The sequence below is a fragment of the Conger conger genome, chromosome 1 (assembly GCF_963514075.1).
Source record: "Conger conger chromosome 1, fConCon1.1, whole genome shotgun sequence".
Taxonomy (NCBI): domain Eukaryota; kingdom Metazoa; phylum Chordata; class Actinopteri; order Anguilliformes; family Congridae; genus Conger; species Conger conger.
In genome coordinates this window covers 25,640,158-25,706,105 of record NC_083760.1, presented here as the reverse complement: position 1 = coordinate 25,706,105, position 65,948 = coordinate 25,640,158, and the positions used below count along the sequence as shown (strand labels likewise).

Sequence of the window (65,948 nt, the reverse complement as noted above, 5' to 3'; positions counted from 1 at the left end):
AAAATCAAGAGAGGGGCTCCTCAGCAGCAGGAGAAAATTGGCGTTGTCCTACCATGTGTGGGCTGGGCTGGGTTTAATTCAGCCAGGCCAGGTAGTGTATCCAACTCATAGTTCCCAAACATGCCAAGCCCACAACCAATTTTATAACTATACATTTTGTAAGCCTAAACCTTATTGAACAAATACAGTGACATGAAAACATACTGAATGGTTTCAGATCTGTAGATGTAATATTAGACCAAGGGAACCTGAGTAAACGCAAAACATTTTTTAATTATTTCATTTATTTTAAAAAAAAAGATCAAACACCATTAACCCCATGTGAAAATATAATTACCCCTTTAAACTTAAGTTGGCCACCTTTAGCAACAATAATTGCAACCTAGCGCTTCCTATAATTGTCCTGTTGATCCTGTATCAGTCTTTCAGATTGCTGTGGAATACTTTTAGTTTCATTCTAACTGGATTGCTCTTCAAGTCACATTCACCTGAAGAGTTTTCTTGTACAGAGCAGAATTTAGTTCCTTCAATAATGGCATGGGCTAAAATTCCTTCACAGCGATGTGAAAGACTAGTATCAAATTTTAGGAAGCAAATTATTGCTGCTAAAAGTGGTGCAACCAGCTGTGTTTGAAGGGGCAATTACTGTTTCACAAGGGTGATGATATAGATGTCATCACCCTTGTGAATGACTTTTTCCATTAAATGTAATGATTTACAATCCATTTTATCTAAAAATCAAAAGCTAATGTAGGTAACACAGGTTCAATAAACAAAGGTCAACAAGCCTCTCTGAGGTTGAGCTGTTAGGAGACAGAATAACAAAATAACCAGAGGGATCCCCTCAGCATCCTACCAGCTCAGCCTAGGGGAAATGAGCGGTTTCCTGGGATGCAAAGAGGTCCACCACTGAGACATTCGACAGCTATAGACGGTCACCTTCGCCCTGATGGGGAAAGGGGCACTGCTCTAGCTATGTTCCAATTGGCTGTGGCTAAGACAGTCACTTCAGCCCTGACAGGGAAAGGGGTGCCACTCTAGCTCAGTTCCAATCAGCTGAGGCGATCTCCGTCACCCTGACAACCACTGTTCTGAAGGGGCACATATCAACCTCACGCCCACTTCCCGAGTCACTATCAGGCCACCACATTGCTTGGGCTGATGTGATATACTCCTGACCAGCCTGCAACAAGGCTCAGGGCTTTATTAAGACCCCCTGCGCCCCACCTGTCCTGCAGGGGCAGTGCAGAGGCAGTTGGTGGTGTCCGGTGAGGGGAGAACATAATTGCCAACCTCCCTATAAAAGGAAGTCCAGTCCCTTTCTCTCTCTATAGTTAGTCTTGTCCCTGTTCCCACCAAATGGCATTTTGACACACCAGGCAGTGTTGGTGTACCTGACACACAGTCTTACCTGTGTGATTTAGTTGGCAGTGTTGATGGTAAATGGTTGGCATTTATATAGCGCCTTTATCCAAAGCTCTCTCTCTCTCTCTCTCTCTTCACTAATAAACTTTGATAAATATTAATATTGTTTTCCTTGCCACTTTTGCCCTAGGCTTGCTCTGAGGGGGTCTCAGGCCTGCATTATTTGTAAAGCTGCTTTGTGACAACCTTGTACGGCACGTTTAAAGTACTGAGCTACAGGTTGAATGGGGAATTAAAACTAACACATAATAAACGTTTAGGCAATGTTTTATTGAAATTCTGACAGAATACGTTGGATGGATTTCCAAACGGATGTATCTTATTTTAGTCAATTTCTGTCCATTTTTGTAAAATAAATAAATAAATAAAAATAAAAAGGCAGGTGACTGTGTCAATGTGCCGTGCGAAGAGGATTGAAAACATTTCTGGAGGCTGGCAAAAATGTATATCTGGGGAAAAGTAAAGTAATTTAATTTTAGTATGTTGGCCTGCTGCAGTTGTAAAATCAGTGTCTATTTGAAACACGCTCATATAGTCCTACAAAGCATTTGAATGGCTATTGCAAAGTGACTATTCACCTATTTACAAATTATTTTAGGATCACAGCTGAGCAGTTTGTGACCAGATTAGCTGTCAGGATGGATAAGAATTCCTTATACTCTATGAACAGTAGCTTTGCATTGACCAAATATACAAAGGTGGTTGAAGGCAAGCATCTCCATGATAACAGGTTGTAGATTAAGAGGCTGCTGGGTGGGTCATCCTGTTAAGGCACTTTCCTAGTGCATGGATGGGCCCCACAGTCTGGTACAGAATTTGGATCTTGCCAGAGCAGACTGTGGCTGGCAGCCTCACAGGGCCCCTCACAATTGGGTCTAGCATTCCCCACAGATGGGAGGTTTTCAGTCGGCCATGATAAAGCTTTAGAGTAATCGGGCGGCCACAAGTTTCAACTGTTGATCTGTACATGATCAATGAACTTAATTTTTTTAAAGCGTTGTGTTCTATCTAATGTTGGCCAGAGCTTACCTACATTTTCCAGGACCGTCTAGTAACTAATTCTTAAATCAAGTAGAATTGTTGGCAGAAAAGAAAAATCCTTAGAACCTTAGGCCTATCATTATCCATCGGATATTGAAAGTGAAAATTCCCTGGCTTAAATTGACCACATTGGCAAAGTTTACTGAAACACAAAAATACCTAATTGTATAGAAACTTGCAATGGCACAAAAGTAAGACCATTAGACCAGTTGCCAAATAGACCCGGAGTTATCTTATTATATTAGGCAAATATTGTGTGACTACTGAATTTTGTGCACAAACCTGTCTGTAACGAAGTTCTCAACAGCAGCAGATTTGCACATTTCAAGCCAAGACAGGCCAGGCAGAAGCCATAGGGAACAGGGATTGAGCACTTTTTTTTAAAATGACATGTGATTGACCAGCATGCCTGGGCGTAAACTCTAGGGATTTCAACTACAATGCTACTGCTGTACGACTGCTGTAGCCTACAACTGTGAGGTTACACTGCACATTGTCAATGTAAATCTTTAATTTGGCAATTAGGCTATTATCTGACATACAATGTTGACATTTAAATGGAACTATTAAGATGTCCAATAAAGTTTGAAAATGCAATTAAATAAAGAATAAATAAATACATCTTCAAAATAAGATATGGCCCCTAGCGGTCATATCGGTTACACGGTTAACAACATTTACAAATGCGATCTGCTATCTGTCTAATATTTTAACAAGGCTAACGTCATTGCTAGCCAGTTAAATTAGCTAACTACTTTAGACTATTCAGTTGACACTTCCCATATCAAGTTTGTTCATAACTAACTTAGCTAACGTTAAGCTACTTCAACAACCCAGAAATATGATTCCTTTTACTTGCAAGGGCTGTTTTTGTTTGTGCTTTGGGCACAGTCCAGTATTGCAACAAAAAACAAAAGAAGTCATTTAAAGTAGATTTTGAAGCTCCTGATTCTAAAATGTAAGATGATTTTTCTTTCATTCGCTAATTGCTGCGAAGAAGTGAATCCTCTGGTTGGTTAATAATGTCACCTGTTTTTAGAAATGTTAAAGATTACTGGAAGTTCAATAATATATGCCCTTAAAAAGGAGCAATAAAGCTCCAAGGAGCAGTGGTAACAATCTAGGTAGTCAATTGTCTGAAAATAAGCAAATAGGAATAATGACAACATATGTACAATGTTAGTTAGTCAGATGTGTCTGGAATCCAGCAGGCAAACTGGGCTTCCGAGCTAGCTATCAGAATGATTTGTATGTTTTCTATTTGTCAGAAAATGTATAACATATACAAACGAATAATTAATAAGAAATAAAAAAAGAAGCGTTTGGAGAGAATATTTAAACATTCTCATTTGTCAGATTAGGCACAACCACTCAAGATCCAAAAGTCCATGGAGTCATTGGTCCATAAATAAGATTTAAAGGTGAACTTTCAACTTGATAATTGTAGTTGGTCCAGAAGGTGCAGGTGAGGTGAGAATAGAAAACAATGTGAATGCAATATTGTCAACAGAGAGGAGATGAATCAATGTGAGAACATTGGCACAGAATGAGAAGTTGAGAGTTGTTAGTCTGCAGACAGTGAACTGAAAATAGGGAAGAGATCTCTGAATTAGGGAATTGATTTATTAATGGATTAAATCGGCTGCACTGAAATGCAAATGTGGGAATACTACATTGACATATCCACACAATTCAAAAGAAGATGCCCATAACATAGTACAATAACACAAGGATCAAGCAATGTGTATTCTCAGGTCTTAAATCCCACAGATCCATGGCATCAGTGGGTCTAGGTGAAAGGAGGGCATCAATGAAACTTAATCTGCCACTTATAAAGGCAAATTATAAAGTGATGATATTCAAATAACAGTCTATATTATCTACACATAACCCAGTTCAAATGTACACTCTTTTATTGGATTTATCCAGTATTTTACCAGGAAAAGCCCACCAAGATCTACATCTCTTATAAGGAGGGCCTGACTATTGTCCTGGCATTTGGGCTATTGGGCCTGACATTACTCATTACAAGTTACAAACTCAACAATCAAAATGATGGCATAACAAATATTGATTATGCTGTAAGGAAAATTAACAGCAGGGGTTAAAAGAAGAAGCATATAGTCATGTTCATGAATGATGTATGTGCTTAATATAATTCATCATTAGCTCCTCTACGGAGTTACATTTAAGGAGGGAAACATTGGTAATTAGAAGGTGGCATATAATCTGACAAAAGATAGTAATTTTGGCGAAGGTGTAAAGGCACAAGAAATGTGTTTAAGGTTAGGAATAGAGTTAAGTAGTCTCGAATTTTGCGTATGGTTAAATGAGAACAATGCATTTTATGCAATTTAAACAGTGGTAAAACGTAAGAGGATGAAACAGTGGAGGCCTACTCATTTTGCGTTTAAAAGGAATATTATGTCTTTCATTATAATTTTTAGTGTACAGTAATAGTCTAATAGTGGGTAACTTTGTAATACACGAACAATGGAACTTTTGTTGATCAAAAAAGGTGTCTTCCAATCTCATACAAATTGAAAAGCGCACTGATGCCCGCACTAAATCAAACAAGAGTTAATTAATTGTATTTATTTATTTTTCAACGCGGACGTTTCGGTTCATGCCGTCTCAAACGCTATCAATTCGTTTCACTTTTATAACAATTATAACAATCTTACAAGTCAGATATCCGAATTTACATGCTGATAAATTGACAAGTTCAGAGAACATCACGCATCGTGTTTATTTTTTACGAGTCTCCAAGGCGCCTTTGGTTTCACGAAGTCCCACCTCTCCCTGTCCAACACCAATGCGTCATCTCTAAACATTGTATTATTGGTTGCGATGGGGTGAGCGGCGTGACTAACTGCCAGTCGACATGCATAGTTGCCATTCAGTCCCCACCCCTACCCGCTTCCTCATCTAGAGTGAACTAGAGCGGATCAAAACTTGTCGACTACACACAAACGGCTCGCGGGAGAAGTGGGGCAGCTCTTGACTTTGTGGATTTTTTCTGAAGCGGATTATCCTTTCAACGTTATACAACTGGTAAACATTGCTTTCAACGTACCTTTTAGTGTCAGTTGTCGCTTTTCGTTTGAATTTACCACGAATTTTAACGTGATAAACGTTAAAGAGTCAGGCGAGTGTCACACTTCGAGAGCACATTTTCATGTGGGCAGGATTTAACGTCACTATTGTGTGTGACTAGGACTGGGAAGCGTGTGTCATTAACAAAGGCTGAATTTCCTCTTGAAAATTCTGGAAAATAAGCACTTTCATTTTATACTTTCTACATATCGCTTCTCACAGGACGCTTGTGTTTCTTAGGGGGAGGGTTTGTGACGATGTTTGACCATATGATACCCGGTTTCTGACTTTGTTTTCCCTCCTTTTTTTGAAAGTCTCTTGCTAAGAAGACTGATCTAGTAAGAGCAGACCGAAGGAACGATGCCGCTTCTCCACAGAAAGCCGTTCGTCAGACAGAAACCTCCCTTGAACCTGAAACCAGATGAAGAGGTTTTTCTCTGTAAAGTCACACACGAGATCTTCAGAACATACGAGTAAGTTACAGTTTCCACTATAATCGCTTAATTGAGCTAGCATGCCCACTTGTAAAGCAACTAAGTTATGTTGGCGAGCACCACAGCGTTAGATAACGTTAGCGAAATGTTAGAGCACTGCTAGCTCGTTAGCTGAAGTAGCCGTGGTTCGCTAGCAAGTGTATCATAGCCAAGTGGTCAGCGAGCTAACCAAACACAGACAAACGGTCATCATTCAATCTCTGGAATAAGATTCTAGATATACTAAAGTCTAAATACAGGGAAGTGACAGCAACCAGACTAAGGTGAGCTAACGTGAGCTCGGTGGTCAAGTGCACACTATTGGCTACTTAACAGTAACTTAAGTTGGCTACAAACCAGTTAGTTATGCTGCAATCGGTCTTGAATAACTAACATTAAATAGCTACTTTTACGATGTTTAAATGCATGTTCTGCGTGATGACAATACGTTTAAAAAGTCCCTTTGACCCATTATCCAACGCAATAAGTTTTATTTCAGCTAAGAAGTTGGTTCGCTAGCGATCTCGCGAGCTAGCCGTGTGCATAAGGGTGTCATTACAGACAAGCATTATGAGCAGGTGTAACGTTAGGCTAAGTTAAACAAACGTTAGGCTAGCTAGACTGCTTGCTAGCTAATAGTAGGAAGGCCTTTGCTAAGCTCGCGGTGTGAGCCAGTAACTCCGCGAGAAACACAACCTTGACTCTCAGGGCTTTCTTTGGCCGTGTGTAAATGTAGTAACCAGCGTCCAAGATAAGAATTATAACTTGTATTTTCCAGAAAATGGACTCTAAAATGTACACGATTCCAATTGGCCGAGACGGTCATTATTGAAACTTGATTCTCTTCAACGACGGGATATCGTTTGACTGAGAAACGTGGTTTGGGGCTATTGTGCGTGCGTGTGGAATTTAGTAAGATCACAACTCTATTTTAATCATACATTTGACTTTGTCCACTGCTTCATTTTAATTTCCCCACTCTTTATATCACGTGTCTGGTATTGGTCTCCGGTCGCCACAAACAACAAAGATGTTCAAAAACGGGTCAAGAGGATTCAATGATTGGTAACAGAACCAGCGCTCTTGACGTGTTCATTTAGCCACATGGCGATGAATGGATGAAGTATTGATGGGAAGCCCAGTGTTCAGTCACAATGATATCATGTCATCCTGTCTTTGTACAAGTTGTTGAAGCCAAATTAAGGTTAGCAAAGCATATCAGTTGCCTTTTGGGGAGGAAAACAAATGAACTCTAATATTACATCCCCACACTTGCCAGTAACATACAGTCGCCAGTACACAAGTTCGCATTTCTAAACATGTTCATTGGAAACGGTGATCTGTGCTTCAGACTTGTTATGCAAGCTTGCTTCTTGCGTAGTCACAATCGGAGAACACGGGCTGATGCATTATCTCACTCAAAAATGTAAGCATATCCGTGGTCGTTTTTCTTTACTGTAGTAAAGTCTCTGTGGGTGCAGTATGTGCAATAGAAGATGGCACTAGAAATATGCACATATTGTGTCCCACTAAGACAGGTTCTCAGATTTGGTACTGGGGGACCACACTGTATGGTGGTCTTTGTTGTAACCACAATTGCAATTCAAGAATCGCAAAAAGCTATTTTTGCTCAATTAGGTGGTTATAGCCTCTTTATTAAGCCCCTTCTCAAACATTTCCTCAATAATCCAAGTTTATAAACTTGTTGTCACTAATTAAGTGCAGAGGAAGATTAACAGTGATGTTTTCAAGTGCAAGTTCAATTACTACTGAATTTAACTCCTGGACCAGGAGTGAGGACCACTGGCTCAAATAGATTATTTTCATAGCATTTACACTTATATGCATGTTAATTTCCTTCCTGACTCTTTGTTTATAAATGTGTCCAGTAGAAACTCAATTGTGTGAATAGTCACTTAACTGTGTCATTGGACTGCCTACGGGGACCCCTTGAGGTTAACCATTGTTCTCCCACAAGTTTATATCCCTGCAGGTCGCATGGTGGAGACAAACTGGTTGCCCTATACCTGAAGAATAAACTCCCATGTTCACATTGTGCTTACTTTGCTATATTGCAAACAATTCATTAAATTATGTTTAGGATCAAATTAAAGTATTAAACAAAAGGCACATGTTTAATTTATTTCATATTTTTTTCTTTAAACTTATAAACGCATTGCAGTTTGGAATTATTTTCTTTGTCCCTCAGGACCAAGAAAACCACTGCACAAAGATACCATGTATTGCAGCTCTCTCTCTCATGACTTATTTACCAGTGTTCATTTGTCACATTTGGGAGTTTCGTCGTCTTGTTCCTTCAAGCTCTACTTCCTCCTAAGGCCCTTTTAATGCAGTTTTGCCTAAAATCTACCCAGCCTGAGGTCTAGCTAAAGTATGAAATGGAAAACACTGGGATGTTTTTTGCATTGCTGCTCTATACATCCTGCTACCTCTCATCACTGCAGCAGGGTAACCGTTTTCACAAATCAGAAATGAACTGTTCTGTCCTGGTCTCATTGGACCAATATACAGTACAGTCATGGCGCAGTCCGTCAGCATTTGGTGGTACAACAGCAAGTGGTACAACTTCTGTTCTTTTGGCTCTGTACTCCAGCAAATTGAATTTGAAATGAAACTATGAATATGAGGTTAAAGTGCAGACTGTCACCAATTATGTCTTTTGGCATTTTTAAATCAGTCAGTGTAGTCGTCCTTACAGTCCTAAATATGTGGCAAAAAGTTTTGAAACAAACACGTCCAGTGTTTGTCATTCATGATGATTTTCTTATACTGTAAGTATTGTTTAGCGATCTCATGCATTGTAATTGTTTGACTAAACCCTTTCCACAGCGAGTTCTTTGAGCGGACCATCCTATGCAACAGCCTGGTGTGGAGCTGTGCCGTGACGGGCAGACCAGGCCTGACCTATCAGGAGGCCTTAGAGAACGAGCGGAGGGCCCGGCAGAGCCTGCAGAACTTCCCTCCCGCACTGGTTGTGCCCCTCCTACACCTGGTCACCCTCACCCACCGCACACGCCTGCACGAGATCTGCGATGACATCTACTCTTATGTCAAAGAGCGCTTCTTTGAGGGCGAAACTGTGGAAATAGCGGGACGTGCAGGAGTCAGGTGAGGCCATGTCGTGGTTGCTCGAGTTGCCTGTTTTCATAGCTTGGGTCATGCAGCCTTCCCATTAGCCAAATTAGCATGAGCCTGAGCTGACTGGCCTTAGTATGGCATGGTGGCCTTTCAATGACTTTTTCCTCAACCGGAGCTGCAACATATGCTTTCACATAGAGATACAGGTTTCCTCCAGTGTTTAATCTAGGCCAGGGCATTGGGGCATTGGTCAGTGACCACCTCCCGGATTGGTCTGGGCTGCAACACCACAGGGAATTAAATGCTACAGCACTGTAGTTGTTAAATAATTTCTGTGTGTTTTAAATCTGTAGCTGTTAGTTCACTTTTGGTTTATTCTATGGCGTTTCTTCTTTGTTTATTTGTCGACATGCAAATTCAAACTACCGGCAAACTGAACTTCTCTATCTATAGAAAAACAAATAAAGCAATTCATTTTCATTAGGCTGTTTAACCATCGGATATTGAAAGTGAAAATTCCCTGCTTTTAGCTAAAAATGGACCGCGTTTGTCTGTAACAAAGTTCTTAGCAGCAAGCGTGTCTCGGTGGCGCAGCCTGTAGAGCACTGACCGCATGCTCATTGTGAGCCGCGACGTCGGCGGTTCGAATCCGACCGCCCGACAATTTGTCGCATGTCTTTCCCTATCTCTCGCCCCCATTCTTCCTGTCTCTCTATACTATACTGTCCAATAAAGCTGAAAAAGGCCTAAAAAAAAAAAAAAGTTCTTAGCAGCATATTTAATACTAATTTTAACCATTTAAAAAAAATTACAGACAATCAACCAGCATGCCTGGATGTAAACTATTGGGATTGAACTACTGATTTCTGCAACTGTAAGGTTACACTGCACAATGTAAATGTAAATCTTTAATTTGGCAATTAGGCTATTATCTGACTTAAAATGTTGATTTATTGAGATTGCCAAAAAGAAAGTTTGAAAGGGTGAACATCTAAATGTATTCTCAAAATATTTTATTATTATTCAGTAAGCTTATAAATAAGGAACCAGCCTGCTTTTGAATAATAATTGGCATGTGAAATTGCAGAATGTGTTGTGAATGTGTTTGAAACTGGATTTGTCCAGTGTTGTGGCTGTGGTTCCATTGTGTTTAAGTGCACCAGTCACAGCTACAACAATCTGTATAAATTCAAAAACAGAAAATATTTTCAGTGAGAATAAAAGCTTCCTCTTTCACTGTGTTTGAGTTTCTGCTTTAGTAATATGTAGCAATTCTTGGAAAACCAACCCCAAAGGGTTACCTTTTAGAAGAGACCAAGATTATGCCTGTATTCAAAAGCATTCAGGAATAGTAAACATTTTATTTTGGGTATGTCATTTTCAAGCTTGTGTCAAGAGAAGGGGCGATACTTAAGTTTTCTTGCTGGCTAAACTACCTAGCTAGTTATCAGACTGGTATTCTGCTATATGCTTAGCAAAGGAAGCGACCTTAATAGATAGGGGGGAGTTTACTTGCCAAGTTTGGTTAGCTTACAACTGTTGCGTCCAGAAGAAAGGGAATAATAATAATCGTAAAAATGGTAATTCGCTTGTGGTTAATTTGCAGATTCTCAGGTTTTATCAAAGTGCATTTGTTATATATTTTGGTTTCCCCATGTAGAAATTACAGCACATAACAAAATAAACTTTTTATAAACTGAGTATCTGATCATTGTCAATTGGGAATTCTCTTTCTTTTAAGCGGTTCTATAGAAATATTTTATGGAAAATGTGTGTTATCCACATCATGACTGGTACACATAAACGCCTAAAGCAGAGGAATCCCTTGACACATCCCTATTAACAGGACTCAGAAAATATTGTTTAATTTATTATTTCAACAAGCATTAAGGTTTTGGTACTTTGAAAGCCTAGCCAGTTTCACTGAAAGGAAAGCACCTGTCTTTTTTTACTGTAATGTGACAGACTGAGGGAATTCCCTCTGCTTATGTCATTAAAATACTGTTTATGGCCCTTACTTAGCCAAGGTGGTGTTTAGCTACCACCCACGGAAGGTTTCCTTGGTTAAGTGTGCTCTTACCTGAGGCAAAAACGGTCCACCCATCCACCTGAGCATGTGTGCTAAAGTCAGCCAGGTAGAGCAGGTGAGAACAAGGACCCCTTAGCATGCGGTTGTGTTGCTCTTCCGCCAAGCGTGCAGGATGTTTTGGTTTTGGTGTGGATGGTGGTTGAACGTAGGCCACAGGCAGTTGAGAGAGCAACACCCAGGATTGGGCTGATATGATGGGGTGTGTCGAGTGCTCCAGAACCCATATCTAACAAGGCTGGCTCCAGAAACTGCATGCAGAAAATGAAACCGAGTGAACTCCTCAAGAAACTGAATCAACCCCCCCCCCCCCCCCCCCCCCCCCGCATTCCCTTCTCATTCTGGTGCTCTGCATTGTTCTGCAACAGGAGCAGCGCTGGCCATAGAGGGCCGACCCTGCTGTTCCCAGATAACCGGAGCGAGGTTTGTGTGCGAGGGGTGGGGTGAACCCCCCTACTCATTGGCTGCTTTGCACAAGGAGCTGTCCCAGACATCACATCATGGCTTGAGTGGGGTGAGCCAGACATGAGGCAACATGGATCCACAGCAGGGGAGGAAGGGCCCGGGGTGAGGGGGGCAGGGGCTTGTGGGATGAGACGTTGTAGTTAAACCGGCCTTGCGTGGCTCTGGGCTCTACCCAGCAAGCACCGCTCTTCTACAGTTATTTAATTCTCCTTCGCACGGCAGGATTTTGAGGTCTGTGAGCAGGGACCGTGCTGGCTTCTCTACATGACCTCCCTCTCTCATCACAGGGCTGACGTGACCCAAATGCAGATTGTTGAATTTCCCCATACTACCTTTCCCTTCCCATACTTGGTCAGCAGCTAGTTCATACATCCTTATATTTGCAACAGGAGTAACGGTGCGACTGTGTGCCTTAGAGGTATGATGCACACATCCATTGTTCCATTCTCTTAGCTACCTCTCTCAACTAGATTATGTTGAGTGGCCTGAATTATGAACACACTAGATGAGACTCCTTTAAATCAGGGCCAGCTGCAATGCCACAGAAGTCATTTTGTCCCCGCTTAGGTCCGTTCATGTCATACCCTTGCGCAATTTTTGCCGAAGTTGAGCTTGAGTTGCTGAAGTTGAGCTGCCATGGGCAAATTGCTTTCCAACTCCTGTATATAATAGGCCTATCTCTCATCTTGTGAGTGAAATGCCGTGAGGAATTCAAGCTGCAGGAAGCCAGTTGTTGCCACATTGGTGTTGATTGAGTGTGGCCCCCTTCCGTTTATGTTTATTACATAATTTCCGCATTTAACTCGCAAGTCAAGGACCATTGACCAAAATGTCTGCATTATTTTTCTTTCCTTTTTCTGTGTACTGTTATTTGGGTACTTGTTATGATCATCACATAAAAGGCCAATAAATGACTTTGTGACGTTTGGCAGGTTGACTTTTCTGGTAGCAGTCTTAATTGTAAGATGTGCTTTATGGGTTAGTTGTGGTTTTCTTTTCCTTTTCTCATTGTACATCTCCCATTCTGGTATCTGTTCTGTCCTCCTTCATTGCACATCCCCACTATTAATCACAGGACACTCCTCTCTATCTGTCTTTATTGTTTTATTCAGTGTGACGGTGTTCTACATGTGTTGTGTGTTGCTATCTGGCTCGTGGTGTCTTTCATCTGTGTTAGAAACCTGTTCGGAAGCTTGCAATTGCAGGAGAGGAAAACCAAATATTGTTATCACAGCCCTGATGGAGCAAGGTGTGGAATTTCTAAAAGTTTTAATCGTGTTAACAGGTCTGAACAGAGCGTACTGTTCATTTCCACCTTGGGGGGTACAAACCTGTTTCAGTTTTGATTTTAAAATTTCTGCGGTTAGGTAACTGTTGTCGGAGGTTCCAAGCCTGTAATACTGTACAGTGCTCAAGTTGAGTGCAAGCATTCAAATCTGCTATGACTTATCTTTGTCCTGACGCTGAACAAAATGGCAGGTGCACAGAATGGGGAAATGTTTTAAATATACTATTGTATTTTGAGAAGAGAAAATCCAGTTTCTATTTTCAGCCCAACAGTTAAATTACAGGTGCTTATTTGTAGACCATATCGTCTGCAGCTCATAGTGCTCTATTCTGCATTTTGTTTCCACTGTTGCACTTTTCACCTTGTGTAGTCAGTGTCCATGGCGTGTCTGCCATGGTTCACATTATATGCTGCAAGTCCATGTTTGGTCCATTGTGGTCCATGGCAAGTTCATTGCCATTTGCTTTGTACCAGGCTGAGGTCTGCTTTAGTTTGAAAGGTTTTTGGTGATCAGTGTGGGGCCCCATGTGGATCTGTCTGTAGGCACTTTATTGAGCAACAAATTGTGTCACTACAGATTACAGCAAATAAGCATGCTTTTCTATTATTCGTTGTCTTTATTTACCCATTTATGAAATTGGTTCATTCGTTAATTAGGGATTTAGAAGGGGAATTATTGAAAAGAATGCCCAAACATACAGAAAATACACATGTACCCCATGCTCTTCACAAAGAGATATCTTGACCTTAATAACCACTAATATATTCGGTATAGCCTACGGACAGTCCACACACAAATTAGAGCAAGTGTACTAATGGAAAGTCTTTATTTCTCCTGTTCATGTGGTGAGCATGTGGTAGCTGCAGCCTTCAGCGCTATTTCTCAAAACCAAAAATTGGTACTCAGTCGCTCTCTGTTTAAAATAGTGATAATAACTTCCTAACTTATGGATGGGAAATAAAGTAAGAAGTCAGTAGGTTCTTAAATGCAAATAGTTTGTGCTAATAATTCAACCACAGTCTTGAACTATCCTCCGCTCAAAATCATGTTTTAACCCTGTTGTGGTTGTGGTTGTGGTTGTGGTTGTGGTTGCTGGAGAGTGGTCCACTTGTTTTTATACTAAGTAGAGGGCAACACATACAGTGCAATGAGTGTACAGTGTGTTCAGTACATGTAGTGCATTTTGTCATGCTCAGCGTGGCCCTCCTGTTTGGTCGGTCACATGGCATGCTGCAGTAGGCTCCGCCTGCCTGACCGGATTATACTAATCTCGGAGGCCTGATCGTGGTGTGCCATTATCCTGCTTGAGCGCATGCTCTCACTGCAGACTGACAACACTCCGCTTTGTTGTGGGGCAGAGCTATGTTGAGCTCTGATGTGAACTATTTGCGCAAGCAAGTGTGTTTTTGAACGCGTGTAGGTCTTTGCTACGGGGAGGTTCAATGTGGGGCAGAGTGTGGCACGATATAAGGAATCTTTCTGGGAGACGGATCTTATTTTAGTTCTGCATCAAGCTTCTGACATTTCACGCTCTTTGTTCAGAGCCTGCACTTGTCACTGCAGTGTGGGGCTGTGCGTGGGCTAGCTTGAGCCTGTTCCAGCGCTACTGCTGTTATTGTTAGTACAATACCATCATTTAGTGCAATACCACTTTTAGTACAACCAATGACTTGATTCTTACACACAGGTCCAATTCATACATTTGAGTGCCACTGACTCGTGTTTATAAGCAATGCATGCGTTGAGCTGTTGGTGTGGTATGCTGTGTCTGGTGTGTGTTAAGCGGTCTGTGCTTGAGATGTGTGTAGAGAATTATTTGTGCGGTGTGTGTGTTAGCTGTGCTGTGAGTCCATCAGCTGCTCTCTGTGCCGCAGGCAGCTGTGTCGAATCCTGGAGGTGCAGTCCCCTCACTCCAACGGGGCTCTGAACGGCCATGTTAAGCACCACATGGAGGGAGACTCCATCGTCATCAGCGACAGCGATGAGGAGGGAAGCTCCAACTCCGTCAAGTCCCCCGTCCCACCGCTTAATGGGTTAGTGGTCAATCGCCAAATTCATCCAGTCACAATGTCCTTAATGGGTCCTAATCTGATGTGTTAATATTCCAACGTTAACCCAAATTCTCTAAAGTTTTCTTAAGACGTTTTGAAATTGGTTATGTGCCTTCTGGTCAGAAGAAAGCATCACAACAGCAAATGCTGTTGCATATGCATCCACACATTTAAGTGTTGTCTTGGAGGGGTATTCATGGCTGTCATTTTTCTTGGTCCATGTAAACTGCTCATTCAAAATAAGACCATAAGCAGAATAAGGACTGTTATCCACAATACTGCGTCCATGTAAGTGTAGTCTATTGGTTTCCATCAGTTTTCCAAATTATTTTCAATTCTTTTGGTTTGTTTTGAAAAGCAGGAAGAAGAAAGCCAGTGTCAGCCCATCTGTGTTCAAGTATAAAGTACTGCCTCTCAAGGTGGATGGCTGTGAGCCTTTCATTGTCAAGGCTGCTCAGATCAGGTAAGGGAACACTTTGTTGCCCAAAGCACTCATCCAATCGCCAGGAACTCCTCTGACTCACAATGTGGTCACCGCATTCCTGTGACGTTGAAAATAAAGCTGTGTTCTGTAGTGTATATAGTGTATGTATGAGCACATTTATAGAATCACTGTTGAAAATGAATGTCTGCTATATAGGACATACAAATATAAAGGAAGAACTGATCAATTGAGCTTGTTTCAGGAACAGTTTTATTCAGTACATGTAGGTTTACATGTGAATATACAGCTAGCGCCTTGAATTCCCTTTTTAACCATTCCTCCCTTCCTGGGTCCTCCTCCAGTCGAAAGAAGAGCATCTTCTCACGAGACCGGCTGAAACTCCTGCTCAAACAGCACTGTGAACCCCAGAATGGAGCCATCAGACTCAAGGTCCTTCCAAAACCATTCAGAATTTTAGTTCTATAAAAGTTTCTCAAACACTGAAGTGATTTTCCATCACAGTCATCTGCTCTAATGTTTTCATTTATTCTTGGACTGAAATATGTCTTTACTCATTCAATTCACTGTCAAATTCACTGTCCATCATTCCAATAGAACGCTTCTGAAAAATAAGAAAATGTTCTCAAAGTTGGGGGGCTTCGGTTTCAGTGAAAACTTCCTGGGAAAAGGCTTGAAAATCATTTTGATTTTAGAAATATATATTATAACCCACAGCACTGACAGAAAACATTTCTGTCCAGGTAAGATTTTGAGGGTTTGTAGGAGTGCGGCCAAGAAGCCATGTCATCATTGGTCCAGTTCAGCTGCATTTACATGAAACCAAACGGCTTTGTGATGGGCTACCTTCTGTTTCACATGAAAAATGACTTGTGTGTAACTTTTTGTAAGCTTTTTGGCAACATGTTCCTTTATTAGTAGATTTTAGATTGCCCTCAGCCAAACAAAATGTTCAGCGGAAACCCGTTCTATTAGGTTATCAGTGTTACCTCAAATTCGGAGCATGCAAACCTGTAATTTATTTGAAGATAACGTCAAACAAAACCTCTGGCTAACCACCACTGTTAGTGACATGCCATTTAGCTTTGTCTACCCTTTGTTGTGATGTTGGCAGCAATCATTGGGGCTCATGTAAAACTGAATTGTTTTGTTACAATTTTGCCTGTAGGCTGCAACGATTGTCAAGTACAAGCTGGCAGAACACAGTTTCTCCCACTTCTTCCCTGATGAGCCGCCGGTCTTCCCCTTCAGTCCGCCTGGGAAGGGCCGCAGCCGTCCCCCCAACGGCTCGTCTCCTGAAGGAGTGAGTGTTCTTCCCCCCCCCCCCCCCCAAAGATTTTACCCCAAAGATACGTCTGTTCTGCTTGCACCAGGTTGAAAGTTCAGGGCCCGAGAGTCTTATGTTGGCAGTGTAGTATTGTAAGAAAGGTATTTCACCTGAATTGTTCCAGAAAGTATTCAGTTGTATAATTGGATTTTTGTAAATATAAGATAAGCCGTGCTTTAAGCCGCTGACTTCCTAAATGTGAAAATGTGAACGTAATTTTTCATTATTTATTTGTGTAAATATCACCATATGAAATAACACTTGCATACCTTTGAATGCATGTGTTGTTTATACAGTTAGAGGAGTTCCTTGAAATATGCCCGTAAAAGATGCTCATCAATGGTTTGGCGATTTGGCCTATGGATGGGGGAAATGCTTAAAAAATATTGTTGCTATTCATTAAATGCTTTAACGTGAAGACATTGTAGCTGACTGCATGAGCAATTTTGGAAAAGCGATATGACAAATACTGTAGGAATCACACCTTAGCCATTTTAACAAATAAATATTTGTTCCATATCTATTTTCTTGGTCTGATGAATTTGTCTGCTAAGGCCAGTGAACATTGTCTTTCAGAATAGGTTGTTGAAATTATGTTTATTAGGCAAAAATTAAATGGTTTGATGGTTGTAAAGACCACACAGGTTCAATAGTACAGCTATTTCACTTGAGCAGGGTTTTGTTGCTTAAACTCGCAAGCTACCAATCTCTTCCATAATTAGCCAGCCATCTTAAATTTAGCAAGTTTGATTGCGGGTATACACCTCAGTATTTGCCAGCTCTTTTCTATTTGTTGGTAAGTCACAAGGCGTGCTTGTCATAAGGTCATTCATGTGACCTGTTAAGTAAAATAAAAAGTTTGAGACTTGTCTGTACTTGGCTAACTACCGTTTTTTAACCATAGACTGTAGAAAAAGTAACCGACAACCGACAAATTCAAAAGACTAAAGGGGTGTGATTATAATTTTTTTTATAAGTTGTTTTTTTCGTTTTTTAGAGCGAGGTGTAACTTACTAACGATGGAAGGCAGTGTTTTATAGTGATTTTTGAATTAAGTTTTGTTAGGAATACGATACGAAACAACTCGTGGTCTGACATAGTACCTTGCTTATGTTAGGATAAATAAAATACGTAGTACGTTTCCTATTACTTCAGACAATGGCGCCAAACACTTCGAAATCGAATGTGGCACGAGCGGATTTGACACTGACTGGCGCGCGTGTTGCAAGATACGTTGTAGCTGCGGGTTTCCAGTGGTAAACACGGGTATGTTCGTATGTCGCGCTTTTGTATATAATATTTCAATTAAACCATTAAAGATATTTAAAATGCCCAATATATAGAATTGAATCGCCTTTGACATACAATATTCGACTGAAAAAAAATGGAACTGAAAATTTGGTTTGCAATTCTAGTCATGTTGGAATTGCACAGTAAAGGGCAAGTGAAAATACGTCTCACTTTGTCCGTCACGTTTCCTTGGATGTTTTATGCTAGCAGCTAGACGTCCTGTCTTTCGCATATTGTCAGCTTACTTTTACGCATCACTACACACAGATGGAAGTTAAAACCGCCCTTTTACCGTTTTGACGACTTGAGGGCGTTCAACCGCGAATGTGCAAATGGTTATGGGTTTACTCTAGTAGCGAATAAATTTTGTGTTACGACACCACAAGTACTTTGTTTCACATGCAGACTAATAACATCCATTAGATTCGATTACGATTCCATAACCATCATACTCCATTGCTGACCATTCCAGCCTTGGTTAGAGTGGGCTTTGAATGTGCCTTGTTTTCTGCAGCTGAAGGGGGGAGAGAGTGTGAAGCGTGCAGCTGAGGAGAAGCTGAGACTTATGCAGCAGAAAGAGGAGATGATGAGCCTGGGTGAGTCCAGTCATGACCGTTGAATCTGCACATTCATTGAAGATACTGTAGCTAGTACACTTAAATACATTTAGTTTCAATTCAGCCATTCTAAGGAATTTAAATTTATTCATTACATTTCCACAGATTGATGAGAATTAATTGATTTGAAATGCTGTTGATCTTTAAACATGGCTGGGTGTACACAACCAACACTCTTAAGCAGAGTCAATCCATTGGTCCCTGCCTTATATGTCCCATCACACATCATTACATTTTGGTATACTTTCTACGTCTGACCAAACATTTTGCAAGGTGTTTTTAATGGTAGTTGTAAGGAAAAGTTAAGATGAACCATTCGCAGGTCAGGCCTTGTTTGTTGTCTGCTTTGACCGTTTTTCTCCGTTCACCATATTTGTAGCGGGCCGTACAGTTTAAATGCTGTGTGTACCGCACAGTTTGTGGAAGGTCATAATGAGCTGCAGGGTTTGTGTTGGAATCATGCAGTGCTGGAGAAGGCCAAGCTGAAAAAGGAGAGGGAGGATGCTTGGGAGGCCAGGAGGAAGGAGAAGGAGGACAAAGAGAGGAAACGGGAGGAGCTGAAGAGGCTGCTGGAGGAGGAGAAGCAGAAGAGAAGAGAGGAGAAGGAGAGGATGAAGGTGGAGAAAGAGAAGGTAATGAGCTGGGTGGCGGGGTGTCTGGTGAGTTGTAACAGTGTATTGGGGTAACACGATGCAGTAGGAGGTTCTTTGGTGTAGGTGTTTTAGGTGTGTGATTGTCTGAATGGGAGTGAACACCGGCTGGGGCTCTCCCCTGCAGGAGCGGGAGAAGCTGCGGGAGGAGAAGAAGAAATACGCTGAGCGTCTGAAGCTGTGGAGTAAACCCAGAGAGGACATGGAGTGTGAGGACCTTAAGGTACGGCCATACACTGTGTGTGTGTGCGTGTGCGTGTGTGCGTGTGCGCGCGTGCGTATACTGGTGTGTGTGCACGTCTTGGAGGGTGTGGGTCTTGTGATATAATCATTCAATTAAAAAGAAAATCCTTTTGAGATTGTGCATCTGACTTAAATCAGACTTAGATTTCGCGTCAGACTTAGACTTGTGATTAAAGACTTAGCAATAAGAAAGATGGAGAATTTGTGTGCAAGATGGCTTACCCACATAAATCTGGTCCTCTTTTTTTTGGTCACACCAATATTGATTTTATTTTGTTTATCTATTCACTGCTCTTTATTTTTCATATTTAAAACCATTAATTTAATTATTTTTGAAAGCATCTTTGCATTACTGAATTTTACTAAGACTTGCACAGTGCTGTATGTCTGAGTTGAAACCCTGTTACTCAAGTATCTGTGAGTGTGAGTGAAAATCCTGATCCTGAGGGAATGCATCACGCACTTGCGTATGTTTGTGTGCAGGAGCTGCCGGCAGCCCTCCCGGTGAAGACCCGCCTGCCCCCGGAGCTGTTTGGAGATGCCCTCATGGTGCTGGAGTTCCTGCAGGCATTCGGGGAGCTTTTTGACTTGAAGGACGAGTTCCCAGAGGGTATCACTCTAGGTGGGAACCTTTTTACTCAACAGAAAATACCTGTTTTTTTGTTTTTGTTTTTTCTCCCTGGGTGTATTTCCTAATTGTATCCACTGGAACCTCTGGTATTGATTCCAGAGGCAAGCATGTGCTCTTCCCCCAACAAATGTTACATCAGCCTCCACTTAATTACACAATGCTGTTCAGAAGTTAGGCTGACAGGCATGAGTTTGAAGAAGATTCTTCAGGTGCAGCTGAACGGGTGGACTTGCGGGTGCCCAATCGACCAGTAGGGGCTTGCAATTGTACAATGAACAGCTGTCACCCCATCCAAATGGAATCCTTACCATCAATGTCTGACTTTAGCCCGGTAGTGCATCGCCCCATAAGTTAACTGGCTGCAGCTGGTACTGGCAAGATCCAGTTTTTACTAACAGGAAGTGAGACCAATCCATGCACTGTCCTTTTAACCGGATGAGCTACCCAGCAGCCTCATGGCCGACACTTATATTCAGAAACCTAAATTTGCTAGCCGTAAAAGGTTTCCTTACAAAACACAGCTTGTTTTGATTCATCTTAATTTGCTCTCATGTCATCCAATGAGGAGCTTGCCTGGATCCAGGCTGATGATGAGTAAGGCCTGGAGGAAATTAATTGAAGTTATTGGACTGTAATATTGAGTGATTATCCGTTTGTGCCACAGAGGTCCTGGAGGAGGCGCTGGTGGGCTGTGACCCTGAGGGGCCGCTGTGCGAGCTGCTCTTCTTCTTCCTGTCGGCCATCTTCCAGGCCCTGGCTGAAGAGGAGGAGGAGGTGGCCCGGGACCAGGTGGCTGAGGCAGACACCAAAGGTAAGAGGGCACATACGCTCACACTCTCATTATTCACTTTAAGAGTTACTGCAATCTAGGCAGAGTAATTCTACTCAACAGTCTGTTTTTATCTATATTGATATTGTTTGAACTGATCCATATCAAGCCGTTTCAAATGAAATGGTACAAAGCTTGGGATCATATGACATACTTGTTAATATAACATGTTCTTTGGCAGGATTTTATAGTCTGAATTTTAGTTCTTGCTGCAGCAAAGTGCTGATACTCGCTTCTCGTGAAACAAACTGTTGGCTTTTTAACAATCATCATGTAATCATTACAGATTTTTCCACAATTCAGGCCAAGCTGGAGAGAAACACTTGTTTTTGGCCTTTTTATTTTCTATTAAAGTAAGAAAAATTAAGATTGGGCGGCACGGATGGTGCAGTGGGTAGCACTGCCGCCTCACAGCAAGGAGGTCCTGGGTTCGAATCCCCGTCGGCCAGGGCCTCTCTGTGCGGAGTTTGCATGTTCTCCCCGTGTCTGCGTGGGTTTCCTCCGGGTACTCCGGTTTCCTCCCACAGTCCAAAGACATGCATGTTAGGCTGATTGGAGAGTCTAAATTGGCCGTAGGTATGAGTGTGTGAGTGAATGGTGTATGTGCCCTGTGATGGACTGGCGACCTGTCCAGGGTGTATTCCTGCCTTTCGCCCAATGTATGCTGGGATAGGCTCCAGCCCCCCTGCGACCCTGTTCAGGATAAGCGGGTTCAGATAATGGATGGATGGATGGAAATTAAGATTGTTAGATTACGTATATTAAATAGAAACTTTTATATATATATAAGTGCGTAATATTCGATCATTTGGCTAACCCAGTTTACTCTGATGAATTGGGTATGTGTTGCACAAGACCGTCTATCCGTCTGCGTCGAATGCACCACATACTCGATTTCACAGCGCATATTAGATGTGTGTACAGCACACACAAGCAGCTGTTGAGTGAACATGGCCGCCGGTCTCCTGTGTTGCAGATCTGAGCGAGGCCCTGGATGAGGACGCTGACCCCACGCAGTCAGCCCTCAGCGCCGTGGCGTCCCTGGCTGCAGCCTGGCCTCAGCTCTACCAAGGTGAGAGGAGGCCGTTTGGGCCCCCGCTGCCTGCTGACGTTCATCTTTGAGTCTCTTCCTGGGAAAGCAGGGTGACCTGTCTGGGCTTGATTTAATCTTTCATAGCTCACTCTTTATGGAGTGTGTTGTCTGTGTTGCTCTCTCTGAATGTTGCCTTTGTGAACACTTTCAATTTGAGACTGCGGATCAGTCTGGCCATAATTCCTGCATAGCCAGCACTAATCTTAGAAAATGTTTCTTCTGTCAGTTTACAGTTAAGGCAAGTTATTGAAATTAAGTAAAATGTCATCTTGTTATACGTTTTGGCCCTTTGAGCGATTAGCAGAACAATCGCCATATATTTAGCTTATTTTTTATTCTGCTTACATTGCATTACACTGGGGTAATTGAGACTAAATAGATTACATTAATCATCGAGGGAGGGAAGATTCCTATACGTTAGCGGTAACTCTTCCAGCCAGGCTAGAGCAGGCTAGAACATTTAAAAATGTGTGACGCCCCTAGTAAATTTATTTAGCTTAATTTTAAACCGGTATCTTGCGGACAAATTCTGTATTTCTCACACCTAGTTGAAACCCATACTTTTGTAGTTGAACCTTAAACTGAAGCAGCCTTCGCTGTAGTCTAGGTATACTGGTACAGGTGTAGGATGAGCTTCTTATAGACCTTATTATAAGTAGTGTTGTGGTATGTGCATGGCTTCGAGTGTGCAACAGCAGTGTTGAGTCTTATAGTCTTATATGCATGTGTGCTTGCAAGGCGCTTTATATAGGATACGTATCAGTGTAAATGTCAAGGCTGCTCGGAGCAGCTGAGGGGACCGTAAGAATGCATGGGTTCCTGCAGGGGGTCTGGCTCTGACGCCCCGCTCTCTCCCCCCAGGCTGCAGTCTGAAGCAGCTGGACCTGGACAGCTGCACCCTCTCTGAAATCCTCCGGCTCCACATCCTGTCGTCCGGGGCCGACTGCAGCTCGGCCAACGCCAAGTTCCGCTACCAGAAGCAGGGGGGCTTCGGCGCCACGGACGACGCCTGCGTGGAGCTGCGGCTCACCAGCCCCGGCCTGCTGAAGAGGCTGTCCTGCACCGCCGTGTACGACCTGCGGCCCGGTGAGCCTCCTCGCCCCGGGACACGCCCGGGACCGGCCTCACGCCTCACGCCTGCACACCCGTTTCTCATGTTATGCGCGTGCCGGCACTGCTGCAATTCACCACTGCTAGCTCGGTAGTTTGTTAGCCTTGTTAGCTTTAGCTACCTTGCTAGCGCTCGGCTATGAAGTTAACATACGCGGCTGAAACCATACGTACGCAGGCACTAAGTTTCAAAGTGCACAGTCGTGTGGTAGTTTTGCATTCAATAAAGTGTCGATGCCTCACGATGGCACCAGAACTGGTGCAATGCAAAGTTTGTACCAACTTATTGATGTTTCTCCACATTTAGAATGTTAAAATGTATTATGGAATTGGTTCACTGGATCCTTGTTGTCAAACAAATATCAGTTTTAACCTGGTTTGTGTCATCTGTGAAGTTCTAAGATGCATAGAAGGTGATGTCATGGCTATTTTGTCAGCCCACATGTTCCGAAATAAGGAACCGTTGCCGCTAAAACAATGGTATCATAAAATAGTTTATACAAATACAACCGTTAGTTTTATCGCTTTCGGTAGCCTATATTAATGACATTTTGATTGATTTTACTAAGAAGGATTGAACGCAAATAAACCCACTCCAACCGTTCCAATGTAGGGGTTAAAATTGATTCCTTAGTCTTGTATTAGAATGACTTTGTCATTATTACTGCAATGTTGGGCCCATTTCTTGTGTATGTCACTGTGCAAATGTCATTAAATGTGCAGTTGAAATAGCAGGCACAGCTTATCCAATCCTGGAAAGCGCTCTATGAATGCTCCATTAATACTAAGCCTACGGTTAAAAGAAGGGGCAATGTTTAAAATTAAAACGAAAGATTTATCCTGGAAAATTGCATTGTTATTCTAGTCCCCTTTTTTTTAATGAAAATTAAAACCTGAAAGATTAAGATTTTTTACTTTAAAATAAACCCCTGAAAATGATGAGCCTTAACTGTATGCTAAGCGTGATGCAAGCAGAGTGAACAAGTAGGTCACAAGCTGAGTTCTGGATGCACAAAGATAATGCTGAGCTGTTCAGCGTGTAATAACATCTGCGTTTCAGAGATGTTCTGTGTGTGATGTGGACAGTGTGGAGATGTTCTGTACTGTGTGCGATGATGTGGGCGTTATTGAGATCTATGTGATTATGTGAGCTGCGTGTTTAATGTCCCGTATGGGGCTGTGATCTGTGTGTAATAAGATCGGTTCTGGCATGTTCAGTGTGATGTGGGCATTGCAGGGATGTTCAGAGTAATCATGTGGGTGTTGCATGGTTATTTACTGCGTTATGATACTGGCTGTGTAGAGATGTTCAGTGATAATGTGTAGATTGTGATGCGGTGCTACATAGACGGTCAGACCATAATGATGTGGCGTCATGCGGATGTAATCATGTGGACCTAGGTTCAGAATGATGTTATGCTACACAGATGTTGAGTGATGTGCTAGCAGAAGTTCAGGGTGTGATGTGCTGCACAGATGTTGGGAGCCTGATGTGGTGGCACACGGATGTTGAGTCATGTGCTACCCAGATATTCAGGGTGGGATGTGCTACACAGAGTTGGAAATGTGATGCTGTACAGATGTTGAGTGATGATGTGGTGGCAGACAGATGTTGAGATCCTGATGTGGTGGCACACAGATGTTGAGTGATGTGGGTATTGCTGACTGCAGGGGAGAAGCTGAAGATCCTCCACGCTCTGTGTGGGAAGCTGCTGACGCTGGTGTCCACGCGGGACTTCATCGAGGACTGCGCAGATGAGCAGAGGCAGGCCAAGCAGGAGCTCCGCGAGCTGAAGGCAGAGCAGCACCGCAGAGAGAGGGAGGAGGCCGCCAACAGGTGTGTACGCATGCATTCACACATTCTCTCACACACACGCACGCACGCACGCACTTACAGACACACTACTTCACAGACACCTGCACACATAGACTCACGCACGCACAGATACGTGCACTCGTACAGAGACTCACACACAGGCACTCACATGCACAAACGCACACACACACACACACACACACACACACACACGCATGCATGCATTTACAGACACACCATTCACAGACGCCTGCACACATACAGACTCACGCACGCACAGATACGTGCACTCGTACAGAGACTCACACACAGACTCTCGCATGCACACGTGAACACACACATGCACAAACACGCGCACACACACAGGCATTCACGCGCGCACACACCCATTCACACGTACACATTAGTTCTCAGCCGCAGATTTTGGTTTCATTTCATGGTTGCGTAATACTTTGGATGCTGTGAATTGCAACATGACAATGATAAGTACAAACTCCGGATCAAATGTGAAAATAACGCACACCATAGCTAGTATCAAAAGTCTTTTTTTGTGTTTCCATGTAGGGTTCCACCTTTGTTCCAATAAAATGTGTAATTCTGTTGGTTAATATGAGGGCTGAATTTTGGTCGTTTGTGCTTCTGCAGGATTCGTAAGAGGAAGGAGGAGAAGCTGAAAGAGCAGGAGCTGAAGCTGAAGGAGAGGCACGAGAAGCTGAAAGACGAGGAAGAAAGAAATGGCTCTCATGAGTCACGGTCCGTTTCACCAACACTCCTCTCATTCAGACACATTCTGTCACTGATTCATTCAAATGTTTTCTGCATTTCTGTGTTTCAAGTATAAGGTGTGTCATGATAGTAGTGGCATAGTCTACATATTTTATGGCCACTTTCATAGCAACTGTACACACAGTGCGAATTTGATAGTGAAACTGTTCAACACTGAAGATGATTGCCTTGTCCTGTAGAGCGGCTCCGGAGGAGATGGACACAAGTACGGAAAGCCAGGAGGGACAGAATCACACACTGGAAAAGGAAGAACAGACTCCTCAAAACAAGGCCAAGAAGAGTAAGGGCTAACAGTACCTTCACCTTGACCATCTCTGTGCCTTTTGCTCTCTTGCCTTGGATGGAGTATGTTCCCAACTGTATTTCAGGGTGGACAGTAGTCTGGCTGTTGCTTTCAGTCGTCATGGCCAGTATTGGCAGAATGGCTGCTTCTGTAGTCATGGTTTGGGCACTAGTTTCAGGGTTCTCAGAATGGTGTTCTGGCCATTGTGTCTTTGAAGCGGGCATGTGGGCACAGGGTGTGTGGTGGGTTTGGAGCTTATGAACCTTCTGCACCTTAAAAGTCAACTCCTGCAGTCTGCGGCATTAAAACCACTGATTCTCTGCTGGGGTAGGGGAGAACTGTTGACCTAGTTGCCTTGCTTCAGGCCTTGTGTTGAGCATGTAGACAGCAGACACTGTAAATGATCGACTGGCGGCTCCAAGGGAGCGTGTCTATTTGTCCTGGGTATTTATCAGGATAAAACCAGGATGAACCGATAAATCCTGTCTGGCGACATTACCTGTAGGTTATCACATGCTCAGTCTTAAGCTGCTTTCACATGATCAGTGTCAAAACGCTCGACACAGTGTCAAGCCATTCAATTCCTATGGAGGGAGCGTTGAAGCCCGACTTGGTCAAAATAAAGCCAAGTTGAGCGCCATCAGCGTTAAAATTGTTTAAACTTTGACCTTGTTTGAAGCTGACCTTTTCTAGCCTGTCGCATAGCTAACAGCTTTGTATGAAGCAGACATATGCTACCTAGCGACACAGTCATTTCATGTAGGCTACATGGCTAACTGTGTTAGTTTGGTTAGTTTCTTGATGTTTTGATATAAACTCAATATTATTGTTTTCACAAAGCTGAGTACAGTTTAGCCTTTTATAACCGCAGAGACCCTACTATCACATATTGTTGCGGCTTGTTGCAGTTTACCGAACCAACATCTTCCTGGATGGATGACGGCAAGTTTCAACAACTGGTGGCACTCAATTATTCTCATGTGTAGTCAACGCCTTACTTGCCGTTGAACATATTCTGACGCCGATCATGTGAAAGCAGCTTTAGGGTTGGTATCAAGTTCAGTTTGATCAGGACCGTGTTGGCCCCACTGCATCTGACCTGCTCATTGGCCAGGTTGAGCTGGGTGTGAGCCTCGTTTGACGCTCTTGAGGTTGGCGTGTAGTTCAGTTGATCAGGACTGTGTAAGCCCCTGTTATGTGACCGTCTCACAGGGCAGGTTGAGGGTATGAGCCTCCTGTTTGAGTCTCATTTGAGACTGTCTTAAGGTTGGTGTGTAGTCCAGTTGAGCTGTGTGTGAGACTCTGTCTTAGGGTTGGTGTGTAGTCCAGTTGAGCTGTGTGTGAGACTCTGTCTTAGGGTTGGTGTGTAATTCAGTTGAGCTGTTTGTTCCAGCAGTGAAGGGCAGCAGTGAGAAAGAGAAGCCGGCGGAGGTGAGCACGGAGGAGCAGCAGCAGAGGGAGCGGGACCTGCAGGAGCGCATCCAAAAGGCGGCCGCCTGCACCTACATCCTGCCGCTGGGCCGCGACCGCCTCTACCGCCGCTACTGGCTCTTCTCCTCCGCCCCCGGCCTGTTCGTGGAGGACGACTTCACCGGCCTCACCGAGGACATGCTGCTGCCCCGGCCTCCGTCCAAGTCCGAGCCCGAGTCCCCGCCCGCCCCCTCCACCCCCGAAAGCCCGTCCCGGCGCGACGACGCCGACCCCGAGCCCCCCGTCCACAGCTCCGGCCCTCCCGTCAAACGGCCCAACCTGTGGGCCTTCTACAGCAGCCCCCAGGAGGTGGAGCGGCTGATCGAGGCGCTGAACTCCCGCGGGCACCGCGAGAGCAGCCTCAGGGAGACCCTGCTGCTGGAGAAGGAGAGGATCGGCCAGATTCTCAGCAGCTGCGTGGCTCAGCGCTTCCACCACTCAGGTACGGCTGGCTTAGGACTGCACCGAAACGTGACACAACGCTGGTTTTCTCACGTGACTACTTGTGACAGAGGGGAAGGCCACATTACATTTCGCTTGTTGAGGCGGTCGGTATGAACATGGGCTCCGATTGGAGAATCTGGTTCCAAAGGAAGGGATATGCATCTCAGTCATCTCAAGTGCAATTGCCACAGAAATGGGGCAATGATTTGGGTGTAGGTGTAAGTGTAGACTAGTTAAATAACAGCAATGGGGGGGAGATTGTGTATCCATGTGTGGTATGTAAAAATAAGGAAACAAAAGGAAATAAATTGGCATAACTACGCTTTGCAATATGTGATGGTGAGCAATACGGCTCTTTTCACTGGTCTGATTCATTTGATTCTGCTAACTGGGTTTGGCTTTCTACTGTATGACTCATTATTCTTTTACAGAAGGCTAAACGGGCTGCTTACGCAACAAGCCACAAAGTGTGGATGTTTGTGATGGCTGTGAACTGTAATGGTGAAAGCATTAAGTAAGCAGAAGTTGCGTCTACAGCAGGTGTAAGAAGGGCAAGTAACGACAAGCAGTGCTTCTCCCTGCAATTAGGGGTCATCCACAAACACTGACCTCACTGAGGGTAGACTGCATTCTGCAAGAGCAGCGTTCATGCTGTGGTCCAAACGCATGGCTGATTGTAGTGTGTTGGGAGGCTCCTCTCACTCTGGGTTCGCCCCTGTGTGCAGGTAAGCCAGAGAGCGAGGGCAAAGCAGGCCAGGGGAAGCAGAAGAGCGCCCCCGTCTCAGCCGAGCGCAACATGGAGAACCGCCTCAGAGACCTGCTGCTGGACATAGAGGACCGCATCTACCAGGGCACCCTGGGATCCGTCAAGGTGCGGTCGTCAGCGGATCAGCGACCACCTTGGCGCACGCTCGCACATCAGCCAACGACCATCTAGGAGTGTTCTGTTGTACTTCCATAAGAACCCCCACAATGCTCAGCGTTCCTGCTTAGATTGAGCAACGTACAACAAAGTGCATACCCATAACCAGGGATAAGTGCGCTGAAAGACCCTAGAGGGAAGTACATTTTCAACTGCTACCTGTACAGGATAAGGATAAGGACCAGGGCCAAATTTTTTATTTCTTTTTATTTATTTATTTTTTTAAACAAACAAACAACGCAAAAGTGTGAACAAACCCCTTAACTAGCCAAACACTGCTTACCTAGCCGAACTTGGTGGATATAATATTTTCCCACCATTATACAAATACCAACATTAAAATGATCGTAATTTGGGACTCCCAGTGCAAGTCCCGCTCGTGTTTGAAGGTCCCATTTTTGCAGGCAATGGAGCGAAACGCCTGGAGGGCGGCGCTAGAGAACAGCCACTATGAGCAGCTGGGCCCCGAGGTGAAGGAGAACGGGGTGCTGAAAGGAGAGAACGGAGAGACCGTCGCCATGGACGTCGACTACAGCCACATCAAACCCGGAGTGAAGGACAGGTATTCTCCCCGGCTGCACAAAAATCACCCTTTTAACAAACATTTCAGTCTTTTAACACTCATAATTACATCTAACTTATAATTACTTCTTTTTTTCCTCTCAAGTTGAAAATATTAGCTTGCTTTAATATTTGCTTGGTAAATGGTAAATGGTTGGCAGTTATATAGCGCCTTTATCCAAAGCGCTGTACGATTGATGCTTCTCATTCACCCATTCATACACACACTCGCACACCGACGGCGATTGGCTGCCATGCAAGGCGCCGACCAGCTCGTCAGGGGCACTTGGGGGTTAGGTGTCTTGCTCAGGGACACTTCGACACAGCCCGGGCGGGGGATCGAAACCCGGCAACCCTCCAACTGCCAGACGACTGCTCTTACTGCCTGAGTTACAAAAAGAGTTGCAAGTCACAATTTAAGACTAAAATGCTTGTTGAGTGAGCTGTGAAGCCCCTCCAGTAATGACCAGTGAAGTGACTGACCGTCCCTCCTGCTTCCCCAGACTCCAGGAGCTGAAGAGCGAGACGCAGAGCGCCGCCTCCACCAGCTCCAGCACCCCCCAGCCCGTCAACAACTCCGTGCAGCTCCTGGCCCTGGCGCTGGCCCAAATCGAGCAGGGCATCGAGCGCAAGTTCCTCAAGGCCCCGCTGGGTAATACTGCATCTTTTGCCCCTCCTCTCCTTCCTGGCTGCATGTTTTGTATGGCATTTTAACATATCTGTAAATTACATTAACCTGTACAGACTTTCCTACATTGTATATACATGTTTGTCGTAGATTAACTCCTTTGGTTGGCCTGCACCGGCAGTGAAAATATAGGGTGATGTGAGCTCCCATGTCTTATGGTTCTGATTGTAGAAAAATGCCATTAGTGATTTCTCCCAGTAGGGGGAGGCAGAACAAAAATAAATTGGTCTCCTTTCTCTAAATCCGTGATGTTCAATACTTACCTAAACCCATGCTTCTGCTTTCTGGGAATATTTTTAAGGGAATATTAAAGAATTTTCTAAATTTGTTTTTATTTAGCAAATCAATTAACTTTTAAATTGATTAGTATGATCTTTTTTTTCAAAACCAGGAGATGAAGATGGCAGAAAGGACCAGAAAGTAAAGAAAAAGGAAAAGAAAAAAGATGAGGACCAGTCCAGTGAAAAAGATGGTAATCACAAGAAATGAGTCTGCTTCTCATTTTTATCTCAGTAATGATTAATGTTAGTTTACGGGTCATTCTGCTTCCAAGTCTTACAGTTTGTCTTCAAGAACCCACTGTAGATACAAATCAAATATTTTACAACATGCTACCAAACTTAGCCTCCTTTTCATTTTTGTGCATTCACTGGCTCAGTTTCCATGTTAGCTTTGCATAAGGACTTGAAGCCTATAGGAGTCCGTAGCCTACGTCCTTCAAAGTGGAGAAATACACCTTGCAGCAACTCTGAAGCGGTCTTATTTACACAAGGTATCATGTGTATTTGAAATACACGTGCAGGAATTTTCTTTTTTTAACGAGAGACGTTAATACAGCTTTGGAGTTGTTGTAAGGTGTATTTCTTCACTTTGAAGGAGGTAGGCTACTGACTCCTGTACGTCAACTGTACGTCGCTCTGTATGAGAGCGTCCATATTAATGGAATAGGGGTGAAATGACGTGTATAAAAGAGTGTTTTAGGTGATTAGTGCCGTTGCCCCCCCCCTACAGACAGCAGCGAGAGCGGCCGGGCGTGTAAGACGGTGCAGGAGCGCTGGAGGGAGTCTCTGCTGGGCTGCTCCAGCCTGTCCCAGGTCTTCCTGCACCTCTCCACGCTGGAGCGCAGCGTCATCTGGGCCAAGTCCATCCTCAACGCGCGCTGCAAGGTGTGCCGCAAGAAGGGCGACGCCGAGAACATGATGCTGTGTGACGCCTGTGAGCGCGGCCACCACATCCACTGCGTGCGGCCCAAGCTCAAGGTACCGGCCGCCCCCCTCACCTCAAACCGTACCTCTGACCCACCATTACCTCAGGCCACACATTAATGACATTTATCATCCACTGCGTGAGGCCCAAGCTCAAGGTACCGCCGCCCCTCTCACCTCAAACCGTACCGCTGACCCACCATTACCTCAGGCCACACTTCTCACCCTCTGAGCTCATAAGACACCTGCTGTTAGTCGTGTCTGAGACCTTACCTCGAGCTGTACCAGCGACCCCATTACCTGGGGCCGCACCACTGAAGTCATACCACACCTGCTGCCAAACTCCTAAATGGACCAGTATTCACTTTAAATATTGTAGTTATAGTTTTTGTCCAAGTCGAATAATCCACTCCGAGGTGTGCATTCAGGGGTTTGAACAAACTCTGTGGAGGGAGCAAACTTTGCGTCAGGTGGTTCTTCGTCTCTACGTTTTGCTTAACGCAAGGAATAATCTACGACAAGGTGGTCATTATGTGGTTTTATCACACTGCTGGCTTTTGGCCTCTCTTTGGCAAACTGCAGGCGGTGTATTAATTTTGAACAGTGATTTGGCTTGACCGGGACTGCAAAACGTTTAACAATTATACAAAAATCACCAGCCACCATCCAATCGGAATTGAGAATTCACAAAGACCGTGGTATAAAACACTTTAAATGCACTCCTTGTTGTGGATTATTCCTAACGTGACAGTGACAGTAGCAGCAGCTCTGTGACAGTAGTAGCAGCAGCAGCTCTGTGACAGTAGTAGCAGCAGCAGCTCTGTGACAGTAGTAGCAGCAGCAGCTCTGTGACAGTAGTAGCAGCAGCAGCTCTGTCACAGTAGTAGCAGCAGCAGCTCTGTCACAGTAGTAGCAGCAGCAGCTCTGTGACAGTAGTAGCAGCAGCAGCAGCTCTGTGACAGTAGTAGCAGCAGCAGCTCTGTGACGGTCCCTCTGTGTGTGGCCTCTCCAGGCGGTCCCCACTGAGGAGTGGTTCTGCCCCGAGTGCCGGCCCAAACAGCGCTCTCGCCGCCTGGGCTCCCGCCAGCGCTCCTCCATCGACTCTGAGGAGGAGCTGGAGTCAGAGGAGGAGGAGGAGGAAGAGGAGGAGGAGTCCGAAGAGGAAGAGGAGGAGGAGGAAGAAGAGGAGGGGTCCGAGGAGGAAGAAGAAGAAGAGGAAGAGGAGGAGGAGGAGGAGGAAGAAGAGGAGCAGGAAAGGTAGGCAAAAGAGAATCAAAATTACACGCATGCACAGCGCAAGTAGTGTGTAATTAAATTCTTTGATTCAAATCAGTCCTGTAAAGAGCCAAGTATTTAAGGGGGTATCTGGTCAAACCACTGTTTCACTGCTGGCCTGGTCATGGTCTGGATTCAGTGCTGCACGTGTAGCGTTTTGTGGGTCACTTACTGAAAGGTGTAAGTGCAAAACGTGTACCTGGGTAAGGTCTTCTGCCACAGAAATGTAAGCATTTTCATGAAATGACAACCACCAGCCAGTACAGCAGTGACAGGAAGTTGGAAGTGTGAACATCGTTATAGGACAAAAAAAAAAAAAAGCCACCACAAAAGTGTATGCAAGGTGCTGCGTCACAGGAGCAACAGGGCTACAAAATAAACAATAACGTGATTTATTGAGCCATGTAAATGGCCATAAATCATGTTGTTTTTTGGAGCATTTCGTGAGTGTGCGAGCCTTTTCTTTTAAGTGTGGAAACAGCCCGTCGCTGACCCCCCTCTCTGACCCCTCTCAGTCCTCCTAAGAAGAGCCGCGCCGCGGTGAAGCTGCCTCTGACCACCAAGGGAGGCCGAGCATCCGGCAGGTCCGCCTCCCGGCAGCCGGACCCGGGCCGGTCCACCCCGCGCTCCCAGCAGACCACCCCCAAGCAGAGCCTGTCCGCCGGGAAGGCCGGTGCCAAGACCTCGGGCAAGAAGGGCCCCTCGGCCCCGCCCAAGCCCCCGCCCCGCGCCGGCTCCCGCTCCAGCGCCCGCCTCAGCCAGGAGGTCCAGTCCGCCAACGGCTCCTTCACCTCCAGACCCAGCGCCAGCCCGTCCCCCCCACACGGACAGACAGACGCCCGGAAACGACCTCTCGCAGGTGAGCCGGTCGCTCCAGAGACCCGGTGCATCACACCGTGAATTCACAGGAACTTTGCACCTTCATAGTGTGGGCCCTTGGGTTCAGAGACCAAAGAGAAATCGGTCTGATGCAGACCCGTGTGCTGATTATATGGAGTAAGTTTTGGCAGTATCTAGGTTTTTACCCTGTCCTATCCTTGTTGGAAAAATATAGTGGGGTTAATGTATACCTTTTTAATCGTCATTTTGTCTAGCTGCAGCAGCATTTGTACTCAAACACCACTGCCGATTCGTGAGAGAGGAGACGTCCACGGTTCTCCGGGGGAATGCACGTCACCAGCTGCTTTTTTTACACACCACAGATGACTGTTAAGATCACATAGAACACAGTTGGAGGAGGACCTTTCACATTCCATTTTAGCGTACAGTCCACGGTCAGCCAGCAGTGGTCGCTAGATGGCGATAAATTTGGAGCCCTAGCTGACTGAACCCTGTGGATCCAATGCAGCCACCAGCAGCAGTTGGCACTAGATTCGATCCGAGGCCATGAGGCTCACCCGTGCACCCCGGCAAGCCCAAAAAACGTTTGCATATTAACACGTTTGTAATTCTACCAGCTGTTGGCCCAGCCCTGATATTTAGCATTACTGGACATTTGATACGACTGAGTGAGTTGGCAGCTCCCTCAAGATTGACTGTACTATTATTTTACTACTACTAATGGACTCGGTAGTGGTAATATCAAATCAGTGTGAATTCAGCCCATATATTTGCCTATTATACTTGTTTTTATTCCACAACAGTATAGCCAAGTAGCTTACTGAACAGTTTGGAAACAAATATTAATATGAAATATGAGACATTTGTGTTTATCCGTTTTCCCCATGTTGGAATCTAGTTCCCCAATGTGCTCTTCTATGAAGACTATTTTTTACTGTACTAACGAGCTCAAATGATGATCCTGATTTGAGACTACTGTTCATTTAATGAGGTTAATTCCTTTACTACCACATATTTTAAAGGGTTTGTAATTTCAGTGTTTGTATAGGGTTTGTAATATATACTGATGTATACATTTACCATTTTATTTTCCGAACTATTGAAGCACGTTTTCGTGCCATGGTTCCTTGCTTCTGAACAGTTCTCTATGTCCTGCCCCTCATTTTAGAAGTCTCCCCCAAAGCCAAGCTGGTTCTGACTGCGCCCAGCAGCTCGTCCAGCCGCCGGAGCTCCGGGAGGCACCAGGGGGTGCACGAACTGTCGGCCTGTGAGCAGCTCACCGTCGAGCTGGTCCGACACGAGGACAGCTGGCCTTTTAAGAAGCTGGTCTCCAGAACCCAGGTAACTCGCGTGTCCAAGAGGGGGACAACACATACACTCACACATTTAAACCTACACACGCATGCTTAAATCGACTTCCCCGCCCTTCAAAAATTCCTTTGAAAATTCAATTTCACTTGTGTATACGGAAGCTAGTTTTGCTCTAACTTCTGTTTCGGCTGGTATTTAAACAGTAATTGCACTCACCGTTTCAGCCTGACTGCCTTCTACACGGTTTTGAAAAAATGTGCTCTGTGGTGGGTAGAGTAGGTGTGTGTCTCATTTGCTTAAAGTGTAATCAAACCATTTTGGTGCCAGTAGTGTTCCGTGCAGCATTGATCTGTGACAGCTGGCCTTCCGACTTTGAAATTAGCCGTTTAAATGTAAGTAGAAAAAATTATGCGTGTCAACAATTTTTTCACTGGATATTTGATTGACATCTATATGACGTACAGGTACCCTGAAAACGGGGTTCCCACTCGTCCTGGAAAGACTGGAGTGGGAACCCTGAGTTGGAAAAGGGTGGGGTTAAAGTGGACTGCAGAAAGCATTTTTCTATAGGCAGCAGAATGTTTTTTTTTTTTTTTTTTTTTTCTACCCTTTATTAGCATGGATTAAAATGTTACAGTATAAAGTAGTCATTAAACCTGTTTACAGCTATTAAAAGATGTGATCGCAAATGTAATTACCCTGACATAATAATCATACACGCGTGCTTTGAAATTGAGAATTAAGATTGTTCTCCATGCGCTTGTGCACTCACAGGTTCCAGACTACTACGACATCATCAAAAAGCCAATAGCTTTGAGCATAATCAGGGAAAAAGTCAACAACTGTGAATATAAAACTGCCGGTAAGTTATTTAATTTTTTTATTTTTTATTTTAGATTTGTACCATTTTCTCTGTGATTAGTCTATTTAAATGTGTTTTTAAGAGATTAGTGTCGTCCCCATACGCTTGCTTTTAGGAAGAGATGCGGTATAATTGTGAGGTTTTTTTAAATGAACAGCTAGGCCTTTCCGATAAAATGGCATCGCAAATTTACAGTCATGGATTAGTGAGTTGACACACTGTAGTGAGTTGACACACTGTATCAACTTCTGTCATGTCCAGAACTCTAAATATTAAAGAGTAATTCCAGAAAAGGAAATTCTTCCCATTTTGTGCAGCCTGGTATATTCAGTGTCATTTTCAAAAATAAGCTGGGAATCTGTCAGTGTGTGTGGTCTGTCTTCCTGTTCAGTGCAAGTTTCACATCTATAATCCAGCAGATGATCAAGGATGGACTTTTATTAGAGTGGCCTGAATGACAATTACTAGATAATACTAGATAATACATGCGTCTTTCTTTTCCCTTCTTCCAGCTGAATTCATTGCGGACGTGGAGCTGATGTTCACCAACTGTTTAGAATACAACCCCCGCACCACGAACGAGGCCAAGGCTGGGGTGCGGCTGCAAGCCTTCTTCCACGGCGAGGTCCAGAAGCTGGGCCTCCCTGTCCCACAGGCTATTGATCAGACCAACCCCCCTCCAAAGCGCCCCAGAATGTGACCTGGCCCGCTCCTTATCGGTCGTAACACAAACTCGCAGGAAAGGCACATGCATGCCAGCTACACAAATACAAAGGGGCTTTTCACCAAGTGGGCTTTGGGGAACCCTCTGAACACCCAGCACAGGGGGGGGGGGGGGGGGGGAATCATGACTCTCCAGGATTCAACCACTAGCCTTGGAAAGAAAAACTGCACTGTAAAAAATAAAATAAAAAAATACAGCTAGTCCTTTTCATTCAGAATCACTCAGGACAAAATCATTGTGAATTTATTTTTTGTGTGTGTTAGCAGTGCATTCATTTTGTATATTTGGTTGCAATTCCAGACTACTTTTGTACAAACTTACTCCTCTGACTTGTCCATTACTTTTCTAAATTAAGTATCGAGGCTTGAAGGACCCTTAGCATTTAGGAGTGTTTCATAGTACTGAACCTGTAGTAATAAGAATTAACTCAATATTTTCTGGTTCCTTTTTTCAGTGCAACACTACATAGGAACCAAAATCAATTATTTCTGAGTTAAAACCTTTGAAAACTGGGTAGATATTTATTTAGTTGAATATAATTTTGAGTTTGAATACTTGTTGGTATTTATAAAAATGTTACTATAGAATGCATTTGTCTCTTCTACTTGTATTTGTAAAGAATTACATCAGTTTTCTACTGAAGCAATAGAAAGCTGTATGAAACTTTGGGTTTATGACGGTGAACGTTTTCTGTTGTTTTACCGTATCCTGTTCTACTTTGTACTTTCTATCCTGTACATTTTTCTACATGTAAAAATAAAATGATTTTGTTAAATGTGTTGACGTCTTGTCTTTTAAAAAAATATATATATTTGAATGCAGAATTGGTGCTGGGTTTTGATAAGACTTCCCTGCTAATAAGAAATGCAATGTATTTTACTTCTGATTTCTACCAACTTTTTAAATCTGTGCGAGTCCATCTCAATAATTCGGTATGGTTGCACTTACATTTCCAGATTTACAGCAACCAGGAAGAATTCCAGCTGCGTCTTAAATTGAAGTTATTTTATTAAAACCGCCTGGTTTTGACAATACGTACAGTTTTCCATTCCATGCATTTTGATAAGTGAAGTAACAGCACAGCACTTTCCTAGGTTGACAGCAAATTCTAAACATTCCTATACCATCAAGCATTCATATGAAGAAATCTGAAACGAAAGCTCTTCATTTGAAAGAGACTACAGCAATCAACATTTCAGTAATTGCATCAGTGCTTGGTGTGCCGTATTTGGCTCTTGAGTTAATTTTCAACGGTGGTCCCTCGTGTATTGCTTAATTTTGAAGGTCCGGCTTTTGACTACCATCTCTACCAACCGCTTGTCTACAGATTCCTGGTTTACGCGCATAGGAATCCTTATTGTCATCATCTCATGGTATCTTGAACGCCATCACACATTTCTACTGCCATCTTTTCGTTTACTTTTTCTTGAATGGAAAGCTTGGGTCTTAATTGTAGTAATGAAGTCGATGGATCCCACGCCCCCTGGTGTTGAAAGTGTACTCAATATGTACACAAAGGTTGCACCTGCTTTATTGAACGTTTAACGGTAAGAATAACGGAATATGAAATACTTGAACTACGTACCAAATGTCAAGGTTCTAGTAGGATGGTAACGTGGATTTGTTTCCCAAATAGTTTCTTAGGCGGCTTCCATCTTAACAATTACTTTTACATTTGGTAGCCTATCGCCTTTACCAGACGTCATGATTCATGTTTGCTCATGATTGCTTTTATTATATATTAATATATTGCCAGAGATGTTGGACCTGAAATATGGAAGCAAATGGCACTGTGTGGGACTAAAGTTACTTAATTGCGACATATTGTCAGGCATTGGTTAGCTGGAGATAAGACTCAATCAGAATTTGGTATGATACATCATTAATTTGTTGAGGATGCGTGCCATAGTTGGATTAATCATCATCGGCTTAGGCAAATTTAGCAAATAGATCATATCAGCCTGATTAATAGAATGCACATTGTATTAATTTATTAAAACGAGCCATAGACCCCGTGGAAGCCAGTTCCATGTGCTGCAATGCAGTATTTTTATTTCCACAAAACAAAACACGTTGAAAACTCCAAATTGATTATAACCATTCTCGGGGCTGCAGTTTGCTGTTCAGTCATATAACGGTTAAGATACAAGCCATTGGTTGTCAGTAAATGCTAATAAAACTGCTAATAAAGAAGTCAAGCGGACATGCTATCCAAAACTTACCAAGATGTTGTATTACGTAACTTTTAATTCCTTGATTAGAGAACGCTCGATTATTTAATGCCAGTCGTTCTTGTGAGTGTCAGTGATACATAGGCGTACCACTGTGAGAATGTCCGAAACTCTTTTCCCTGCCAATCCAGTTACTGCACCCGCCTGTCGCAACTCCAGTGGTCGCTACGCTCTCTCTCTCTCTCTCTCACCCACTCTCACTCTCACTCTCTCTCTCACTCCCTCTCTCTCTCTCTCCCTCTGATAGCAGTACCCGGTGAAATTTCACGCAACCATCTGCAAACTCCGCCGACCCGATCACCAGACAACATGGTAAGTCTCGCTGTCCCTCCTAGGGGCGAACTGCCAGATATTCATAGCTTTTATTAACTCTTTGCCTACCAATTTCTCTGACTCCTGTTGAATGTGTGATTTAATGGGTGGCCGTTTAACTAATCGACGTGATCAACGGGTGGGCCAGTTTGTTTTATGAGTCTCAAAAATTACTCTAAGTGGACTTATTGAGTTCAGTGTTCCGACACCTTAGCATAGGCCCTGGAGCCCAAGGCGGCCATTTTAACCTAATTTTAGCCGCAGTGACCGGCAGCTGAGTAACGTTAATCAATTCTTCCAATGTATTTTTGGATATTAGTGTGTAATTAATCTAAACAGTGGATCGTTTATTTTCATATAATAAAAAGGAAGTGATCGCGCTTCTAATACGGCTGTGGCACGTTAGACAACTTGTCATGCCGGTGCTGTACTGTGCTGGGCAGTAATGCGGATTTCCCAGCGTGATGACGGGGGCAGTTTCTTAGTGGCATAACGGAACAGGGCGTCGTGATTTATCGCATTTACCTATTGTTATTAACTAGTCCTTTAGAATATTATTTTTAAACAAAATACAATTAAATGGGAACTGGAATTACATTTCGGTTGCTTGCTTACCGTCAGTAGCTAGTTATATTGCTAGTTCAAAACTAGCTAGGTAGCTTAGCGGAGTCAACTGGTGTTTCGCTTGCTTAATGCTAACTGGCTAGTTAGGTAGCCTAAGTTACACGTAGACGCAACTAGCCCGGCTGATAATATACAACAGTCGTATGATTATCGAACTATTTTTCCACATTGTTCATATACCAAACTTGCAATCAAGCTATTGGTTATACAAATACCAACTCCTGTGTCCACGACCAGAAATGTGCCGCTACCTTCTAAGTTCGTAAATTCGCAATGCAGCGTTACATTATAATGGAACAAAACATTAAACACAGCTATAGTTCGCATTAACCCACGTGAGTGTCCATCTCTCGTGGCTTTCCAGTTACCTGAAGGTCCTAAACCATGGATGAATATTAGAAACGAGTCATTTTTTACAACTCACGCCGAACGGTACTCTTTTGGACTTGCACTATTACACTGTGATATAAGGGCCCTTTAAATGGCTGGACTCGTGAGATGTTAACACCCTTGCTGTAATAAGCCCAAACCAGTCAAGTGTGAAGAATAACATGGGACTCTGTTTGAATTGCAGATAAAGCTTCTGGTCTGCTAGTCATTTTGTTGGTTGGTCGTTGATTTATTCTATGCTACACAATAGTATCAGGGGTAGCCTGCTTATTGTAGCAATTGGAGAGTGTTTGTGCCCTCAACAGATTATTGTGAAACGATGAAACAATTAAATGCGACAGATCAGTGTGATTTGTTAAAATCATTAAGTGACCAAAACTCTCCCGCCTCTCTCGCATCGTGTTTTACTCTCAGGCTTCTGGCGTCACAGTCAATGAAGAAGTTATCAAGGTCTTCAATGACATGAAGGTGCGCAAGTCGTCATCTTCTGATGAGGTGAAGAAGCGCAAGAAGGCAGTTCTTTTCTGCCTTAGCGATGACAAGAAAAAGATCATTGTGGAAGAGGGAAAGCAGATCTTGGTGGGTGACATCGGAGAGTCTGTAGAGGACCCCTACGCATGCTTTGTCAAGCTCCTACCTCTTAATGACTGCCGGTACGGCTTGTACGACGCCACATACGAAACAAAAGAATCAAAGAAAGAAGATCTGGTGTTTGTATTTTGGTATGTACCGAGTTAGCCCTCCCGCTTAATGTTCAGCTTATGCGAGTGCTCCAAAGAGTTTCCTTCCACCTCTTTTGTGGAGAGTTTATATTTCATGGGTTTATTTGTTTTTCCTGCCTTTCACAGGGCACCAGAAGGGGCTCCTCTAAAAAGCAAGATGATCTACGCCAGCTCTAAAGATGCCATCAAAAAGAAATTCACAGGTATATTAAAATAACAACTGGCACCTCCACTTTTCCAATATCTGAAATGCTACAAAGAGTAAACTGTGTCATGACTTTGCCAAGCACTTGAATTGAATTAATGCTTGGAGAATAGTATTTTAGCTTTTTTTGACAACCAAACAAAAAACTGGAGTAAAATTATGTTTTTCATCATGCAATAAATCTGTTTTCTATACCTGTTTCCTGAATGGGTTGGTGGGGTGATGTGTGCCTTGCTGATTTGAATGAGTTGTAGTGTTTTGTGGAGATGGAGAGCAAATGCTTTTTATCAGCTTGATTGAGAGTGATTAAATAGCTGTTGGTAACTACCAATGAGTTTCAGGGAGATTCACTCCCATTATTTGTTGTTGCTTCTGCTGCATGTTGTATCCTGCAGTATTACACTATTCACATAAAACATTCCAGAAAGTATCACTTGGTAGAAATCAGGATATGTCTGTTTTCTGATAAATTGTTGCTAATCTTTGTAGACCTGTTTTAATCTTTGTAGAAGTTTACAAACTTCAACAAAGAAGTCGTTCTCACCAAATTTATTTCTTTTGCAGGTATTAAGCATGAATGGCAAGTTAACGGTTTAGACGACATTCAGGACCGCTCCACTCTGGCAGACAAGTTGGGAGGCAACGTGGTGGTATCGCTGGAAGGGAAAGCATTGTAAACTGACACGTGCCACATGGATCCTAGACGCTTTCATCTTAGCAGCTCTGTTGATATCATTTGAACCTATTGGAATAGTTTTAGTTTTTTTTTTTGTTGTTCTTTTATTTTGTTTTCTTTCCCCAAATGAAGGAGGTCTCATTAATGAATCCAAACAAATCCTACCAGTTATTGCCAGTCGACTCTTTCCAAATCCTGGTAGATTTGCTAAAATGTAGAACCTGGAGGAATGCTTTCACGTCATGCTTTTGCCAAACAAAACTCCACAATACTCTACTCCTTCCAATCGAAGAAGAACTATGAACCTCACACAAGGGAAAGATGGCGTTGCCTGCATTCTTTATCACAGACACAGCAACAGTTTAATGTTGAGTAGCTTAGAGCAAAGTGAGTAAGCTTTCTTTGAATGTCCTGGCAGTCGTGTCCACTGTCCTGGCATTAGCCAATATCCAGTAGAAACAATTTGCACTCCGTTGAGTTTTTCCATGGGGCCGATAACTGTTCCATCTCGTTAGCCTGGGTATTTGACATGGCGCGACACATTTTACACTATGCATACAAAGCACTTTTTGTCTATTGTATTGGTTTAGACACTACAAGTAAAGAGCAAACAAAAGGAGGACGGAATGCTTACTGAATGAGTGCATTTATGTCACCTAGGAAGTGAAGTTACCTCAGTTTTTATTCCTATACAGCATATGGGAAAGGAAAGACAAAAGAGTATTTAATTGTTCCGTTGCCTTCTTGTTTTCACTCCAATGTACCGTACAACGCTGAATAAACAGAAGAGGTGCTGCTTGCATTTTTGCAACACTAAAAGAGAATCCACACTATCAGTCAAGATGGCAATATCTGTGTGATCGGAGCCTTAAGTGGAATATTGTTTTTGAGATCGGTGAAGTCGCCACTTTGCAATAAATCTTGCGACTGATCATTGCTGGGCGTCTTTTCTCTTCACTCAAAGCTGCTTCTTGCTGTTTGCTTTAAAGCTGGGGACATTTCTATGGGTCAGCTTGCACTCCAGTAGAGGGCAAAGCTGAGATGTGCATGGTGCTGAGATGTTGACAGCAGGTGGACATCAAGTCTGACTGTCTTGATTCATGATAGGCACGGCTGGGGTAGGTATATTTTGACACTGGCTGAGGGCTGTGCTGGAGAATAAGTCGATATCATGTGATCCTGCTGAACGACTGCATTGCAACCTTTATTATCAGCTACCCAGATTTAGAAATGTAGGGTTTTAATTGACCAAATGATTGATTGTTGAAGAAGGCTTAACTTATGTATAAGGTGGGTGGCTGTGCATGCATATCAATTGTGTATTTTCATGTCCAGTTCAGGTAGAGTTCAGTAACTCAGAAGGTCAGGATCCAACTGAGCAGGTTTATCATTCCAAGTTTTATAGAACTGCACACGTAATAATACAAATATATGAAAATAAAAGGAACAAAAATGTAAATTCCTACTGTTCTCATATGTTGAGAGGGTATTTGTCTAACTGTAAAACCCAAATCTATGGCATAATTGCACGCTTGGTCATTTGTCTTATCTGAATGAAATTATATCTCAGGGCAAATCCCGGTCTGTGAAAATAGATATAGCTACTAGATGGGAATCAGCATTGCAATATGGTGTTCTGTATTGGAATGTCATCTAGATTGGAATTTATACTCCCAGAAAGTCTGCCTGAAGTTCTTAATTGAAAATAGTGAGGCTATCATACCATAGGTCGATATAGATGTAGGATTTTTCTGTCACAGATGGAGAGCTAAACTTGAATGTGTTGTCTACTGTCTTTTTGGGCATCCAGTATTAAAGTGCGAGGCAATAGATTCGGGCCGAGTCCATCTTCATTAAGAGCGGGCAGCTTGTCCAGAGGGTGTGAAAGTTTCAATGAACGTACTGGCCCCTCTGTCTCAGCAGCGGCAAAGGTTTCTATGAAAGCGGCTTGTCTTTCAGGGGAGCTGGGCCTAGGGCCAGAGTCTGCCTCTCTGCCTGGAGAACTTGATCCCGCAGCAGTGAGCAATCCTCCACTGGCCCGAGCTATTTATGGCCAACGCATGCTTTTGTGTCTTGTCATCGTTGTCCACAAATGGCAAAACTGGACGCGTTTCCAGAGCGGTGCGGAGGGGAAGCCCCCGCCAGCGGACAGCGCAGCCGCCACAAAGAATGTTTTTCACACTTTGGGAAGAGAAGAGGACATGGTAAAAACAAATCGAGGTACCCTCTAGTGAAATGAATCCTGAGAAGACGGGGCCATTATGGAGCATCAAAACCTCCTAATTCCAAACTGTGTCAAACCGGCTCGCCTTTTTCAGAAATGTTTTTGCAGTGTTTTCTCCAAAAATATTTCACAAACCATGTTTTGACACCTAGGATCTTTGAATCAAAACAAAGTATGTTTTCCAATGGAAATATAATTTTGGCTTTGGAATTGCCATGCCAGGTGTAAAAACCAGTTACAGGGGTGGCCTGTAGCGTAGTGGTTAAGGTAAATGACTGGGACACGCAAGGTCGGTGGTTCTAATCCCGGTGTAGCCACAATAAGATCCGCACAGCCATTGGGCTTGAGCAAGGCCCTTAATCCTGCATTGCTCCAGGGGAGGATTGTCTCTTGCTTAGTCTAATCAACTGTATGTCGCTCTGGATAAGAGCGTCTGCCAAATGCCAGTAATGTAATGTACTTTGTGGGTTTTGTCAAAAACTGAGCCTCCTGATTACTTTTGCTCTTGTATTTGTACTGTTGATATGGGTATTATGGTCAGGGAAGGATTTGGGGGATTTTCAGCGCAGCAGTTGTTTTATGGTATTGGAGCCTGCTGTGGGGTTGGAGACTTAATGATTGTAATAATGATGAGTGCGGCCTGAGTCATGGGGGGAATGAGGGAGGGCGAGGCATGCTTGTGTGTCTTTGTATGGTTCTGTTGGTTACCATCCAGATGAATAACATTTGACTGATCTCCTTTGTGGATTTTAAACATGCTGCTCCCCCACACTGTACAAACGGCGTCATACAGCATTCACAGTGACGGAGGCAGGAAGGAATATGGATGTATGCAAACAGCCACGTGGGCGGAATGATTTTGTACCACTCAACACAGCTGGACTTTTTTTTTTTTGTTACAAACCCTTTGCCCTGTCATTCACATTTGTTGTCTCCACTTCACACCCTGAGAAGATTGCAGGTCTCTTATTGTGTCTTTGCAGGAGTTGCTGTAGTTTTAATGGCAATGCTCCATGGAACCTAAGATACACATACATGTCAATTTCTCCCAACTTCTCCGTCCCAACTTACTCCCTAGTAAACTATTAGCAAACTATTTCCATTTAACTTACAGTGGAGTAAATTTCCTCTTGCTAGCACCAGAGTTATGAGATTTTTTAAGTATTCAGAACAAAGTTCAGAAGCCGCTTTGTGTGTTTCTTTTTCTGTTTCTGTTCTCAGGTAGATTGGGGCCTATGGAATCAATTTATGTAAAGAAGTGGGTGCCCAGCAGGACAGAAGATTAAAATTAAAATAAATCACATTTTTAGTCTTTAGCCTTTCAGTAAAAATGTGGAGTAGTGTGCAAGTCTTGCAAAGATGCTTTCAAAAATAAAGAACCGTTTTGAATATTATAAATATAAAGCAGTGGACATTTTAAAACTAAATTTTTGTTGTGACCACCCGTCACATTTGAAGCTACATCAATTCTCTTAGGCAACTCTGTATCGGCAGGTAGATTGTACAACATGCTCAATAAACATTGAAGAACTTGCCACAGATCTTCTGCAGTCTTTGGCTGTCTCGTTTGCTTCTGCCCGTCCAGGAAATCCCGGACTGCCTCAAAGTATTAATCTATGAATTAATACATTTCATTGTAGCGTTACATTTTCTGAAAATTCATGTTTGGAAATCTCAAATTTGCTACTATTTTCTACTGACACCCTGACTTTTGCACAGTACTATAGTTCCAATTTGATGTCCTAAATCACTGTAATTAGAGTTTTTGGACTGCGTGACTGAGTATACATTGTATCTGGCTTGATTTTTAAGTGGTAAGGCCAGACCACTGTGTTTTACAGTACTGGATGGCTTGCATATGGACTGAGTCCCGTATCCTCAAGCACACTTTACAAAGTGCCTTTCATGTCTGTCATGGGGTGCTGTATCTGAAAATAACCTGCTCTCTGCAAGTTACTCCACTAAAAGACTCGGCACCGTTACCCCATGATGGCTCGTCATTCTGAACAGGGCTGTGATAGCATAATAGCAGGCCCAGTGAATCAGCAGTAATCTTTGGTGTAAAACTAAACTACTTTCTCATCTTTTTCAAGGTGTGGGGGAATGGCTTCTGTGTGAAGTGTGTGCGTGTGTCTGTGTGTGTTTGTGTGCGTGCCTGTGTCTCTGTGTATGCGTTTATGGGTGTGTTTATGTGTATATTTATGTTTGTGTATTTCCTTGCTTGTTTGTTGTAAACAGCACTGGAAAATGATGGCTCAACTTGCTCTCTTGCTCAATGTGATTCTCAATTTTCAGATGCACAGTTGCCTAATTGGATGCCTGTACGCAATGTTCCCCATTTTTTCATGAAGCATTTTCTTAGAAAACACCAGGTAGGCTGGCGTGATCTTGTTAATTAAAGAGTACAAGGAAAAACTATATGGGATAAACATGCCAGGGTGTCTTCAATGAAGGAACATGATGCCAAATTATTACATCAGTTGTTGTGGACTTGGTTTACACACATAGGCCATGTGTGAAACACATACTCATTGCAAGGACATCCTATGCCAGAAGATTTCTATCCAGTCATCTAGATGAGTATGTGTTTGTGTGTTTCTATTTCTGTTTTTGTTTCTGTGTTTGTGGTACTTGGGCAGTGATGCTCAGCCTACAGGCAGACACTAAGTGAATGTTTAGGTAGCCGCTGTAACTACATCACTCTTATTGTACACAGAGAATGTTCTTTGTAAAATTAACACTGATAGAGTACTTTTAATTGTAATTGAATCAGGTCAATTACCTTGAACGACAAAAGATAATGGCTCCTATTTGACATTAGCACAATATTTATGTAACCAAAGTAGTCTTTGAGAGTATATTTAATAATTAATATCACTTTAATGTTATCGTTAATAATTTTCAAGCACTTTTTAAGTGCTCTTATTTGTTTGCCTATTTAGCTTCGGACTTGAGTTAGGATTTAAAGAGCTGGGTGTGGGCTAATATAAAGGCAATTGAAGCAAGAATCTGAAATGAATAATATTTTATACTGAAGGCAAGACCAATCTATTCTATCAGAATATTTATACCCTGCAAAGTCACCCGTGCAGTTCTGTGGTCTAGGAGTTTAAACCTGAGGTAGAACTTGGAAACAGCAAACATTATAAACAATATATCCATCATTAATGTCACACTGTTATTGTCTGAGGGTTATAAAACCCACAGACAAGGGCACCATGATAGTAATGATGGATTGGGTACAATATTTCAGAGAAGCAACCACAATGCGGACGACTGCAAGAAATTGGAGGAACCAGTATACCAGGAAACAACTTAGGAACCCTATACTGTACAATAATAAAAAACTGCTGGAGAGAAAATGTATCACTTTGAAACAAAGGGGAGAGTGATTCCAAGACCAAGGACCTTCTCCCCAAAATACTCCAACTTCCATAACCCTGGACTATATTTGTGAAATACATGGACCACTTAATAATCAATCAAACACAATTTTATGACTACACCCAAAATTATAAATTGTAAAATACCAGCAACAACAATGCTATACCAACAGAAAAACTAGAGCAAGACATCTGGCAGTTAAAAAATAGATTTTAAAATATCCAAACAACAATTGACCCAGTAATTAAACCCAATAGATTAAAAGTACCATGCAAAATTTGACAGAGTGCCCAATATAGGAGCATTCATTTGTGGAAGGAGAGAACAAAAACAGCTGCTTAGACTAATGCTCACCATTTAATATATTTCTATATCTGTACTAAAATATAAATAAACACATTTTTGAAAAACCTGTTTTTCAAAACAAGCTGTTAAACTTAGTAGGGTGCCCTTGCCGTCCTTGAATGGTACCAGTTAAATAGACTTACTGTAGGTCTTCCGCCACAGGTGTCACTCACTGTTGTAAAGCCATTTTAACAAGCTTTCCAATATGCCATACTATGGTGAGGAAAGGATGGAAAACATGCCTGGTATATGCCTGGCTGACCTGTTTTCAGGGGTGAGAAGGATATTGTCATTGGACATTTCCCCCCCATCCCAACCATTGTAGCTGCACCAATGTCTTGGGTTGACAGTGGTTTCCCCGATCCAGATTCATTCTTGTCTAGTAGTTCAATTTTGAGGGATAGCCTGGTCTTGGATACCATGGTAAGCCAACCCTCTTCCTGAATTTTTTTCTTGAAATTCACGAGTCGAGTATTGCAGGTGTTGCATGACAAAGACAGAAGTATTTCATTTAATCTGTTTCATCTGTCAAATTATGTGAACTATTATGATTGCACACAGAGGCCACTCAACGTACTGTGTGATCTTGTATATATTTTTATTTAATTTTATTATTTATTTCTTGCTTTGATAGGATTCTAAGGTTCTATAGATTCTATCGTGTTAAAATGTCACAGTTTCAAGTTTGAGGCAGCAAAATGTGAATACATGGATAACGCATACTGTACATAACAGAATCCTGCTTTTCAAATGGAATGTCATTTTATAAACAACATTTTTGAAAAAAAGTACACAGTCTGGCTTTAAGTATTTTTTTCCATCTTATTTATGTCATTTAACTATTTTTTCCAGGTCAGTGTTTTTTCTATTTTTCAATGTGATCTAAAGGAAGAAGGAATTCAAGCTGAGTCATTTAACTGTATGATTAAATGGCCATGCATGCATGAGAACCCCTACTACGCATGTGCAGGGATTCCACCCCTCCCACAGGGGTAAATGTTGGCGCCGGTTATTTGCTGCAAAGAGTGGGTGGCCTTTACATCCGGGTATCAGCAGGGAGACTACCTGGGTTCCATAGGTTAACCCTTCAACGGGTAAATAGTGGTATGCAATGCACTAAAACATGCAGTAGTGATGTCAGAAGACACAAAACACAAGATAAGACTGACATATCATTAACCTTAGCTATAAAAATATACAGGTAGAAAGTTAAGAAAGAAGAAAACTATCGAAAGGATGGCTACCTGGGTACAATGTAAAGATATCAACGGATAATGATAGATGGTGCTCTTTGGTATTGTGGCAATAATAATACAAAATTAAAATATTATCTGTGTTTTTCCCTGAAGGCTTTGCCGAAAAATGTTTATTGGAATGTGCCATGAAATAAAAGTATTTTATTAAGTGTGCCCTAAATCCAGACTTCCTTGGATTTGTAATTTTCTATAGAGAAAGTAAAATTTTCTCTATCTGCATCGCATCTGTGAACTAAATAAACAACTGTTAATTTCCTTAGCAGAACCATTTATCCAGGGTGACTAACATTTCTAATCTGTACAGCTGGATATATTCTGAAATGGATCAGCCTAATGCCTCACTCAAGGTTACAACCCCACTTTCGCACCTGAGACTCAAATGCCCATGCTATTGATTATGGATTCTATTTTTCTGAACTTTCTGCACAGCTACCTGATAATAGCAGCATGACATACCACATTCCTCAGTTTCCAAAGCCAGTAATGTAATCCTTTGTGTTCCAGAGAGTGAAGAGAGTCCAGTTTTACCTCCCCAATCCCTCAATAATGATGAATCAGCAGTATGTATATCACCATAAAAGGGAATCTAGACCTCAGCTGCTTATTCCTTTGAGCGACAGGAATAAGCATCTTGAGTACTCTGACTCAGGTGTGGGCTCACGTGCAATGACAACAACTGCAGGAAGGATGATAAAATTGAGCTTTAATAGCAAAGGTACAAAGAAAATTCAAAAGGACTGGAATTTTAAATATAAATAACTAGCTCCTACTAGCACAAGGCAGGAGATTGTGAAGCAAAAGAGTGGGAAACTTACAGCACAGTCAAACAAGGAATTGGTGTGGACAACAACCCAATAATTGGTGCAAGAACAAACACATGTTATGTCCTTTGCTTCCCCCTTGAGGCAAACAGGAAATTACACAGGGACTATAGCCATCCTGTTTTGTGTCTCTTCCTTTCCTTTCACAGTTTCTGGGTGGCAGTGGCAATAGAAACACCGTTGGTTTTGGGGAAATTATATAATCATACAGTACATACTTGTCACCTTTCCTGTTTTACATCACACATAGTATAGCAAGAGTTTTACAGTCAGATGATTTGGAGCATCTCATAAGATAGACTTTATTGTCCCAAAGAAAATTTGTCTTGGACACAACAGTGCTTGCTGTATAAGATAACATGTAAAATACAAATACAGTCATCAATGCCAGTACCTAACACGAGGAGCTATATACAATACAAATACATGAATACATTAATTAAAAAAGCAGCATGGTGCTGGTTTAGATGGTGTTTAGGGCTTTGATGGACCAGGGGGACAAAAGACAAAAGAGAGCATATAGCACTTCTGCCTGTGACCTCGATCACAAACTTGAATGTCTCTTGTCAGGCTAATAAGATTTTGTCATGGTGGTGGGGGGGGGGGGAGAGGAACCAGAAGCAGACACAGGGGTGTGGAAATAATGGCAGGTTTTAATGAAGGTCAGACAGAGCGTAATCCAGACAGGCGATGGGTCAAAACTGGGAAGGCAATCCAAAAACAGGGCAGAGGTACAGAATCCACAAAAGCACACAAAGAGTCCAGGGAAGCAGGCAGGGGTCATATATGGGGCAGAAGTACAAAGTCCACAAAAACAAGCAAAGAATCCAGGGAAGCAGGCAGGGGTCATACACAGAATCCAGGAACAAAATCAAAGAAACAGAATGCCACAACAAGGGCTCGGGAAACATGGGCTTGGGAATAAAGGGGGCTAGAACGGGGGGAAAGGAATAAAGGGCTTGATTAAATTACAAATACCCAAAACTAGTGAATGTTAGTTTGTTAGTTTGACGAACATATTAGTGTGTTAATATAATTAATACTGTACAAATTCTATGTTAGTTGGGATTTGCATATTAGTGCTATCTACAAACATGAAATGGAGAGAAAGCAGGAAGTAAGAACAGTGAAACAGAAGGAGTCGTGGGAAACTTGAAAATTCCGAAACCACCCGAATAGTGAAGCACACAGATAGAGCAGTGACTCTGGATCAGAAACATTCAGACACAGACATCACAGGGGAAGACGAGTGCAAAGACTAATGAATGTTAACAGAACACCAGACATGAATATGGAAAATAATAAATTACAAGAATAACGATAATAAACGAACAGACAGATAACAGGAACATAACAGATTTTTTTTGTCAATTATTTCTTCAAGCGTGCTGCCTTTGAGTGTGGCTGGTTTATCGCTGGTTGCGTTCATCTTCATGATCTTTGTCTTCCCCTTCTGGATGTTAAGTCCTACTCATGAAGATGTAGCTTCTAGTGTTGTGGTCTTATCCTGCACCTGGCCAGTAGAAACAGGAATGGAGAAAGTAGGCATCCTTGTCTGACCCTGGTCTTAATCTTGAACTGGTTAGTAAATTGTCCTTCATGTGTCACTCTGCAAGTAATTCCATCATAGCTATTCTTGATTAGGTTCATCAGCTTAGTGGGCACTCCGTGATGTCTCAAAAGCTTCCAAATTGTCTCCTTGTTCACACTGTCGAACGCTTGTTCATAGTCGACAAAGTTAATATACAGTGAGGAATTCCACTCGAATGATTGCTCGATGATAATACGAAGAGTGGTAATCTGGTCAACACAAGATCGATTTTTTCTGAATCCTGCTTTCTGGTCTCTTAGCTAGGGGTCGACTGAATCTTTCATTTTATCCAAGATGACTCAATTGAACACTTTACTTGAGAGTAGGGTAATCCCTCTGTAGTTGGAACAGTTGCCAAGATCTCCTTTCTTAGGGAGCTTGATGATAAAGCCCTCTTTCCAATCTGATGGCACTTCTTCTTCCCACATCTTTGTGAAGAGTGGGTACAGCAGCTCCACATGGTGTCCAAGTCAGCCTTTAGTGTTTCTGCCGGGATGTTATCTGGTCCTGTTGCCTTGCCATTCTTTAGCTTCTGTAAAGCCTTTCTTATCTCCTCTCAACTGGGTCTGTAACAGCTGATGGGGAGATCAGTTTCTGCTGGTTTAATATCCGGGGGGGTTTTGGTGGTGTAGGTCTATTGAGCAGCTCTTCAAAGTGTTCAACCCATCTATTGAGTTGGCCTTCTTTAGTCGCAATGATGTTACCTTCTTTATCTTTCACTGGTCTTTGCAGCTTGCTATACTTGCCTGACATATTTCTGGTGGTATCGTACAATTGCTTCATGTCCCCACTGCCTGCTGCTTCCTCTGCTTCTTCTGCTAGACTGTCTGTGTATTTCAGCTTGTTCGCCTTGATACTCTTCCTCACTTCTCTTTTGGCATTAGTATACTCTTCTTGTGCCTTTGCTTGTGATGTTCTTGTGCGGCTGTTTATCACTGCTGCTTTCTTCACTTTCCTTACTTTGATCTTTCTCAGAGTTTTGCTGGATATCCATTCCTTTTGTTTCCTGTAGCCAACAACTTCTTGGCATGTTGAAGTCATCTTTAATATCACTGGCTGTCAATGCTGGTCTTGTCGTCATTGGAGAGTTTCAATCTGTACTCCTCGCATGTCCCTGTGTCCCTAGGCAGACTCACATTGTACTTTTGTATGTTTCTCCCTGCCATACATTGTTTTTGCTTTTAACATATTCTAAGGACAGCCCTTCTGTAGCCAGGATCCAACTGGCTATGCATGCGCTGGTGACTTTACCCTCTCGTAGTTTCCCGACTGATGAGGTAGGTGAGTATTTGGTGACTTCAGCACCACAGACCAGATTTTCAGTAATGTTGGAAGGCCCATACTGCCGCAAACAGGGCTTTTTCACATTCAGTAAATCTTTGCTCTACTGGGCTGAGATATTTTCTGGCGTATGAGATCACTCACTTTCTTTGTTCTTGTTTGAGGACTGCGCTGATGTCGAGGGTTGTGAAAGCCGTTTCCAGTCAGGCCAAGGCTGGTTCGGCAGATCATCTTTGATCATCGTCATTGCTGTCTTGTTCTTGGCCCCAAGTCCATGGCATGTCTTTTTTTTGTAAAAAGATGAGCGGCTGGGCAATTTTTGCATAGCCAGGCACAATGTTTAGGGAGCAAATGCCCAAGAAACTGCACAGTTGTTTAAGGGTAGTTGGTGCAGGTATTGCCTGGAATGCCTGGGTGCGGTTTAGTTGAGGTCTGATGTCATCGCATCTGACTTGGAATCCCAGGTAGTCGACTGCTCGTTTGCACCACTGTCCTTTCTGTAATTATATTTTGGCTCCTGCACAGTCTTGTCAAGACATATGAGAGCAGTTTCTGGTGTTCTGTCAGTTTCTGGTGTTCTGAGTTGCTCCACATGATGAGGTTGTCTATGTAGATATTGATGTTCTGAGCATTAATATCAGCCTTCTGGAGGTAGATGTTAAATTTGGCTGGAGAATTTGCGTAGCTGAAAGGGGTTACAGTCCAAGTGTATTGGACATTGTTGAACAGGCCAGTTTGTGCTGATCCTCTTCATGTACTGGGATTGTCCAGAACCCATTTGAGATGTTCAGGCTGGTGAAGTATGCGGCATTTTGGAATTTTTCCACAATCTCGTCTAGATAAGTCATTGGCCAGTGTGAGAGGCAAACTTGTTTGTTAAGGTGCCTGTAGTCCACTGTAAGCAGGCATTCACCTGAGGGTTTGAGCACCAGCCAAATGAGGCTATTGTATGTGGAGTTGCATTTCCTGATAATGCCTGCCTGAAAGAGTTACAAAATGGTCTCCTGTACTGCAACTTGGGCAGCTAGGGGAATACAATATTGGCACATGAATACTGGACTGGCATTGGGTTGTGTGGGAATCTTGGTTTTGTGTAGGGTGGTTTTGCCACAGTCAGACAACGTTTGGGAGTATAGCTGAACATGGTCCAGCATGAGAGTTTTTTAGGAGAGTCGTTCTTCATCTGTGTGAAAGGCACCTGCAGTGTCAACTTGTTGTTGGATTTGGTGGAGGAGGTGTGGGTCCACATTCTGGTTTGGTTTGGGGTTGAGGGTGATGTCATAATGGGTGGATGATATTGATTGTTTGGTGATATAGTTGTTATCCTGGTCTTTTATGACATTCGGGTTGGTTGTGCAGCCAGTATCTGGGAAGTTGTATGGGTTGCGTACTGCTCATCTTGTGCAAATGAACTGGTGGGGGTACAATCTTCTTCCAAGGCTTTGCAGTGAGGGTTGTCAGGTGGCGTCTCGTGAGTCGACTATGGTGGCTCAGCTACTGAGAAGGTAAGGGACTTCAGCTCTGGTCCAAACATGTACTTGTGTTCCTGTAGTGTAGGGGAATCCCAGTCACTGGGGGCAATTTGACGGCCGGGGTGTCTGTGTGTGCCGTTAGGGGGAGGAGTGGGTATAAAGTCTGTTGTCTGGGTGTCAGGGGCATGTTCGGTTCCACAGGCTCTGGGGGACATCCAGCCCGGAGTGCACGCGCAAATGGCTTTGGTGGGCCTTATTCAAGGTCAAAGACACCCTTTAGTATTTGTGGTTTGTTACTGCTATATGCCGTAAAGTTCAAAAAAGGTTGCTTTCACTGAGGCATATGGTGAGACCTGTGTCTTTCCTCACCTATTGCATTGCTTCAAAGAGTGAATGGGTCATGAGGGAAATTTCTGCCTATGTGCTGGGCCTCTGCAAGTTAATTAACATATCTTTATGAGTGGATGAGAAGGTTTAAGGGGAGTTGTGTCTGTATTCCTCTTTGATGTGCTCTTTATGGTCATGGTCGCAAAGGCCGAAACACGTCATTGAGGGAGTGGGTGTTTCAGGGGGTTGGTAGTATTGGGCTGCCGTGGCGCTATTGTTTAATCTTGTACTGTCATGATGTGCAGCAACCGTTCCAGTTGGTCATTCAAAGTGTCCAGGTGGTTCCATCGGGCGACCGTGGAGGTGCACTGGACTGGCTGGGGTAGGAGCAGTCTCGTCTGGAATGTGAGAAATGATGCGGTCTATGTGGGGGGTCAGGCGGAGGGGTGTTGTGGGAAGAGCCTCCTTCTTTTTCCAATGCCGGCTGTGTGGAGTCAATCACCATGACTTCTGTTGTTTTGCGTTGTTCGGATTTCTTCTTGCAAATTGTGAGCCAAATATGTTGTGCGTGTGAATATTTCTGGCAGGGGTGTTCTGTCTGTAGCAGTAGCTAGAATGAGGCCTTTGATGTCTTCATGAAAATTGTCTAGGAAAGCTTCTCAGGAGGTTAGGGTTGTAGTCTTGTGTGGAGAGGTGTCTTGTATAGGCCTGGCTAAACCTGTCAAAGATGTCTTTTTGGCTTTCTTGGCCATCTTGTTTTCTGTCCATGAGTGCTTTAATCTTGGAAAAGGCACTGATGGGGACTTGATATTTTTTACAGTGTTCTCTGAAGAATTGGTCAAATGTGGGGTGATGTTTGTTGATATAATGGAAGGTCCCAGTTTTTTGGGCCTTTCCCAAGGGATTGTGTGATCAGGGTTATCTTGCTGTTATCATTCCCTAGGCCAAGGTAGTTGACTTGTTGGCGTACTTCAATGAATTAGGCCTCAATATCATTTGAACCTTGATGGGGGGGGATCGAAGGGGGTTCTGGCCCTTGCTGCTTTATAGAGTGTGTTCTTCATGGTCGAAGCTTCTGAGTTGGGGGGGGGGGTGAAGTTAGTTGGCGGGGTGGTAACCATGATGGTGATGTTGGATGTCCCTGGTGTCCCTGGTCTATAGGTGGGATGACCCATTGGTTAGATTGGGGTAGTTAGTGGTGAGTCAGAAGGGTGGGGGCATGGACACTGGGTGACACATGGCACTTTGGTGACATTCCCACTTGGGACAATGTAATGTCCATAGTGGGTGTAGGGGTGATTTTTGTAGTTTGACTGTGTTCATGCCAGAAGGTGGAGGGCCGTTATGATTGGTATCTTCTCATAGGGGGCACGGGGATTAAGGTAGCATCTGGGTGGACTGTTTCTCCAGGTTAGTGTTTGGGGCAGTCTGTGCGAGGATGCTTCAGCATTTAGTCTGATTGGTTGGGGCCCTGCTTGGTAGGTATCTCTCTGGCCTCCATGGCAGTGCAGTCCAAGATCCCTCTTTAGGCCGTGGTGATTGGAGAGGTGAGTCCGCAGTTGTTGCCCATGGAGTGGCGTTTTCCCCTGGCAGTTCCCTCAGTCACCTTTACAATTACCTCTTCAATCTCTTCTTCCTGTGCTTGGACTCATGTGCGGAGGGTATTCACCGTGGCATATGCTGTGTCCAATTCTCTTCTGGTTGACTCCAGCTTTTTGGTATGCCATTGAAAGAGGCCCTCCATTTCTTACTTAGCCTCTGTCATGGCCTGGATTTCTTTGGCTTGGGTGTTCAGTGAGTCTCTGGCCTGTTGGATGTCTAGGTGAGCTTCCCACCATTCTTGCTTTTCCTGCGCCCAGTCACTGTTTCTCTGTTCCATTGCTTCTTGGAGTTTCCTTTTCTGTTGGAGGTTGTCTTCTGCCTATTGGTGAAGGTCTTCCAGCCCTTTGTCCAGTTGAATTAGTTGGATTTGGTGTGCCCCTTGGTTTGCCATGGCTTGTTATTCTGCTTGCAGCTCCCTCTGCATCTGGAACAGTTAATCCAAGTTGAACCATTTCCAGTGAGCTGCTGTTTGCTACAATTTTGGGTCTCAGCTGAGGAACTGGGTCAAAAGGTGGTTGGTCAACCAATCCAAACCAATATGGCGGCTAGCCATAATGTGTGTTTGTGTGTGTGCCTACATGTGGTGTGAAGAGAGAGATAGGAATGTACACCTACTTTGACAAAAGGATGTTTCTAGAACAGGGGTTCTTCTTTTAGAAATCAAGTCTGACACCACTGCTCTGGAAAGGGTATCCAACAGCTCCTATGACCCGAGGTTGGGGTCCCATCTGCAAGTAGTAGGTCCTCTGATGTCTGTGGATGCAACAGCACTTTAGGCGGCATCTTTAAACGCAACAGTAATCAGCAGGGGAATGAGTACACGTGGGGAAGGTGTAGTTAGACAGATAAAGAATAAAGAGCAGAGAAAGCTAGGTAGAGTGTTCTTTGGTATCACTTAGGAACTACTATTAGATATCAAGTTTTTAAATGGGTACATGTACACCTGCACAGTTACTCTTTCTGTCTATAGGTATTTTAGCAAGGTAATAAGAGTTGTGAATAGTGCCCTATTAGCGTGACAGTATCACTGTGCCCGGGTGGGTCCTGTCTTCTGTGCAGGAGTTGCCCAGGCTACTGGAGAGGTCAGCCTTCTGGTCGGCGGCAGGGCTGAGGCTTGTTCTTTCTGCCACTGGATGGGGTTTTGGCACTTTTACAGTCTCCGTCTCAGGGGAATTCGCACAGGGTCAGGACAGGGCTTAATAGCTTCTCAGACTGAGGGATTCAGAACTCAAAACAGTTTTAATGCACTTTACACAGGGGTACAATGATACAAATGCAATGCATATTTTGATATGGATAATATATTTCTATAGTGTTTGGTTCCTCTCACATTGCTGAGATAATTACCATAAACCCGTCCTAACACTTTCCTGATAACGTTAAAAACATTCCAAAGTCAAGCATTAGCAGAGACATCTCAGAGGAACCTCCATTTATGTCTGCTTAATAAGATTTGTTTTTGTCAATTATACTTGTTATCCAAAAGGTAATTGTATTGAAAGAGATACTCTCAATTATAACTTAAGTTAAAATAAAGTAGACTGTTAGGAGCCACTTTCAGTTACCCTGTTAGTGGTCCAGCACTCTGAATACTGAACTCAGAATAACTGGAGATCACCCAGCTTCTCAACCTTACACTTATTATTGTATTTTAGAGGGAACTTTCCCTTGACTAATCAGAATTCAGATGTCTTTATTGACTTCATTAGTGGATCATTCCCTCGGCAAAGTAGTGGACACTCAAACAGATCCAATAATATTATTTAATAATAAAAATATTCATAAAAGTTACAGACAGCACAGTATCAACACAGTTATTCACTCAATTCTACTATATGTGCAATCAACTGATATATATGGTGATTACGATTATGAAGACAAGCGTTATATTATCTTGTTTATATCAGGTCCGTAGAACAAACAAACCCAATCGCAGTAATCCAGAAGGAGTTCATTTAGAGTCTCTATTTTGTTCAGAAGAGTCAAACAGGCGAGGGTCAATTGCCAGCAAACAGATTCAGTGGGGATAAGGCAGTTTGTAATACAGAGTCCAGGCAAAGGGTCAATACTCCAGCAGGTATAACAAGGATAATCCAAATCGTAATCATGGGCACAGGTGAAGGGTCGATAACTAATGGGCTAAGCAGACAGAAACAGAATCCAAAAACAAAAGTTGATGTGCAGAAACAGGTCGATAAACTACAGTTCAAAATCAAACAGACGGAATAAACAAAACGCGGAAGTTGGGGGCGAAATAATTTGTAACAGGTATCAATCAGAAAACGCTGGAGAGTATGGATAAGACACATAACAATCTGGCGACGAACTGGACAAGCAAAGGTGTGTAAATAACACAGATAACCAGAGGGAATGGTAATCAGGTGTGGGAAACAATCAGGAAGTGAAACACAGGTGAAACGAATGAATGAGGTGAACAAACTGACAGGGTGGCTACGGTGTGCAGGTAACACAAACACGGAAATGCTAACAACTTAGACAAAAACTAGACAGTAGAAAACATGGAACCTGACAGTTTACCTGCCTACCTGATCTGCCTGTCATTTAATAAAGACAGTTTTCTGCCTACTTCTGGGTTGCGATTGGTTCTTCAGTCCCAGCACCTGATAGAACAATTTTGGCAGAGATGGAACCAGCAACCCCGCAGACTGCCCAGGAAGCTCTCCAGGTCAGAAGCTGGGTCAACACCAGTCGGAGATTAACTCCATCCACCAGAATCCCCAGTCTCTGCACGCCTGGGTGACAAGCTTCCGATTCCCTCTCCGAAACCCAAGCCGCCTCAAAGCCACTCCGAACCTACCTCTGCCAGACCATTATGCTGGTGAGCCGGGTTCCTGTTGGTCCTTCCTCTCTCAGTGTCCCTTGGTGTTTGGGCTGCAGTCTTTTTAATTTCCTAATGAACGTTCCAAAGTTGCTTATGTGATAATGTTGTTGGCTGGGAAAGCATGCGAGGGGGGAACAGCCTTCTGGGACTCTGGAGCTTAGTGTGACGACTTTCTTTCCTTTGCCACTGTGATGAAGAAAGCCTTTGACTGGTCAGCTGTGGGACACTCCGTGGCTCATCAGCTCCTTCTCCGGCGTCATGAAAATAGTTCAGTGTCTGACTTTTCTTTTGAATTTAGAACTTAATGAAATAGCTAATCTCTCTCCGTCACGTCTATCTCCTTCAGACTCCATCTGGGTGGATTCTCTACTCCGGGAGAGACAGACCGAGAGACAGCCACCACATAGACTGACCCACTTGTGGTGCAGTCTTCACCCTTCACCCTTCACATCCCCTGGCTAACCCGTCAGCTCCGGCAGCAATGCAAGTCAACCGTACCCATTTTTCTACACAGGGGAGGCAAAGATGTGTGGCCGATCAACTGTGTTATAATGCACAGGGAACTCTATCGCCAACTGTCCAGGAATAGAAAACTCCCATCAGTAAGTGAGGAGGTTCTGATGGGCGCCTCCATGGACTCCACCTCCTCCAACTCCCGCTCCATCCTGCATGCCATGGTTTCCTGGAAGGGAGCCCAGCAACAAGTATAGGTTCTGATTGACTCTGGGGCCAACGCTAACTTCATGTGTCCTATCTTGGTCAGCCAATTGAAGATTCCCACTTCCCATCTGACAACGGCTCGACTGCATCACTGGCTCCATGGGGATTCTGGTCTCTGGGAATCATCATGAAGAGATTTCCTTCTATGTCATGAAGTCATCTCACATTCCCATGGACACAACCCACAGATTGACTGGGTCCAAGGGACGACTACCTGTGTCCACTCTGCATCCGGTTGTTTATCTCCTGTTCTGCCCACCAAAGAGGCAGCATCAGACCTGCCCAACATGCCATTCCTGTACGAAGACCTCCACCAAGTTTTTAACAAGTCCCGAGCCAGCTTCATACTGCTTCATCACTCCTATAATTGCCCCATAGACCTGCTCCCAGGCACCACACCCCCAAGAGGTTGGCTCTTTTCCCTGTCTCACCAGAGACGGAGGCCATGGAAAAGTACATCAGTGAGTACTTGGCTTCCGGGAGAAGAAAGACAAGTCACTGCAGCCCTGCACCGATTACTGGAGCCTGAATGACATCACGATCAAGAACAGCTTCATGATCCCACTCATCTCCTCAGCATTCTCAGCTCCTCACCCCAACAAGTTCTTTACTGAACTCAACCTGCATAATGCTTACCACTTGGTCCGCATTAGAGAAGGGGACAATTGGAAGATGACGTTCAACACCCCCAGTGGTCACTATGAGTACCTAGTCATACCGTTCATGTTGACCAACACTCCAACCGTTTTCCAGGCGATGGTTAATGACATCTCTCAGGACATGATCTACAGGTTTGTCTTTGTTTACCTTGACGACATCCTGACCTTCAAGTGAAGGTAAGGGCCTCCTCCCTTGAAGGGCACATCCAGCATGTTCGACAAGTCCTTCAATACCTATTGGAGGACCAGTTATTTGTGAAAGTGGGAAAGTCAACAGTTCAGTTTCTGGGATTCGTGGTCTCCTGAGGCCAATTGGAGATGGACCCCGTAAAAACGAAGGCAGCCGTTGACCGGCCTGCTCCCATCAACTGCTGAGTTTCCTGGGCCTAGCCAACTTTTACAGAGGCTTTATATGCAATTATAGCTCTGTTGCCACCCCTCTCACTGCCCTTTGAGGAGGCGTTAAGAAGTAATCTTGCTCCCAATGACGCGCACATGACGCGCACATGGGCGCACGCTTCTCATCCTGGGGCCACTCGTATTGGCTCTTCTGTCCTGTTGTTTTTGGTGCCAGACAATGAAGAGAGACACGACTATGTTCATCGCCGCCTGCCCTGAATGTGTCCAAAGGAAATCCAGTAATCAGCGTCCGCAAGGTCTGCTTCAACCCTCTCCATTCCTTGCCGACCCTGGTCTCATGTGGCTTTCCATTTCATTACCAGATTACCCATCTTGAAGGGGATGACCATGATTCTCACAATTGTGGACCAGTTTTTTAAGTTTGTCCATTTTTTTGCCACTCCCAAAGCTGCTGTCATTCAAGGAGACTGCAAAAATCCTTTTCCTACATGTTTTTCTGTCTTTACGGTCTCCTGCTGGAGGAGACACTTCATACAGAGGACCCCAGTTCTCCAGCTGGTGTGATGGCTTTCTGCTCAATGATTGGAGCCAAGCATCACTTATCTTTCCTGTTTCACCCCCCAGACTAACGGCCAAAACGAGCGTGTGAATCAGGAGTTGGAGAAGAGTCTGTGCTGCCTGGTGGAGATTTCCCCCACATCCTAGGTTTCCCTGGGTCAAATACACCAATAGCTTTCTCGATTCATCTGCTGCCTTGGCTATCAGCTGCCCCTATTCCTGGAAGAAGAGAAAGAGGTGGAAGTTCCCACGGAGCTCGCACTACACTCCTGCATCACATCATCAAGATGAAGAGTTTCGCTGATTGCCGCCGATGCCCCACTTCCCGATACACCATTGAACAAAAGGTCTAGCTGTCATCTCGGCATATACCCCTCTACATAGCCTGCCGTAAGCTCGCACCACGGTTTATCGGTCCGTACCCCATCACCTGCATCCATCCAATCCAGTCTTCCAAGTCTCCTGTGTCAAACTATATGTGTTTTCCCAGCCTGAAAGGTTTGGAATATGTACATGATAATCTTTTTTTTTACTGAGAGGTGGAGTACAAATGTTGGAGAGGGAAATCACATGGTCTGAACTATGGAGGGCAGAACCACAGCACATTCTTTGTTCTTTGTCCAGGCAGTCAATGATGTCCTCCCCAGCCCCTCCAACCTGCACTGCTGAGGCTTGGTGGATACACCACAGCTGTGGTATAGAAAAGGGGGACCCTTAAACACATCCTGAGCTGTTGTCCAAAGGCTCTGGGAGATGGCTGGTATTGTTGATGCCATGATCAAGTGCTTCAAACCATCACAGAGACCATCTGCACTGCTATAGCACAATCAGAGGCTTGATTAACTTCAACTGGGTTGCCTGGGTGAGGGTGTCTGATGTTAAAAGACCCAAAACACTCGATAGTGTAGCATCAGGAGGTGTATCATTACAGCAGTAATGTACAAAGATGCTTTGTCATTCATAGTCAATTTTAATTTAGATAAATTGTGCGTTCGTAAATACATTCTGGAACACCGGAGAGCACTTCGGGTGCTCTGTGGTTGTTTGGATTTCAGAGCGCTCAGAGCACACACTGTGTGCTCACTGAAAAGCCGGTTTATCCAAGCGTATGAACATTCTAATCTAAAAAAGGTGGAAGAGGTTGTTGCAAAATGCGATGGTTGCGGCTTGATTGGTACTCTAGCCAGTATTATTCAGCACACATAATAACACGTTACGACACACGTAACAAAACGGGTAATAATCATGTTTATACATGGGATGAATTAACATTAATTTGAATAAATTTAAAAAGATTAAAATGGCCACATTAATTAACGGTATCTACTGTCAACATCACTAACATTAGCACCAGAAAGCTAGCTAATGTTAGCTTACATGTTAACAAATGTTAACAAAAACTAAATTATTTCAACGTCATAGAGCGCCGTGAAATCAGAGCAGATTTTCAGAGTGAATTTACGAACGCACTCATAATGACAACAAAAAGTAACGCACTACATTGTAATAGCTTCAATAGACAGCAACATGATAAACATATTTACACATTTATTATTGGTAAATGCCTATCAACTGACCTGTGAAATATGGACAGTGATCAGGTGAAAAACAGAAAAAAACTACTCTCTAAATCACTCCATAGGTAATAGAAGGTTTCTTTAGGAGTAGATTTAACCTAAGCTACAATCCAGTTTAGTTTTTAAAATGTTTTTATTTTCACATTCAATTTAATCTGAAAATGTAGTAAATACTTTGTTTTGTTTTGTGTTTTTTTTTTTTTGTCTGTGCTGTTGAATCTAGAAACTTTTGGGCCCGTAAGCTTAGTCTTTGACTACAATGCCCTTTAAACTTGAACTACCTCAATTTTACTTTCACAGACAAGCAGCTTTCCTGCTGAAAAAAAATGGCTCAAACTAGCTTTTGAATCTGAATCTGAAGCTGGTCAAGCTGACATAGCTGGATTTTACAGTAGGGTTAAATAAGTCTCAATATAGCTAATTTGGTTTTATAGAGAATGATTTGAGGGCTCAGATTTAGCCTCCAATGATGAATGTTTTCAGTCAATGTAGGAGTTATGACATTGATACAAACTTACAGTAGCACCATCACAGGCCAAAGATGGCAAATAGAGATTAGTCCAGGATTTAAAATAATCTGAGCCAAGAAAATGTTTTTCCCCCATTCAAAATACACATTTTCCCATGTTTAATCAACATGTTGATTTGCTTCAATTTTACCATGTTGATGGCCTTCATATGAATATTTTATCAAGTATTCTGTGATGAATAGTTTTTTTTTTATCTCACTACAGTTCAAATTAACAGCACAAAAGACTTGCTCAGAAGTAACTAAACCAAATGTAGACCATGTTCATGAAAGCCTCTTAAATGTTTCTTTACTTATTCCAGTTTAAGGGCGACTATTTTAATTAAACAAAACTCTTTCATAAGAAAATACCCATTCGAAATACCCTTTTATTAATATATCTGCTTTAGAAACAAAGTGACTGAAACTAACAATCCTACTAATCTAAAATCACTTAATATGATACATAGCCAATAGTATTATCTTACAAACTACTTACCAGCCATCTTGCGAAAAAAGAATCGTCATTTTAGTTAATTCAATAACTCAAAATCGCACTGTCTCGAGTGAAGCACTATGATGTTCTGATACATAGCCTTGAGTGTTTACCTTTATATATTGGTGCAAAGTTCAGTGATGCCACAATAGCAGTGACACAATGTCACAGTTCTAAGCAATTGGGATGTCACAGTACATTTGTGCTTTGCTACATTTGAACGGTAAATTGAAAAGGCAGTCAGTTCCGCGTCGAGCTTCATGGAATTTCCATAGCAACCAAATACGGGAAGGGGAAATCGCTCCATTGACTTCATTGGAGAATGTCGATTTTGATAATCAATTTGTAGTTATTCAGTAAGCACTATGTGAGTATGTTACACCACCACAGGCCAAAGAGCGTAAATTCAGATTAGATTTTAAATAATCTGAGCCAAGAAAATAATTTAAAATAAATATGTAATCAATATTTGCTTCAGTTTTATCACATTTATTAATTTCATATTAATATTTTATAATTGCCACTTAAATATGCTTAATTTAACAAAACGATTTCCTAAAAAATACCCAAATACCAGTTTGAAATACCCTTTTATTATATAAATCTCAGGTGAAGCATTATAATACTAATAATATGATAGCCTACATAGCTTTTAGTATTTAGCTACCTTTAAATATTGGTGCAAAGGCACAATAGCAGCGACATAATGTCAGAGTTCCGAGCAGTTGGGATGTATAAATTTATTAAATGACAGTCAGCTTCGGGTTCCTTCTATTTTTCTCCTGGAAGTCGTGACGTCTAGCGTCATGGAATTTCCATAGCAACGAAATACGGGGAAGGGAAACGGCTCCAATATAATCCATTTGTAGTTCTTCGGTAGTCTAAACATTATCTGAGAATGTTACACGAGTATGTTGACAATCGTTTGGGAGGGTAAGTGGCAACGTTGAATGCGCTTCATTACATTACATTATAAGTAATTGGGCAGATACTGCTATCCAGAGATAATGTTACTTACAATGTGAATAGTGTATGATGTTGCTACATGGCCTGAGCTATTGGAATGGATGCAGTGTCATGACGTCTGACCAAAGATATTGTGCTCCTTTGTTTCTTCCCATCTGCAGAAGCAATAGTCGCACCTTCCACTTTGAAGTCAACAATATAGAGGTCTCTTGAAGGATCTGGGCACTGATCTATCCACCTATCCATCTTCTGCCTGCAGTACAATTCATTGGTGTAGACAACTGCCAAAATACAGATGTGAAACACAGGTCAACCCATTCAATGTCAAGTACACAAATTTACTAATCAAAACATAGTTTAAATATATGATGTTTTAAGATTATATATAATTATATAGATATAATTTATTTAAGATTATCTATCCTTTTTTGAAACATGATGCAAATCTAAATCCCTGACAGCTGTCAAAGAAATCAGCATTCAAAAGGCCAAAGCAAATCAAAAATATAAGAAAACATAACAATGTACTGTTGTGCATGCATTAAAAAAATAGCTGTAATGCACTGCTCAAAAAAATTAAGGGAACAATCATCACAGTGTAACACCAAGTCAGTTAAACTTCGGGGATATCAATCTGTCCATTTAGGAAGCACAAGTGATTGTGAATCAATTTCACCTGCTTTCGTGCAGGTGCAATGAAGATGCAAAAGCAAGACAACCCCCAAAAAGGTAATGGTTTTGCATGTGGTGGCCACAGACAATTGCTCTCTCCTTATCCTTCCTTACTGATTCTTCTCTAGTTTTGTGTTCTGCTAGTGTCCTTGTCACTCCTGGTAGCATGATACGCTACCTGCAGCCCAATCAGGTTGCACAGGTAGTCTAGCTCCTTCAGGATGGCACATCAATACGTGCGGTCACAAGAAGGTTTGCTGTCTCCCAGCACAGTCTCAAGAGCATGGAGGAGATACCAGGAGACCGGCTGTTACACAAGGAGAGCTGGACTTGCCTGTAGAAGGGCATCAACCCAGCAGTAGGACCAGTATCTACTCCTTTGTGTGGGAAGGAACAGGAGGAGCACTGCCAGAGCCCTACAAAATGACCTCCAGCAGGCTACAAAACTGTCAGAAACAGACTCCATGAGGGTGGCATGAGGGCCCGATGTCCTCTAGTGGGACCTGTGCTCACAGCCCAGCACCGTTCAGCTCAATTGGCATTCACGAGAGACCACCAGAATTGGAAGGTCCGCCATTGGTTCCCTGTTCTCTTCACAGATGAGAGCAGGTTCACATTGAGCACATATGACAGGCGTGAAAGAGTCTGGAGATGCCATGGTGAACGTTATGCTGCCTGTAACA

General features: G+C 43.1%; 2 protein-coding genes across 5 annotated transcripts; both read left to right on the top strand.

The window, feature by feature from the left end:
• The first annotated feature begins 5,393 nt into the window (after nt 1-5,393).
• On the top strand, nt 5,394-36,554 carry baz1a (bromodomain adjacent to zinc finger domain, 1A). 4 transcript variants are annotated; one of them, XM_061241316.1, is made up of 28 exons: nt 5,394-5,520; nt 5,877-6,035; nt 8,886-9,164; nt 14,849-15,007; nt 15,387-15,488; nt 15,812-15,899; nt 16,636-16,770; nt 18,599-18,680; nt 19,167-19,333; nt 19,479-19,574; nt 20,078-20,216; nt 20,890-21,036; nt 22,031-22,126; nt 23,009-23,233; nt 24,929-25,094; nt 25,719-25,826; nt 26,039-26,139; nt 27,539-28,054; nt 28,782-28,927; nt 29,383-29,540; nt 30,043-30,191; nt 30,619-30,699; nt 31,239-31,486; nt 32,445-32,689; nt 33,223-33,566; nt 34,716-34,888; nt 35,633-35,720; nt 36,233-36,554. In XM_061241316.1, the coding sequence occupies exons 2-28, from the start codon at nt 5,923-5,925 to the stop codon at nt 36,418-36,420; spliced, it is 4,539 nt and encodes a 1,512-aa protein (XP_061097300.1). In that variant the 5' UTR covers nt 5,394-5,520; nt 5,877-5,922; the 3' UTR covers nt 36,421-36,554. The 4 variants fall into 4 exon arrangements, with proteins under 4 accessions (XP_061097300.1, XP_061097291.1, XP_061097283.1 ...); XM_061241307.1 differs by having other exon boundaries at nt 27,536-28,054; XM_061241299.1 differs by having other exon boundaries at nt 15,384-15,488.
• Nucleotides 36,555-38,828: 2,274 nt separating this feature from the next.
• Nucleotides 38,829-42,540, top strand: cfl2 (cofilin 2 (muscle)). Its single transcript, XM_061261687.1, has 4 exons — nt 38,829-38,987; nt 40,416-40,723; nt 40,850-40,926; nt 41,493-42,540. The coding sequence occupies exons 1-4, from the start codon at nt 38,985-38,987 to the stop codon at nt 41,603-41,605; spliced, it is 501 nt and encodes a 166-aa protein (XP_061117671.1). The 5' UTR covers nt 38,829-38,984; the 3' UTR covers nt 41,606-42,540.
• Nucleotides 42,541-65,948: the final 23,408 nt, after the last annotated feature.

What these genes read in the sequence shown, in the direction of transcription:
- cfl2 (XM_061261687.1), top strand. An exon ending in GATCTGGTGTTTGTATTTTG is followed by an intron (nt 40,724 to 40,849) that starts GTATGTACCGAG and finishes TGCCTTTCACAG; the next exon opens with GGCACCAGAAGGGGCTCCTC. An exon ending in CATCAAAAAGAAATTCACAG is followed by an intron (nt 40,927 to 41,492) that starts GTATATTAAAAT and finishes TTTCTTTTGCAG; the next exon opens with GTATTAAGCATGAATGGCAA.
- baz1a (XM_061241290.1), top strand. Translation starts at nt 5,923, where the DNA reads ATGCCGCTTCTCCACAGAAAGCCGTTCGTCAGACAGAAACCTCCCTTG. An exon ending in CTGGCCTCAGCTCTACCAAG is followed by an intron (nt 22,127 to 23,008) that starts GTGAGAGGAGGC and finishes CTCTCCCCCCAG; the next exon opens with GCTGCAGTCTGAAGCAGCTG. An exon ending in GCACCCTGGGATCCGTCAAG is followed by an intron (nt 28,928 to 29,382) that starts GTGCGGTCGTCA and finishes CCATTTTTGCAG; the next exon opens with GCAATGGAGCGAAACGCCTG.